The sequence below is a fragment of the Oncorhynchus masou genome, chromosome 23, assembly GCF_036934945.1.
Source record: "Oncorhynchus masou masou isolate Uvic2021 chromosome 23, UVic_Omas_1.1, whole genome shotgun sequence".
Taxonomy (NCBI): Eukaryota; Metazoa; Chordata; class Actinopteri; order Salmoniformes; family Salmonidae; genus Oncorhynchus; species Oncorhynchus masou.
In genome coordinates, this window is record NC_088234.1 from 47,627,428 (window position 1) to 47,698,587 (window position 71,160).

The window sequence follows — 71,160 nt, forward strand, 5'->3', positions numbered from 1 at the left end:
TCAGCAAATTGGATACTGTCTATCACAGTGTCATCCGTTTTGTCACCAAAGCCCCATATACTACCCACCACTGCGACCTGTATGCTCTCGTTGGCTGGTCCTCGCGACATATTCGTTGCCAAACCTACTGGCTCCAGGTAATCTTTAAATCTTTGCTAGGTAAAGATCCGCCTTATCTCAGCTCACTGGTCACCATAGCAATACCCACCCGTAGCACAAGCTCCAGCAGGTATATTTCACTGGTCATCCCCAAAGCCAACTACTCCCTTGGCCACCTTTCCTTCCAGTTGTCTGCTGCCAATGACTGGAACAAATTGTAAAATCACTGAAGTTGGAGGCTTGTTTCTCCCTTACTAACTTTAAGCGTCGGCTGTCAGAGCAGCTTACCGATCGCTGCAGCTGTACACAGCCCATCTGTAAATAGCCCATCCAACCAACTACCTACCTCATCCCCATATTTGTTTTTGTTTTTCTGCTCCTTTGCATACCAGTATTTCTACCTGCACATCCTTATCTGCACATATATCACTCCAGTGTAAATTGCTAAATTGTAATTACTTCGCCACTATTGGCCTATTTATTGCCTTACCTCCTTACTTCATTTGCACACACTGTAAACCTATTTTTCTATTGTGTTATTGACTGTACGAATGTTTATCCCATGTGTAACTCTGTGTTGTTTTTGTCGCACTGCTTTGCTTTATCTTGGCCAAGTCGCAGTTGTAAATGAGAACTTGTTCTCAACTGGCATACCTGGTTAAATAAAGGTGAAATTAAAAAATAATAATAATTGGTTGGAGTAGGTTTTGTAACGGTTTTCTTCTGGGGAAAGAGAGGCGGACCAAAACGCAGCGTGGTTACTTGTAAACATCTTTAATAAAGATGAACAATCTACAAAACCGAACCAGCCCTATCTGGTGCAACAAACACAGAGACAGGAACAATCACCCACAAAACCCAACACAAAACAGGCTACCTAAATATGGTTCCCAATCAGAGACAATGACTAACACCTGCCTCTGATTGAGAACCATATCAGGCCAAACATAGAAATAGACAAACCAGACACACAACATAGAATGCCCACCCAGCTCACGTCCTGACCAACACTAAAACAAGGAAAACACACACGAACAATGGTCAGAACGTGACAGGTTTGGAACCAGCTGCACTGATTATGTATGATTGGATACTGGAAAGTGTCTCAAGACACTTAGAACAGTCAAGTCAGGAAGGAAAAAAATATTCCAAAATTGAATTCACTACAAAATCATGGTTCAATCTTGGGTCAGTGTCACGACTTCTGCCGAAGTCGGCCCCTCTCCTTGTTCGGGCGCGTTCGGTGGTCTTCTAGCTATCGCTGATCCACTTTTCATTTTCCATTTGTTTTGTCTTTGTCTTACACACCTGGTTTTTATCCCCCAATTACTTGTTCATTATTTAACCCTCTGTTCCCCCAAGTTTGTTTGTGAGTAATAGTTTGTTGTTTTTACGGTCCGTATTGTGGGCTCAGTAATATCGACTTGATTTGTAAGTCTTGAGTAAATTTACGTGTATTACTGCGCCTGACTACTCTGCACCAGCTACACCCAGACCTAGTACAGTCAGAGTTTGTATCCACTGACCATTACACTGAATATTTGAAGATGAAGGTGAAGACAAACTTGAAGGCAAGGACATAATAATATAAATCCAGCCCATCTTGGTTGTGGATATTTAGCATTAATCTATTTTCTGTTCACAGAAGTTCACAATCGACAAGCAGTACTTATACTGAACAAAAATATAAACGCACCCTTATACTGAACAAAAATATAAACGCAACATGCAACAAATTCAAAGATTACAGTTCATATAAGCAAAATCAGTTAATTGAAATAAACTCATTAGGCCTTAATCTATGGACTTCACATGACTGGGCAGGGGCGCATCCATGGGTGAGCCTGGGACGGCATAGGCCTCCACACTTGGGAGCCAGGTCCACCCACTGGGGAACCAGGCCCAGCCAATCAGAATAAACTTTTCTCTACAAAAGGGCTTTATTGGACATACTGCCAAATTCTCTAAAACGATGTTGAAGCCGGCTTATGGTAGAGAAATTAACATAACATTTTCTGGCAACAGCTCTGGTGGACATTCCTTCAGTCAAAATGCCAATTTCATGCTCCCTCAAAACTTGAGACATCTGTGGCATTGTGTTATGTGACAAATCTGCCCATTTTAGAGTGGCCTTTATTGTCCCCCGCACAAGCTATGTGTAATGATCATGCTGTTTAATCAGCTTCTTGATATGCCACACCTGTCAGATGGATGGATTATCTTGACAATGGATAACATGCTCACTAACAGGGAGGTAAAAAAACATTTGTGCACAGATTGTTTTTAGAAATAATATTTTTTTGTGAGTATAGGACATTTCTGGCATCTTTTATTTCAGCTAATGAAACATGGGACCATCACTTTATGTTGCATTTATATTTTTGTTCAGTATAGTTCAGTGGATTCAGTGGAGCACAGCTAAGGCCATGCAGGGTCAGCTGAATATACAACATTTGCATGTTTAATGCTAAAGAATGAATGACATCAGAGTTCTCAATATCACTGAAACACTACACTTTATTGAAAGTCAGTTATAATACAAAACAATTCCTTAGAAATAACTTAAAGACTACATATTTAATTGAATTGCGATGGCATTTGCGTCCCTCAGCTTTTCAACCATGAAAAACACTTTATGACAAATAGTTACACATCATACACATTTTTTGTTTATATTGAACTGTTTATTAATGATAAAACATAATGCAAGTCCTTTCTACTGCAAAACTGTGTCTTTAATGCATTGTTTAAAGAGACTTCACTAGTCGTGTTAGTATCCTTCCTGATACATCTCCTTCAGAATCTAATCGAGCATCTGACGCAATTACGTAAGATTTTAGTTCTGGGTTTCTGAGATTAGTCATTACACAAAAGATATACAAGGACCTTGAGCATTCTCTCCAAGAAAAACTCTTATTGCAGGAGTCGTCTATATTAAAGAAAGTTGTTACCTATTCACACCCTTTTAGAGTGTTATAATATGGTGTGGATAAATAAAGGGTTATTAGTGATAGGGATTAATCATATAACTTGAGTAAATTAAGGGTTAATGACATTAGATCTGAACAGCTGTGGTCTCCATTTAAGAAAATCCTCAATTACAAAAAATGTGTCATTGGTATTACCAACATTACATTGTCTTCTGACAGGTGGGTCACTCCTACGCGATGCCCGTCCCTCAACCCGACAGTGCAGGCAGAATGGTTGCACTTTCTGACATATGATGATGGCATCATTGGTGTTACTACTCCTAGCGGTGGCAGAAGGTTATCGTCAAAATGACTTAAAGTCATTAATCGGACATATTCATTTATTGAGAATGGGAATATGTACCCAAATACATTTAAATAAAAACAACTAAACAAAAAGGAAGTAAATGTCTTCCAAAATGCCATGCCCAAAAGGCACTGCAAATCAAGAATGACCCTGATGTGTTATTTAGAGACAGGGTCACTGTACCCTATGTCATAGCTGGATACCTCATAGGCCCATATTGGCAGCTATGAGCGTGGTATGTGGGTGTCACCTCCATCCAGGTCCTATGTTACTCACCGACCAATCAGACACCCTATCTTCAATTGGCAACATGGGATGGAGGGTACTGACAGTTTGTCCCCCAATATTGTTCAATGAGTTCCACTTTAAAGTCTTATCTCACACACACCTGCAGGGCTCTAACACCTTCAAAGAGTGGAGTGGATTTAAATATTCTGTCAGAACTAGGATAGGGATATATGGGAGAGGTCAGGATGGAATGCCTGAATCCCTTCACCTGGACCAGGGTGTGATCTTTAGGGGTCAGGCGGTCTGGGAGAGGCAGGTTGGGACTGTAGTTAGTGGTGTTGAGGTGCTGTGGTGGGGTCCTTCTCTCCTCTCACACCTCCATTGGGCTCTGGGGCCCCTCTGCGCCCTGTGGGGGGTCTGGCTGCAAACGGCAGATAGGTTTGTTGCACATAGGGCAGACACTGCGGATCTCCAGCCATTTTAACAGACACCTGCATGGGGGCAGAGCGAGGAAGGTATTATATTATAGACATACAGAGAGAGAGAGAGAGAGAGAGAGAGAGAGAGAGAGAGAGAGAGAGAGAGAGAGAGAGAGAGAGAGAGACTGACAGAAAACAGAGGAAAATATTTACAATATGCAGAGTGTGAGCATAGCCTTGCTATTGGGAGAGACCGCCATCAGCAGACCTGGCTCTCAAGAGAAGAAATGTGTTATGTACTTGAGTGAAGACCCAAAAGCGGTTTTAACAGAAAACAGAGTTCTTTAATGAAAAACAGGAATGGCATAAATCCTCTTCCAACGTTGTCAATGGAACAAAAAGAACGTTAGTATAATGCAGGATGCACCTGCCAGGCAGACTCCGACAGGATAGGACAAGGTGGAAGCAAACGAGACGACAGCTTGCTTCTGGCATCAAAAACACAAACAAGAATCAGACACTGAAAGTAGCAGGAACAGAGAGAGAAATAGAGACCTAATCAGAGGGGAAGAGAGAACAGGTGGGAAAGAGTGAATGAGCTAGTTAGGGGAGATGTAGAACAGCTGAAGAATGAGAGACAGAGAAGGTAACCTAAAAAGACCAGCAGAGAGAGACAGAGTGAAGAGAAAGGACAGGAACAGACATAACAAGACATGACAGTACCCCCCCACTCACCGAGCGCCTCCTGGCGCACTCGAGGAGGAAACCTGGCGGCAACGGAGGAAATCATCGATCAGCGAACGGTCCAGCACGTCCCGAGAGGGAACCCAACTCCTCTCCTCAGGACCGTACCCCTCCCAATCCACTAGGTACTGATGACCACGGCCCCGAGGGCGCATGTCCAAAATCTTACGAACCCTGTAGATGGGTGCGCCCTCGACAAGGATGGGGGGAGGGACGAGCGGGGGCGCGAAGAACGGGCTTAACACAGGAGACATGGAAGACCGGGTGAACGCGACGAAGATAGCGGGAGAAGAAGTCGCACTGCGACAGGATTAATGACCTGAGAAATACGGAACGGACCAATGAACCGCGGGGCCAACTTGCGAGAAGCTGTCTTAAGGGGAAGGTTCTGAGTGGAGAGCCATACTCTCTGACCGCAACAATATCTAGGACTCTTGGTCCTACGCTTATTAGCGGCCCTCACAGTCTGCGCCCTATTACGGCAAAGTGCCGACCTGACCCCCTTCCAGGTGCGCTCGCAACGCTGGACAAAAGCCTGAGCGGAGGGGACGCAGGACTCGGCGAGCTGAGATGAGAACAGCGGAGGCTGGTACCCGAGGCTACTCTGAAAAGGGGATAGACCGGTAGCAGACGAGGGAAGCGAGTTGTGGGCGTACTCTGCCCAGGGAGCTGTTCTGACCAAGACGCAGGGTTACGAAAAGAAAGACTGCGTAAAATGCGACCAACAGTCTGATTGGCCCGTTCGGCTTGACCGTTAGACTGGGGATGAAAGCCGGACGAGAGACTGACGGAAGCCCCAATCAAACGGCAAAACTCCCTCCAAAATTGAGACGTGAACTGCGGGCCTCTGTCGGAAACGACGTCAGACGGAAGGCCATGAATTCGGAAAACATTCTCGATAATGATCTGAGCCGTCTCCTTAGCAGAAGGGAGCTTATCGAGAGGAATGAAATGAGCCGCCTTAGAGAATCTATCGACAACCGTAAGAATAACTGTCTTCCCCGCTGATGAAGGCAGTCCGGTGATAAAATCTAAAGCGATGTGAGACCACGGTCGAGAGGGAATGGGAAGCGGTCTGAGACGGCCGGCAGGAGGAGAGTTCCCAGATTTAGTCTGCGCGCAGACCGAACAAGCGGCGACAAATCGACGCGCGTCACGTTCCCGAGTGGGCCACCAGAAACGCTGGCGAATGGAAGCGAGCGTACCCGAACGCCGGGGTGGCCGGCTAACTTGGCAGAGTGGGCCCACTGAAGAACGGCCGGACGAGTAGGAACGGGAACGAACAGAAGGTTCCTAGGACAAGCTCGCGGCGACGGAGTGTGAGCGAGTGCTTGCTTTACCTGCCTCTCAATTCCCCAGACAGTCAACCCGACAACACGCCCGTCAGGGAGAATCCCCTCGGGGTCGGTGGAGACCTCAGAAGAACTGAAGAGACGAGATAAAGCATCAGGCTTGGTGTTTTTTGAGCCCGGACGATAAGAAATAACAAACTCGAAACGAGCGAAAAACAGAGCCCAACGAGCCTGACGCGCATTAAGTCGTTTGGCTGAACGGATGTACTCAAGGTTCCTATGGTCAGTCCAAACGACAAAAGGAACGGTCGCCCCCTCCAACCACTGTCGCCATTCGCCTAGGGCTAAGCGGATGGCGAGCAGTTCGCGATTACCAACATCATAGTTACGTTCTGACGGCGATAAGCGATGAGAGAAAAACGCGCAAGGATGGACCTTGCCGTCAGAGAGAGAGCGCTGAGAAAGAATGGCTCCCACGCCCACCTCTGACGCGTCAACCTCAACAACAAACTGACTAGAGATGTCAGGTGTAACAAGAATAGGTGCGGATGTAAAACGATTCTTAAGAAGATCAAAAGCTCCCTGGGCGGAAACGGACCACTTAAAGCACGTCTTAACAGAAGTAAGGGCTGTGAGGGGAGCTGCCACCTGACCGAAATTACGGATGAAACGACGATAGAAATTAGCGAAGCCCAGAAAGCGCTGCAGCTCGACGCGTGACTTAGGAACGGGCCAATCAATGACAGCCGGGACCTTAGCGGGATCCATCTTAATGCCCTCAGCGGAAATAACGGAACCGAGAAAAGGGACAGAGGCGGCATGAAAAGTGCACTTCTCAGCCTTCACATAAAGACAGTTCTCCAAAAGGCGCTGGAGGACGCGTCGCACGTGCTGAACATGAATCGAGAGAGACGGTGAAAAAATCAGGATATCGTCCATGTAAACGAAAACAAAAATGTTCAGCATGTCTCTCAGGACGTCGTTAACTAGTGCCTGAAAGACAGCTGGAGCGTTAACGAGGCCGAAAGGAAGAACCCGGTATTCAAAGTGCCCTAACGGAGTGTTAAACGCCGTCTTCCACTCGTCCCCCTCCCTGATGCGCACGAGATGGTAGGCGTTACGAAGGTCCAAATTGGTGAAAAACCTGGCTCCCTGCAGGATCTCGAAGGCTGAAGACATAAGAGGAAGCGGATAACGATTCTTAACTGTTATGTCATTCAGCCCTCGATAATCCACGCATGGGCGCAGGGACCCGTCCTTCTTCTGAACAAAAAAAAACCCCGCTCCGGCGGGAGAGGAGGAGGAGACTATGGTACCGGCGTCGAGCGAAACCGACAAATAATCCTCGAGAGCCTTACGTTCGGGAGCCGACAGAGAGTATAATCTACCCCGGGGGGAGTAGTTCCCGGAAGGAGATCAATACTACAGTCATACGACCGGTGTGGAGGGAGAGAAGTGGCCTTGGAACGACTGAACACCGTGCGCAGATCGTGATACTCCTCCGGCACCCCTGTCAAATCGCCAGGCTCCTCCTGTGAAGAAGAGACAGAGGAAACAGGAGGGATAGCAGACATTAAACAGGTCACATGACAAGAAACATTCCAGGATAGGATAGTATTACTAGACCAATTAATAGAAGGGTTATGGCGCACTAGCCAGGGATGACCCAAAACAACAGGTGTAAAAGGTGAACGAAAAATTAAAAAAGAAATGGTTTCGCTATGATTACCAAAGACAGTGAGGGTTAAAGGCAGCGTCTCACGCTGAATCTTGGGGAGAGAACTACCATCTAAAGCGAACAAGGCCGTGGGCTCCCCTAACTGTCTGAGAGGAATGTCATGTTCCCGAGCCCAGGTCTCGTCCATAAAACAGCCCTCCGCCCCAGAGTCTATCAAGGCACTGCAGGAAGCAGATGAACCGGGCCAGCGGAGATGGACCGGAAAGGTAGTGCGTGATCCAGAAGGAGAGGCCTGAGTAGTTGCGCTCACCAGTAGCTCTCCTCTTACTGATGAGCTCTGGCTTTTACTGGACATGAGGTGACAAAATGACCAGCGGAGCCGCAGTAGAGACAGAGGCGATTGGTGATTCTCCGTTCCTTCTCCTTGGCCGAGATGCGGATACCCCCAGCTGCATAGGCTCAGCATCCGAGCCGGCGGAGGAGGGTGGCAGTGATGCGGCAGGTGGCAGTGATGTGGAGAGGGGAGCAACGGAGAACGCGAGCTCCTTTCCACGAGCTCGGCGACGAAGATCAAACCGTCGCTCTATGCGAATAGCGAGAGCTATTAAGGAGTCCAGACTGGAAGGAACCTCCCGGGAGAGGATCTCATCCTTAACCTCGACGAGGAGACCCTCCAGAAAACGAGCGAGCAAAGCCGGCTCGTTCCAGTCACTAGAGGCAGCGAGAGTGCGAAACTCAATAGAATAATCCGTTATGGATCGATTCCCCTGACATAGGGAAGACAGGGCCCTGGAAGCCTCCTCCCCAAAAACAGAACGGTCAAAAACCCGTATCATCTCCTCCTTAAAGTCCTGATACTGGTTAATACACTCAGCCCTCGCCTCCCAGATTGCCGTGCCCCACTCACGCGCCCGTCCGGTAAGGAGAGAAATGACGTAGGCGATGCGGGCTGCGCTCCTGGAGTAAGTGTTGGGCTGGAGAGAGAACACCACATCACACTGAGTGAGGAATGAGCGGCACTCAGTGGGCTCCCCAGAGTAACACGGCGGGTTGTTGATCCTGGGCTCCGGAGACTCGGAAACCCTGGAAGTGGGCGGTGGATCGAGGTGGAGTTGGTGAACCTGTCTTGTGAGGTCGGAGACTTGGACGGCCAGGGTCTCAACGGCATGTCGAGCAGCAGACAATTCCTCCTCGTGTCTGCCTAGCATCGCTCCCTGGATCTCGACGGCGGAGTGAAAAGGGTCCGGAGCCGCTGGGTCCATTCTTGGTCTGATTCTTCTGTTATGTACTTGAGTGAAGACCCAAAAGCGGTTTTAACAGAAAACAGAGTTCTTTAATGAAAAACAGGAATGGCATAAATCCTCTTCCAACGTTGTCAATGGAACAAAAAGAACGTTAGTATAATGCAGGATGCACCTGCCAGGCAGACTCCGACAGGATAGGACAAGGTGGAAGCAAACGAGACGACAGCTTGCTTCTGGCATCAAAAACACAAACAAGAATCAGACACTGAAAGTAGCAGGAACAGAGAGAGAAATAGAGACCTAATCAGAGGGGGAAGAGAGAACAGGTGGGAAAGAGTGAATGAGCTAGTTAGGGGAGATGTAGAACAGCTGAAGAATGAGAGACAGAGAAGGTAACCTAAAAAGACCAGCAGAGAGAGACAGAGTGAAGAGAAAGGACAGGAACAGACATAACAAGACATGACAAAATGTTTGCCCAATGCCCACAAAATGTGGTGGAAACTGAGCTGCACCTTCGGACAAATATATGACGATATGAGACACACATATTTCCCTCAGATTTCTAGGATCCAAAAGATATTGATAAGCTCCATTATCTGTTAGGTATAATACCGCAGTGTGCAATCATCGCAGCAATAAGTGTGACCGAGACCTGTTGCGATAATTTTAGGGCAAACGATGGAGCACATATTTATCTGGTTATATTTATGTGGATATTTATTTTCCCCTTGCCATTTGTACTTCTACTATTTGCACATTGTAACAACACTGTAGACAGTTAATAATATAACAATTCAGGGAAGGTTAAACTGTACATGTGTGCATATTACTATATAGGCCATTGGCTACTAACATGTCAAACATATCCTGTGAGAGAAGTCATTAGACCAGGGCAGGGGTGTCAAACTCATTTTGCCCCGGGGGCCACATTCAGTCTTCAATGAGGCGGCACTGAAAATGTGTTATATTTCATTGGCGTCGAAATTTGAAAGAAATTGTTTTGGGATTTTTTTATGCTCATTTCGGCAATTTTTACACACTCAAAACACACGCGGGCCAAATTGAATGGGCTTGCATATGTTTGACACCTCTGGACTAGGGAGTGGCAGATGGCTTGTGTTAGGGGTAAACAGGCTCATATCGTCAAATGACAAAGTCACACAGACAGTAAATGCCTGTCACCTTGACACTGCACCTGGAGGGCTTTATTATGGTTTTCGTCTGGGTTTATTTTACATTACAATTTGAGTGTTTCATTGCTTTTGATGTCTTCCTTCTGAGTATACCTTCAGTTGTTCACTTCACGCCATCAAAGCCAAGACTGTGGGAAGGGACTTACTTCTTGTGGAAGGCATGTGAGCAGGGACACACTCCAAGTTCGTCTCTGCTTTTGAACTGTTCTAAGCACACTGCACAGGTCTGCTGTAGGATGGGAAAGAGATCACGTCAACACTCCTTCAAAAAAACTAACTCTCTCACTCCCCACCATAACCCTCTAAGGCCAGGGCCAATATTCTATCCCCTTGCTGAAACAAAATGTTCTTATTTGTAAAGTGCATAGCTGGACCAATGAAATCAACTTACTCCAAGAAGACTCAGTTTCTTTCCTGCTCCTTTCAAAACAACCTAGAAACAAAGATGCATATATGTGACAGAGGGAACTATTTTATACAATAAAATACAAACAGCTTTATAAATGAACATAAATACGTCAACAACAACATCTGCCGATCCAAAGCTGCCAAGATGCAAAAGATCAAAGCCATCATGAATTGAGAAATGTACAACTTTTTTGAAGAGTTTTATTTAGTGTCTGTATGTCTGACACTACAAAAAAAATCCAGGATGTATCACATCCGGCCGTGATTGGGAGTCCCATAGGGCGGCGCACAATTGGCCAAGCGTTGTCCGGGTTTGGCCCGGGTTAGACCGTCATTGTAAATAAGAATTTGTTCTTAACTGACTTGCCTAGTTAAATAAAGGTTCAATATAAAACGTTTTTACAAAAAAATGTTTTTATTCAAAGATGAAATTACCTCATTATATCCATATTGCTCCCTTGTGCCTTGTCGCCTTAACCTGAAACATAATTATAAAAAGGGATTTTCAAATATTATTTTGGACATAATTCCATATTAGGTTGATCAGATGCAAATCTGTATTCATAGTTGTGACATCCAAAGATTAGATTTCAATTGACTGATTTCCTTCTATAAACTGTAACTCAGTAAAATATTTGAAATTGTTGCATGTTGCTTTTATATTTTTCTTCAGTACATCTCATCTCTCTATCATATCATGTCTCATCTTGCCCAATGTGTCGGCATGGAGACCAGTTTCCCCTATAGTATTCACATGAATGTCAAATGCAAGTCACAATGTGTCTACACTTAGCTGTGCTACAGCTGCAAAGCACTTGATCAGGAGCAAATTTCCGTATGTCTTTTTGGTTCTTTATCTGGACAACAAGAAAGTGTAGAAAACATTGCCTCAGATTTGGCCAAAAAACACATTTAGCTCCAGGTTGAAACACAGTCTTAACATAAAAGCCTGGCAGCTGATGATGTCATGAGGTTGTTTCAACACCTAGCATTGATCACATTGCCGTTTAAAACCTATTGTACTACCTGATTGGGGCAGCAGGTAGCCTAGTGGTTAGAGCGTTGGACTAGTAACCGAAAGGTTGCAAAATTGAATCCCCGACCTGATGAGGTCAAATCTGTCGTTCTGCCCCTGAACAAGGCAGTTAACCCACTGTTCCTAGGCTGTCACTGAAAATAAGAATTTGTTATTAACTGACTCGCCTAGTTAAATAAAGGTATAAAAATATAAAATAATTGTGTCAGCCGAAGGGTTGTACTTCCCAAAGACGTTTTTTAACGCTGTTGTCTATAAAGAAAGCTACAGCTGACTATGGGTTACTGAGAGTACCATGCCCATAAGTCATTGACCTTGCTTAATGATATTGCCCCTACAGTCATAGAAAAAAAGGTGTTATCTAGAACCTATGCGGGTTCTCCGGCTGTCCACATAGGAGAACCCTTTGAAGAACCGTTGTTGGCTCCAGCTAGAACTATTTTGGTTCCAGGTAGAACTGTTTGGTTTCCCTGTAGAGCCCTTTCCACAGAGGGTCTACATGGAACCCAAATGGTTCTACCTGGAGCCAAAAAGGTTTTTTACCTGGAAACAAAAAGGGTTCTCATCTGGGGACAACCGTAGAACATTTATTGAACCCTTTTTTTCCAAGAATGTAGGTGAGCCTCACCTGAACATGTAGCAGCAGAAGATCAGGCTGAGCATGAAGATGAAGAGGCCGATGCCCAGGATGATGACGTACACGTTGAGGGGCAGGTTGTAGATGTCTTCCGATGTCATCTTGCCGTAAGGGTCTGAGATCTGCGATCTTAAACCGCACAGACATCCTGAGAGGAGGAAGACAGAGAGAGGAAGAAGACAGAGAGCCTTGAGTCTACTTGACCAAACTCTACAGGCCCTTCTGTCCTCACACACAAAAGACAAGAGTTCAGTGTGTGCGTCATTCTCAATAATGGATTCTGAAGCACATTTTAGTGACTTGTGTGTTTCATTTAAAATGTAGAGAGGAGGTTATGCATTCGAGGAATTAGTATGTTTTACATGTGGCATTTCAAAACATGAAGTGGTGTGTGTGTGTTGGTGTGTTCATCCACTAAGTGCACAGAGGATGTTTTACATCTGAAACAGACTGAATCAAATGAAATGTGGAATTTGGAATGTCTTATTAGCATAAATGTTTTGTATTATTTTATACTGTGCAGTAGGCTGCACATTGTCTGTCTGGCCAGCACTGGACTCGTGGTTAATCTCATTGCATGTGTGCTCCCAAGGCCGTCATGCATATTGCATACTGTTAGCCACACAGCAGCATCTTGTTTCAAATATCAACATAACACTACTTCCATTGTTGAACTTCATTGAGTTGCAAACTTTACACAAAGTACTAAGTTACTTCAACTGAAAAGTGAGCTGTCAGTGGGAGTGGGGTGTGTGTTGGACCAGCTCCCCCATTAAGGCCTGTGTGTGTGTGAAGTGTGTGTGTGTGTGTCCCATGTCTGAAGGCCACCCCAGAAGCCAGGCACTACATAATGACAACAAGAAAAACACTTTAGTAACATTCCTCGGAGGCTAATCTGTTACGAAACAGTTCCATAACCAATGTCTCCAGCACAGAAATATTCCACAACCACATATTCTCTCCATTCATGGTCCTTTAAACACAAACTCTATCCCTATAATTAAACATCTAAAAGCAATTACATAGGAATAACAACCTTCTTTTTGTTGGACTGGAATGTGTTACACATCCTACCTACAAAAATACTACAGTTTATTATGAAATACAACAGAATTTACTATAGAATTCTGTAGTAAACTGTAGTATACTGTAGAATACTATACTCCACACTGTAATATCCCTCAATCATCTGTAGTACTTACCATATAATATTGTAGTATACTGTAGAATACTATACACTATAGTACACTATAGTATCCATAGATCATGTGTAGTACTTACTATATAATTGTAGAGTATACTGTGGAATACTATAGTAAATACTACAGTCATGTCTGCAAAAGCACTAGTGCCAACAAAAACACAAAACATGTTCAATTATAGTAATACTACAGTATTTGATTTGCATATACCCCTCCCAATCCCGGGCCCCATTTCCCAATTTGTGCCACCCATTAGTAAGAAACCTACATGCCAAGTATAGACCAGATATTGTGTTCCCAACAGGTTGTGGTACATTTGCTCTTTTAGTATTTGTATACTACAGTCATACTACACTACAGTATACTACGGTCATGTCCACAAAAACACGATAGTAAATACTACAGTCATGTCTGTAAAAACACTACAGTGCAGTAAAGTCCACCAAAACACTACAGTGAATACTATTGTATATAAAGATAGCGACACTAAAGTATTTATACCATATTATACTATAGTCTTTTTTTCACGTGGATTGTTCGCCGGCCTGGGGATGTGAGTGTGTGTATAGTGCATTCAGAAAGTATTCATACCTCTTGCCTTAATCCACATGTTGTTGTTACAGTCTTTTCTTCTCTCCCTTCAACACACAATACCCCATAATGAAAAAATAAAAACATGTTTTTAGACATTTTTGCTTGGGAACTTTGAAGAGAGCCCTGGAGGCATGTATTGTGGGGTATGTTTCTTGAATATTTCATTGCTGACATATCAACAAATACCAAAAGATTGTTTTTGGGTGGAGTTTTCCTGTAAGAGCAAGGCGTGCTGCTCTGTTTTGAGCCACCTGTAGATTTGCAGGTCTTTCTGTGCTGCACTTGACCATATTACTGGACAGTAATCAATATGGGACAAGACCAGAGCCTGAACAACTAGTCCAGTTGATGTTAGTGTCAAAAACACATAACATAATTTTATAACATACATACCCCTCCCCCATCTTCACAACAACTACAGTTGAAGTCGGTTGTTTACATACACCTCAGCCAAATACATTTAAGTGGCTGTTCCACTGGATGTCAGAAGGTGAATTCACCAATTTGTAAGTCGCTCTGGATAAGAGCGTCTGCTAAATGACTTAAATGTAATGTAAATGTAAACTCAGTTTTTCACAATCCCTGACATTCAATCCTGATAACAATTCCATGTCTTAGGTCAGTTAGGATCACCACTTTATTTTAAGAATGTGAAATGTCAGAATAATAGTAGAGAGAATTATTTATTTCAGCTTTTATTTCTTTCGTCACATTCCCAGTGGGTCTGAGGTTTACATACACTCAATTAGTAATTGGTAGCATTGCCTTTAAATTGTTGAACTTGGGTCAAATGTTTCAGGTAGCCTTCCACAAGCTTCCCATAATAAATTGGGTGAATTTTGGCCCATTCCTCCTGACAGAGCTGGTGTAACTGAGTCAGGTTTGTAGGCCTCCTTGCTCGCACATGCTTTTTCAGTTCTGCCCACAAATTTCTATAGGATTGAGGTCAGGGCTTTGTGATGGCCATTTCAATACCTTGACTTTGTTGTCCTTAAGCCATTTTGCCACAACTTTGGAAATATGCTTGGGGTCATTGTCCATTTGGAAGACCCATTTCTGAAGTTACATTTGTAACTTCCTGACTGATGTCTTGAGATGTTGCTTCAATATATCCACATAATTGTCCTCCCTCATGATGCCATCTATTTTGTGAAGTGCACCAGTCCCTACTGCAACAAAGCACCCTCACAACATGATGCTGCCAACCCCATGCTTCATGGTTGGGCTGGTGTTCTTCAGCTTGCAAGCCTCCCCTCCAAACATAACAATGGTCATTATGGCCAAAGTTCTATTTTTGTTTAATCAGACCAAAGGACATTTCTCCAAAAAGTACGATCTTTGTCCCCATGTGCAGTTACAAACCGTAGTCTGCCTTTCTTATGGCGGTTTTGGAGCAGTGGCTTCTTCCTTGCTGGGCGGGCTTTCAGGTTATGTCGATATAGGACTCGTTTTACTGTGGATATAGATACTTTGTACCTGTTTCCTCCAGCATCTTTTCAAGGACCTTTGCTGTTGTTCTGGGATTGATTTGCACTTTTTGCACCAAAGTACGTTAATCTCTGGGAGACAGAAAGCGTCTCCTTCCTGAGCGGTATGACGGCTGCATGGTCCCATGTTGTTTATACTTGCATACTATTGTTTGTATAGATGAATGTGGTACATTCAGGCGTCTGGAAATTTCTCCTAAGGATGAACCAGACTTGTGGAGGTCTACAATCTTTTTTCGGAGGTCTTGGCGGATTTCTTTTGATTTTCCCATGATGTCAAGCAAAGAGGCACTGAGTTCGAAAGGTAGGCCTTGAAATACATCCACAGGTACACCTCCAATTGACTCAAATGATATCAATTAGCCTATCAGAAGTTTCGAAAGCCATGACATCATATTCTGGAATTTTCTAGGCTGTTTAAAGGCACAGTCAACTTAGTGTATGTAAACTTCTGACCCACTGAAATTGTGATACAGTGAATTATACGTGAAATAATCTGTCTGTAAACAATTGTTGGAAAAATACTTGTGTCATGCACAAAGTAGATGTCCTAACCGACTTGCCAAAACTATAGTTTGTTAACAAGAAATTTGTGGAGTGGGTGAAAAACTAGTTGTAATGACTCCAACCTAAGTGTATGTAAACTTCCGACTTCAACTGTATGTCAATATGTCTTGCCCATGATAATTGACCATCCAATGTTATACCTAGGAGTTTAGCTTCCTCAACTTGCTCAATAGTCACACCCTTTAATATACAACTCCATTTGAGGTTCTGCTGACATGTAGAGTGTGGCATCATTTGTAAAAATAGAGAAGAGTAATGGCCCAAGGAAACTTCTGTACATATCTGTACATATCTGATGTTAGAGAAGCTTCCATTGAAGAACACTCTCTGGGTTCGATTGGATAAATAACTCTCCAACCATGTGATGGCAGGTGATGTAGATCCGCTTTTCGTTTTGATGCACCTCAATGCTGGGACAATCTGCAGATCTTGTTGAAATTAAATGTTTTGTAGCTGCTCAGGCAGTTTAGGGTAGAAATAGAAGACCTGATAGCTGAGAGATGTAGATGTTATCGAGGATTGTATCTGAGATTTTTGTGTATTTTTGTGTATTTTAACTGTTGTTTGTATTCTATAAATGTGTCAGTTGTAGAATGCAGGTCACTCTTGTAAAGGAAACCTTCGTCTCAATGGGACTTCCTGTTAGCAAGTGAGTTTTTTCAATGACAGTTTAATAACATCAAAGGTTGCACTGAAATCTAACAACTATTATCTTATCATCTTATGCTCCAACTATCATCTTATTATCAATTTCTTTTAACCAATCATCAATCATCTAAGTTTGTGCAGTACAAGTTGAGAATAGGCAGCACACTGATTGTGTGGCTGTTAGCACCAGCAAAGGGTGCTTTACTATTTTTAGACAAAGGAATTAATTTAGCTTCCTTCCATGCCTGTGGACAGACACACTCCTTTTAGGCTTTGGTTAAAGACATAGCAAATATGCGTGGCAATATAGTCTGCTAGCAGTCTCAATAGTTTCCCATCTAGGTTGTCTATACCTGGTGGCTTATCATTATTGATGGATAACAATGGTTTTCCACCTCTCCCACAATAACTTGACCAAATTCAAATCAGCATTCCTTCTATTTCATTATTAGATCGTAATATGATAGTTCACTATTCAATGTTGTCATTTCACTTCTACGTTTTTCCACTTTACTTTGCTCGGGGCGGCAGTGTAGCCTAGTGGTTAGAGCGTTGGACTAGTAACCGGAAGGTTGCGAGTTCAAACCCCTGAGTTGTTCTGCCCCTGAACAGGCAGTTAACCCACTGTTCCCAGGCTGTCATTGAAAATAAGAATTTTTTCTTAACTGACTTGCCTGGGTAAAAAAAAAAAGGCATAGAAATGATTGGCAAAAACAAAAGGTTTTGTTATAAATGACCCATCAACTTCAATGACCGATGGAGATGAATTGGGTTTTCTGCCCATGATATCATTTAAGGTACTCCAAAGTTTTTTTACATTGTGTTTTATGTCATTTATCTTTGTTTGGTAATATAATTTCTTCTTTTTTTTTGTTAAGTTTAGTCACAACTTTTCTCAATTTACGGTATGTCAACCAATCAACTGAGCAGTCTGACTTGTTTGCCACCTCCTTTGTATAATTTATTTGAACCATAAAATGCTTCAATTCATCATCAGTCCAGGGAGTTCTAACAGTTCTCACAGTTAATTTCTTTACAGGTGGATGTCACAAGAATGGCCTACAGGCCTAGAGTGTGTGTCACCTGGGAGGACCACAATGGAAAAACCCTCTACTCAGACGTTTAGCCGTGTGTGCGTGTGTGTGTGTGTGTGTGTGTGTGTGTGTGTGTGTGTGTGTGTGTGTGTGTGTGTGTGTGTGTGTGTGTGTGTGTGTGTGTGTGTGTGTGTGTGTGTGTGTGTGTGTGTGTGCGCTCTGAGGGGAGATGGGGAATTGGGTTCTTTCAGTCCATGCAGCCATTTTAGACCGTCATCAGCAGAACTATCTAGGGAGAGAATGTTGAGCAACCCTAAGGTCTAATACCACCCATAGTCCCACAATGAGTAGAGTACTTTCTGGGTCAAAGGTCACTCCTTGCCTGTGTGAAGGTCAGGCCAGAAGGGCCATTCCACCGGCTCTGTCTCTGAGGGGGTGGAGTGCTGGGTTTGGGTGAGAGGGGTGGGGGGCATCTGTAATCTTAGGAGGATGTTAGTAAATCATTGATAGTCAAGCTCTAAGAGGTAGGCCACTCTGTGAACACATGATGTCTGGGAGAGTGTTTAGGGCTCAGCTTTAAAAAGAAAGGCACACAAAACAGGCAGGACCATAAGAGTCGTATCCACTCAGATGCAAACCAATTGTAACGTGACAATACATTGTTACACCACAAACACAGAGGTCATTGTTACGCGACGAAACATTGGAAGGACATACTCACCGCTACACCACCGGACCGGGTGCATGAAATCAGCTTCCAGATGACCAGAGACCCAGGGAATCAGTGGATTGGGGTGAAAACGTCTGAAGTCAATCACGACCACTAGGGTCACTGTGTCTGCGGTCACAACCAGTCCTAGGTCTTTGTTTGTTGGGGTGCAGACAGATTGAGGAGATTGTCCCCAGATAAGTCACTGTCTTCCAGACAATGACGTGAGTCCAAACTCTCCTGTCCCCAATGAAAAGGACTGATTACTCAATCCTTGTTGTGTTTGTAGGCTGAGTCAAGCCCTTTGGGATAAAACTCTCAGTTCCGCAAGAAACTCTCTTGTGGATGATGGTCTGTTTTCCAGTAAAACATTACAAAAACAAGTCACTCATTGTTGAAATCAACTCTCCTTTGTGATGATTTAGGTAAGCATGATGTGAATAATCAAGCAACAATGTCATCAGGAATTGATAGGTACTTTTTTCAATCCAAAATCAAGCTCAAAACAAATGTGAAAAGGTATTGTGGAATCAAATACAGCCGTGTTGCAATGGCTCCACTCTTCAAATAAACAAAAAGATCATAGCAGAGTTTATACTAGGATATAAACATCCAAACCTGGCAGGTTAAAGACACATCAATGTCATTGTTAATAGTCCAAAAGGAGAGAAACATTGTCACAAGGCTTACCCCTACCTCCCCTGCTCCTCTGAGGTCCTCTGTTTTACTCTCCTTTTCTCTCTTTCTCTCCGCCTCCTCCTTCGTCTCGACATAGATTTCCTCTCTTGCTGTTAAAACCTGCCTCTGCCAATTATGGGAAACAAAGGAAAGACGTGAATGGCTCCCTGCAGTGCCCAGTGTTCCTGTGAAAGCAGCTCCTCATGCCCGCACTGGCGTTGTGCTCTCTGCTCTGTCAGCCCCAGCCATCTGCTCCCCCCCCCCTTCAAAACAGACAAAGAGGAGGTGAAAAAAAGAGAGAAAAAAATGAGCCTAACACTGCTAAGTTTAACCCAGGCAGCACCTCTTCTCTGGTCCCAGTCTCTCTTTTTCTCTCTTGGCTCTCAGTCCTGCTTCCTCATAATGGAGCAAGTGAGCACGCCTCCTCAGCTCAGTTTGTAAACATATCCCTGCTCATGTGATTCGCTGTCTGCATCACAGCTCTGCTTTCACCCGCCCCCTCCTTTCTCTCTGCCTTGCTCACTTTCCCTCTCCTTTTACTTCCCTCCTTCCCCTGCCCTCTTTCCAGCTATAAGCTATTACTAGGCGACAACAGAGCAGGAGCCATATAGGCAGATAGGCAGAAAGGCAAGCAGGCAGACAGCAGGCAGACAGATGGGTTGAGTTCCTGGTCGACTACATTGCAGACGCCATGCCAGAGCTTACAACGCATGGATACATATTCAACATATCAGCTAACCACATCATTTGATATAGCAATCTGATGCTTGACTGCACAGTCAATGACGTGGCAGTGGTGGCACGCAACTATTGGTTGATGCAATGCAGTTGGGCAGGAATTCGACCATGGTAACATAGACAGACATGAGGACAAACAGGCAAACAGATAGGTACACATGAACGGCTTCTAGACCAGGGATGGGCCGGGGGTGAGGAGGGCATATGGGTACTCAGCCCCGCGAGCAACTGAGGCCTCTCATGACGAGTTCAGATAACTGTCCTATACAGATAAGCAGACAATCAGATGGGTTTGACAGTCGGACAATCAGGCAGCCAGTGAATCAGATAGTCAGAGAGACAAGCAGATAAACACACACACACACACACACACACACACACACACACACACACACACACACACACACACACACACACACACACACACAGAGAGAGACAGAGACAGAGACAGAGACAGAGACAAAGACAGAGACAAAGACAGAGACAGAGACAGACACAGACAGATTTAGCGACTATCTTAGAGATACCCAGGACGACAGGCATAATAGGTCGTTTTTATGGAAAATTACGAAGAAAAAAGCAACAGAACTGAATCCTGACAGAGAAAACGGTGCTGTCTACGAGCTGATGTTTGGAAGTGCAGGATGTTACAGTTACAGGCCATCTAGTCTGAGAGCTTGTCTCTTATTGAGAGGGAGGGTAAAACACCTCCATAAAATGTTCTGTTAAACATGGACCCTGAACTAGACACAATAAGCATATAAACACAAACTCCCAAAAAATACTTTGGACTATCGTCCTTTATCAACCATTACAACCATTTGAAAACTGGAAGAGAGCAGAAGTAAATGGGGAACAATGACAGTGTAACGTTGGGAACATTAGTTCAATCCATATTTGAGTCCATTCCAATTTACTTCCAATAGTTATCATGTGCCATCACTAGCCGAAGGGTGTAATAAATACAAATGTGGGATAATACAAGTAAAAGACTAATCTACCGAGGTCAGTGTTCTTCAACCCTGGTCCTGGGGACACATCAGGTGGACATGCTTTTGCTCCAGCCCTGTGCTTACACACCTGATTCTTTTAACTAATCAAGGAGTTGACTATTAAGTTAATTAGTTGAATGTGTCAGTGCTGGGCTGGAACAAAAGCCTGCACTCCCAGTGGGTTCCCAGGATTATGGCTGAAGAACACTGGGGTGTCCAGTGCCAGTCAGCTCAGAGTGTCCATCTCTTTCTCCATGGCGTCTATGTTGTTTTCCACACTGTACTGGGCCCACTTGTTGAGGCGGCTATAGAGGGGCAATCCCTTTTTCTCTCTGTACAAGCAGATCCCAGTGATCCGGTTCCACTCTGTACTAGAGATGGGGCTGGCATTCTGGTGCTCATCCAGCTGCTGTTTCTCCTCTTTCTCCAGGGCCACGAAGCCAAAGTAGCTCTTAACACTCTCAACAGCCAGGATACGGGAGTGCACGTCGGCCGTGCGCTGGAAGAGGTCGTGCTCGTTGGAGCGGAACTGGGACCAGTACGCCTCCTGTTGGTAGCCCAGGGGAGAGCAGCAGCGCTTCATGCACAGCAGGAGGAACAGAACCACTGACATCCCCGCCACCATCAGCCACCCTAGCAGCTGAAAGGAACAACACCATGACAAATCCCCACAGGAAGAGAAGCTGAACAGCCAAGACACAAATTCAGGAAACACAAGGGCAGTGATAAGCCATTTAATGTAATGACACTGTGATAAATCATTTGCATTTGTACTTCCTCTTTCCACCAGCTATAATGCCACAAACATAGTGTTATCAAACACACAGGAAAAGAAAATGGAATAGTGGATTTAGATCAAATTAAATACCTGAGACTCGTACTTCAGCCGGCGTTCAATCTCTGCCCAAAAGCCCTGCATCTCCTGTGGGACCGTGGATTTACAAGGAAACCTGGCCATGACCTCTAACCCCTGTCCAGAGGGAAAACCTTCCAAGGTTGAAGGGTCCACAAACTCACTGAGGGCACAGACATAGGCCTCCCCACGTAACAGTGAGATGACAGCCCACGTCACTGGAGCCACGGCCGCTCTGCCAATGATAGTGCCCAGGACGGCGAAGGCAGCCGCACCCGATAGTTTCCGGCACCTCCTGAGGCGGCACTCAGACACCAGATCCCAGGTACTCTTATTCAGCATGATGCCAACGAGGTAGAATGCCAGGGCGGGCACCCCGATGGCTGCCAGGCCATAGAGATAGTTCCGCCCGGAGGAGCACGGGCAGTCGAAGGCAAATATGTTGTACATTGTCTGACTGGCCACCGTGCCCAGGGCTATCAGGCCATTGAAGATCATTACGTCCTTGCTCTTGAAGAAGAGCGAGACAAACTTGAAGTTCTCTGTGATGAGAGCAGCCATTTTGAAATGATTGGTGTGTTGTCTGACACTGGAGAGCAATGGAGGGTTTTCCTATTTTGGAGCTTGCACACTGGGGAGTCACGCTATAGAAAGTGAGGGAGATACATGAGATCTTTGTAATCTGAGCTGCCTGGTAAGGTAATATGGTGTTAAGAGCATTCTATGCACTGGTAATTGAGGCTGCAACAACTGGGAATGCCTACTTCATTGACTAATGGATTTCATTTTATCGAAGAACATAAAATTATGTTTATACATGTATTTCCTGGTAAACTGACGCAAATCAACTGCATAACTTTAGCATTGGTTCATACTAGCATATTCTGTGTGGAGCTAAAGCCTTAAGAGAAGCCATGTGATTCCACAGGAAAAGAACAGAGAAGAAAATCTGGAATCAATGAAGTCATGCAAACTTACATTCTATAGCCGGGAGATAGGATATTTGAGGTGCATTCTTTTGTGTAGAACGGTTGAAAAACAAAATCTGTGAGTAAAAGCAAAAATGGGTATATGATTTCCTAAAGTACCAAAGAGTCCATGCTGGTAGGTTCGGGGGGAGAAACATTCCTCTTCGTGTGTGTTGTCTGGGGTCTGGGCATGTTCAGTGACTCATCGTTGGGAACTGCCCTCCGGTTTCCTCTTTCTTTTTTAACTGAAAACACATGTTGAATGATCACAGAGCAACATGGTGGCTGCAAGCTGACTACTATCTCAGAGCAACTGACTACATCTAAGAAACCACACATAAAATTTAAACAACATTCAATTGCACTTTATTTTACAGTACAGAAATGACCAGTTGTTTACCAAAACACATGTATGGTAATTACACAGTAGTAACCAATGAATTACTTTGGGATTCATTAAATCTATCACCATTAGTACCAGGTACCTTTTGAAGAATAACTAGTATAATGTAAAGTGTTGAATAACTCAGTCCATCTCTAATTTGCATCTGTCTGATATCCATGGAGTTGAGCAGTATGTAAAATGAACTATGCAGAACAAGTCAGTCTAAATCCCAGCACATTCCAATACCCCCAGGCACATAATTTCTAGGTACACTCTATATTATGCAGCCCATGGAAAACAGTAATAAGCGAGTAAGTACTATTTACACAATCACACACACATCTAAACGTCTGAGTAGAGGGTTTTTCCATTGTGGTCCTCCCAGGTGACACACACTCTAGGCCTGTAGGCCATTCTAGTGACATCCAGCTCAGGCTTACACTGGAACCAGGTTTGAAGCAGCTGATCCATCTGTTCCTGCTGGGTAATCCCATAGAGTCTCTCCTCTGCCTCTTCCACCATATCTTCTTTCCTCCTGTACCTGACTTCGGGTGAGAGAGGCAGTCTTCGCACTGCGTCTTCCCGCATGCCCTCGAAATACTGCACCACGCACTTGCGGGCAAAACCGCAGCACGCACGTCTAGTCGAAGGACTTCTGCTTGATGTCCAGGTAGTTGCTCCAGTAGCGTGCCCGAAGGTTGGTGGCATGGTCATTGAAGCAGGGCTTGATGAGACGGCCCAGTGCACCCAAAAGAATGCAGAAGAGGAGGATAGACCATCCAATCGCCTTTCAGGGAAGTATAGTACAAAGCGTTAGCATTCGGAAAAGAGAATGGAGGACATTAGTCATCAGGACGATTGTTTTGGACGTCCCTGCATTAGGAGTAGGATTTGAGTGTACAAGTGACTAACAAAACCCTACCTACCTGAACAGTGCAACCACATTTTTGCCGATTTGAATGTTAAACCCATCAACTCAAATAGGCAAAGTAAAGACATGAGTTTCAGGGTAATGGGAGTACACTCACTTGGGAGTAGCAGCGCACGTAGCGTGAAACAGCTTTACGGAATGTGATATTCCTGAAGACCAAGTCCTCCTAGCAAGACACCTTGGCCATGAGCTAGACCAGGTCCAGGCCAGTGTTGTCGGGCATGCCTGTGGAAAAATAGAGTACAACTAAGTTAAAGTTAGTGTTTGAGTCCAAGTTAGAATGTTACAAGACTAGACAAGACTAGTTTTACTCTGGGTGATGGCTTGGGTCAAAGTCAGAGTTTGAGATACAGTCTGCTATTAGTTAAGGTTATACTGTCATTCAAAGGTGTTGTGGTTATAGCTACCAGAGAACGGCTTGGGGTCTACACTCATGTCAAAAGCACAGATGAAGATCTTCCCATCCAGCAGAGTGACCAGAATCCACACCATTGGCGCCTGCAGAGCCCTATGCATCATGGCAGAGAACATGTACCTGGAGAGGGTTATAACATCCCAATAATTACAGGAAGTAGTTGTAGTTGTTGGACTAAAAGCTGTGATGATCATGGTAATCATGGTGATAGTAAACACAGGAACATGAGGTGGTTTGACAGCAGCACTTGAAAACTCACTTGACAATGGCATGATCTTTGCTTCTCTTCCCAATGGGTCTCAACCATCATGATTCCCGTGTGTCGATTGAACAAGATTCCCAGGAAGAAGAATATTAAAGGTGGGACAAACATCACCCCCAGTGCGTAGAGTGTGTTATATTGTGGAATACTGGGGCAGTTGAAGTCAAAGCTGGTTTAGAGGTTCACACGGATTAGGGCCAGTACGATGCAGGGTTGGACTGAAAATACTGCAAAACTAACTTCAGACATTAGACCGAAGGCTTATGGAACACGTATGACAATGATCCAGTAAAGTTACTGTACAAAAGTAACTGTAAACACCTTATTTTAAAAACAAGTAGGAAAGATTGGCACTACCACAAAATAGTCCTTACTAAACAATCAACTGAATTCCAGTGTTGAATCAAAATGTTACTGCCGTACTAGTATTTTTTGGTGCTTTTTGAGAGGTGGTCTTACAAGTCCGAGCAGAGAATTTGAAAATGCACCAGCCAGGTTAGTGTCCTCTTTGACCACACCCCAGTAATGTGTGTGCAAGGCTGAGCACCTTGACACCAGAGGCTTTAGGAGAGAATGGAGGGTGTGCTCACTAGCTCCTACTGAGCAGGTGTAAGCGAATTCGACATTGTTAAACAATTACTGACCTTTGAATGACAGGATGTGCTTTTAATGACTGCTGTACTCATCAGATCCAGTATTTTCCAGTGGTGTAAAGTACTTAAGTAAAAATACTTTAAAGTAGTACTTAAGTCGTATCTGTACTTTACTATTTATATTTGACAATGTTCACTACAATCCTAATGAAAATAATGTACTTTTTATTCATGCACTTATCCCTGGTCTGATCTTGCAGCCTCATTAAAAACAAATGCTTCGTTTGTAAAGACGAAGTGTTGGAGTGTACCCCTGGCTATGCGTACATTAAAATAAGAAAATGGTGCCATCTGGTTAGGCTAATATAAGGAATTTGAAATGTATACCTTGACATTTGATACTTAAGTATATTTAAAACCAAATAATTGTATTATTAAAGTAGTATTTTACTGGATGACTCACTTTTACTTGAGTCATTTTCAAAGGTATGTTTATGACAAAGGAGTACTTTTTCCATCACTGGTCTTTTCTATAGCTGTTTTACTCTGATTAAGTATGTGAACTGTTTGGTGGGTCACTTATTGATCCCCAACCATGACATATGTATCAAACATTGTTTTTATACATGTGAAAACATGCATAACCTTTTCAAAAGGCACATTCATCTTTTTTGGCACATGCCTACTGATAGACCGTCTGTACGTAAGCAGCACTACGTTCCACTATTATACGGAATAGAACTCACATGACCATAACACATTCAGGAGATACGGTTTATTTTTTAAAGGGGTTGCATACAAAACAATTAAAAGGGAATGTCTCAGCTTGTAAAGAAATACCTTTCCTTACATAAAAGTGCTTGGAGTTCTGGTCCAACATACAGTATCAATTAACCCATTTAGTGAACTGAACAAGATATGAGTACAGCATTTACTTTAGCATGTATTGTGAAAAGTAATTGGTTCCAATGCAAAAATTGTTGTTGTTTTTTTTACCAAAAAAAAACAAACATCTTCCAAGTATATGAATCACTGCACCTAAAGTGGTTAAAAAAGTCCAGAGTATCCAACTCTACAACAATAATAACAATGGCAGGTAAGAAAGATGTCAAAGCTGTTAGAATACTTTAGTTTCAGTCTCCCGGGTTACAGACTCCACTATAACCAACAGCATTTGAAAAACTCTACAACAAAAATAAACTCCAACAAAAAGGCAGTTAATAACAGACGCATAAACTTTACAATGAAATACACTTTCTTCAAGTATAAAAAGAGTTGTTTTAGGAGGACGGCTTGAGTAAGTCTTCTGGTGTCAGTCTCAGTATTATAACCAACAGCAGCGTTGTGGACCCTTAGGATCTAGCTCAAGATCTTTTTGGTTATGCCTTTAGGAGTAGCTCGTCTTCTTTCAAACTCTGGTCAAGTTGATCTCAGATGATTCCTTGGCTTCGATAACCTTGAAGACTCCAACCTTCTGTTTTGAGCTCCTCTTGGCCTTGTCTGGAAGGAGCCAAATGATTACATTTCATACAATTGAGCCCAAACAAAAGCTAGGTTTATAATGACAACAGATGTTGAGGGTTCGTCAGGGGGCCATTCTACAGGGGATGGCACTGGAGCTCTACAGTGGTAAAGCATGCAGACAAAGGACACAGGATCTGAGTATTCTAGAAAGCACCACGACATCCCATTCCATGACAGGTGTTTTTAATCGAACTCACCTAGTAGGTCACTGCGGTCCAGCAGAAACTCCAGGTCCTCGTCACTAATGACCTTCCCCGTGGTGCTTTTCACCTCCCTGAGAAAGATGGTCATTAGATAACAATATACTTTGACCAACTTACTATGCATTTGACATTTCCTCTAGTGAGTTTCATAATGAACATTGTCGATCAATCTCGTACTTCTCGTAATCTCTTGCGCTGAGAAGATCCATCAGCTCAGACACATCAACACAGCTCTTGGTCTGTTTGAGCTCAGCTTTTCCTCCTTTGAATTTGTCTGAAGATAAGAACATTTTAAAAAAGGTACCAAAATATGAACACATGTACCGAAATAAAATAACAAAAAAGCTACAATACTCAGTTCTGAAATATTTAGCATCTCTAATGCAGGGAGGGAGGGGCAACTGATGGGGTTGGGGGCCGCCAGTAAAGATCTGAACTCCACATGAGCGGCAGCAGTGGCTCGTGGGTCTGCATACTCACATGTGCAGTCAGAGCCGGCCCTAGCATTTGGGGTGCCCATAGCAAAAATTGTTGCCCGCCCACCCCTTGTTAGCAAAACATTTTAGCAGCCCCTCTTGACAGCAGATATAAACATTAAGTTTGAGTTAATTTCCTGCAATTCTACAAATTGTCATAGGGTGGGAAAATTACATCTGAGTGAGTGTGACTAACCAAATCAATGTGGGCCCCCTGGTCAGTATTCAACCATGACTACTAGAAGTTCAGAGAGATGGCTAGACTAATTCACCAACCTAAAAATGTTCGCTGACAAGGGTGACTGACCGTTAGTGACTGACAAGAGAAACTGCTGATTCAAAACAAAATTTCAAAATTGCACCATGTGTATTCTACCATTTTAACTTTGTCCATGGCCCTACAAAAAGGGGGCCAGGCCACCAGTTGCCCATCCCTGCTTTAATACATATTTAATTCATGTGGGTTTTAGATTTCCCTCAATGTAATAGTTGTGTCCTGATGTGGTACTCTACGCACTCTTGTGAATGACCATCTTCTCCAGTTTCCTCTTGGCTGAGGCTCTCTCCAGGATCTTCTGGTCGATGGTGTTGGCAGTGACCAGGCGATACACCACCACAGGTTTGGTCTGCCCGATGCGGTGGCACCTATCCTGGGCCTGCAGGTCTGCCTGGGGGTTCTGACAGAAGAAGAGTCCATTCATTATCGTATGGAAACAAGACCAGTAGGTACCAAACAAATAGTAGTAGGCGACGTTTGTTGCGCTCATCCAGAGAGCATGAGTTCTACACCTACCCAGTCACTGTCAAAGATGATGACCGTGTCAGCAGCAGTCAGGTTGATGCCCAGGCCACCTGCTCTGGTGCTCAGTAGGAAGAGGAACACCTCTGGGTCAGACGAGAACTTTGTCATCTGCAAAGAAAATATGGAGGGATAGTTGCACAGCACAACAAAGGAGAGATGATTATAAGAGCTGTATGACTGCTTCATTGCAGAGTGCTTTAAGGGTAATTCCTTTGTGGGGAGTAGACTCACGTTCTCCTCTCTGTCGGCATAAGCCATTGTCCCGTCCAGTCTGCTGTACTGGTAACCACGCAGGTAGCAGTAGTCCATTAGGATATCCAAGATGGACGTCATCTGGCTGAAAATCAGCACCTGTTTGTCCGCAATGTCGAGTCAGAAGTGGTCACAAACATCTCTCAATAAATACATATTCAAGCAAAAAGATTGGGGTATTAAAATCCCAACACTTGACACAGAATTTGTCAGTTTACCTTGTGTCCCCTCTTCTTCAGCTCTGGCAGCATTCTGTCTAGAATGAGGAACTTCCCAGAGGTCTGCACCAGTTGCTCATCAATCTGCAGGGGAAAGAGATTGAGGGTGAAACACAAGACAATGCATTTACAAATGAGCTTCACCAGGTGACAGTCCAACTCCCAACGCGCTGACAAAAGCCTCTACTTAGCTGCGATGAGAAGTCATGAATGCACCCACAACATTCATTGGCCGTGTAAATTTGAAACATCATTTTGTGCCAGTAGCCATTGAAATCCAGCAGGGCCTTTACCTTGAACCCCTGAGTGGCTGGGTCCAGTGGGTACTCTATGAGGTAGGGGTGGTTACAGCACCTCTTCAGCAGCATGAGGATGTTCTGCAGTTTCAGGTTGATCTGGGAGTCCAGGGGCATCTGCACGTCCACCACCGGGGCGGGGCTGGAGAGGAGAGATACGTTACACCACAGCGGGGGCAAATGGCAAACTAGTCTTTATGGTTAATTTATATTAAGAGGTGACATTAAAATGCAGTTGACATTCACAAAAAAAATGTAGAAATTAGACTTGATAAACTACAATTGATATGACCATAACAATATAATCATCCCATTTATGGGCACATCATTGTTTGTGTCACACAGAACACTACCATAGTAGAGGAGATTCTGACCTCAGCTCTGCCTCCTTCTGAACCCTCTCCAGGTATTTCTCCAGGTCATAGGGCGTGTCACCATCAGTCTCTTTGTAGTCCACAGGCCTCCTGGTCCTGCGCTTAGGCCTGCCGTCGGTCGTCAGCACCACTGGGGCCTCCCCCTGAAAGGGGACACGTCTCTTAGAAACATCTTTCAAAACAAAGCACGGCCTCAGAAGTCTGCAATATTTATTTTCCATTCTATACCCTTGTTTTTCTATATTATAACCATGTGACAGTGTAGCAGTGAACTGAAGGTCTTACCTTCTCCTGGCCCAGCATTTTGGCAATGGTCTTGTTGACCACAGCAGTGTAAAAAGACTCCTGTTTGGCAGTGAGTGGGGCGTACACAACAATCTCTTTCTTGGGCGGCACCTCCAACGTCACGTCAGACTTCAGTCGTCGTAGCAGGAACGGCGTCAGAATCTGCCGATGAAAGAGAGTTTATGGACAATCTCCCTACAGGTTTAACCATTTTATCTTCCCCAGTGAATTGCAGAGCTAGTCAGTCAGAGAGCTTACCTGGTGGAGCATGTGCAGGATGTTCTGCTCTCGTTCGTTAGCCACAACTTGTTTTGCATTCGATCCAATGGTGTCGATGTCAAACCACGACTCAAAGCTGTAGAGATAAGTAAAGTGCAATTAAGTTTACAAGGCGAAATAAAAACATTCTGTATTGTCCCATTCCAACAGTAGAGGAAAACAGACAGACATGTCCCTTACCTCTTGAGGTCGTCAAAGACCTCAGGCAGGAGGAAGTTGAGCAGTGACCAGAGCTCAGCCAGGTTGTTCTGCAGCGGCGTGCCTGTCAGGAGCAGTTTGTTGTCCGTGGGCAGCATCTTGAGTTCCCTCACCAGTCGGCAGTTCAGGTTTTTGATCCTGTGGCCCTCGTCCACGATCAGGTACTTCCACTGGAAGCGCTAGGGAGGAACAGAAAAAGGCAGTTATCAGTGAGATGCTGAATGGGTTAAATAGGTTGCGCAACTTAAGGCAAATTTAATACATGCAACTTTTACAGCTTACATGATGAGTAGGGGAGTTGGGCCTACCTGCAGAAACTTCCTGTCTATCATGGCAATCTCAAAGGAGGTGACCACCACAGGGCACATGTTGTGAGGCCCCTGGGGCTTACGAATCTGCTTTAACAACGACATCCTCTCCTTAGCAGGCCCATGGTACAGCTGTATGGACACCTTACCATTCAAGATGAACAAGGAATTGAACAGTGAAAAAAAAAATAGATATATATTTTTAAACAGTAATTGATCGGTGATGCACATGACATTCAATTGCACAACTTCTGTAATACTTTGAATAGTTTTTTTTTAGGGAGGAGTGTTTTTTTATTTATTTTTTACCTCTGGAGTGAAGCGCTTGAACTCATTGATCCAGTTGGGCAGAGTGGACAGGGGGGCCACTACCAAGAAGGGTCCTAGCACCTTTCTCTCCAGCATCATGGCCACGTGGGCGATGCACTGGATGGTCTTCCCCAGACCCATCTCATCTGCCAGGATCCCATTAATACCATTCTCCCACAACATCTGGAGAAAACAAAATACACACCAAGGTTATAATGAAATATCTCTATGATCAAACAAAATGGGCATAATCAACAGCCCACTTACCCTGAGCCACTCCACGCCCTCTATCTGGTACGACCTCATGACTCCCCCAGTAAAGAGCAGGGGCTGCTGAGCGGGTACGGCCTGCCCGTTCACTTTCCTGTCTGGGTCCAGCAGTTGTTTGGCATTGTCTCTCACAGCCTCCGACAGACGGCCCTTGATGTCAGCATTTGAGTCACTCATCTTTTCAATGTCCGCCGCTTCTAGCTTCTTCTTCCCAAGGACCTCCTGTTATTCACGGACAGATATATTGGCATTAGAGCATCTGGGACTCATCAACACTCTCCCAAGTTCTTGAGTCCAAGAGTAACAATCAGTTTTTAAAAAATGCTCCTTGCGGTGTATAAACAAAAGGCCTTTACCTCATCCTCCAGTTTAGGTTTCTTGGCCTTGGACATAATTTCCTGAAACAAAAAGAAAAAAAAGGATGACATATGCAACAAAAAAGGTTGAATAGCATGAAATAGGCATTCGTCTACATTTCAAAAAGAGACGGTCACCTCTTACCTCTTTAGACATGACATCAGCGATTTTGTAATCTTCCTCCCTCTCCCTTTTCTTTCTTTCAACTGAAAAAACAGAAAGAAAAATTCAGGAGTTGGATTTCGTCAATATAAAATTGTGTTTTGACATCAACTGGAGGATCTCAATGGTCATGATGCAAAGTAACAGGACACAAGTGCTGCCTACCTCTTCCAGTCTTTTTTCCAGTGCCCTGTGACAAGAAAATGTTAAATGTTTAGTGATTAAGGAGCTGCTAGCAACAATAAATCACAGAAACATAACAAAAACACACAGGAATGGAAAACTCACTCACCTTGTGTGTCTTTTCCAGTCTCTCTTTCTTCAGCATTTCCTGGGTATATAGGGAAAATGTACTGTTAAACACTGCTTTTTCAAATACTATTCAGACTACTTGGGTAGATATACAGTACCAGTCAAAAGTCTGGACACCTACTCAATGCAGGGTTTCTTTATTTTTTACATTGTAGAATAATAGCGACGACATCAAAACTATGAAATAACACATGACAAGAACAGCTCAAATAAGAAAAGAGAAAGGACAGTCCATCATTACTGTAAGACATGAAGGTCAGTCAATCTGGAACATTTCAAGAAGTTTGAAAGTTTCTTCAGGTGCAGTCGCAAAAACCATCAAGCGCTATGATGACTCTCACGAGGACTGCTACAGGAAAGGAAGACCCAGAGTTACCTCTACTGCAGAGGACAAGTTCATTAGAGTTAACTGCACCTCAGATTGCAGCCCAAATAAATGCTTCAGAGTTCAAGTAACAGACACATCTCAACATCAACTGTTCAGAGGAGAACGTGTGAATCAGGCCTTCATGGTCAAATTGCTACAAACCACTATAGGACACCAATAAGAAGAGATTTGCTTGGGCCAAGAAACACAGGCAGAGGACATTAGACTGGTGAAAATCTGTTCTTTGGTCTAATGAGCCCAAATTTTAGATTTTTGGTGAGACGCAGAGTAGGTGAACGGATGATCTCCACGTGTGATTCCCACCGTGAAGCATGTAGGAGGAGGCGTGATGGTGCTTTGCTGGTGACACTGTCAGTAATTTATTTAGAATTCAAGGCACACTTAACCAGCATGGCTACCACAGCGATACACCATCCCATCTGGTTTGCGCTTAAGTGGGATATCATTTGTTTTTCAACAGGACACTGACCCAACACACCTCCAGGGTGTGTAAGTGCTATTTGACCAAGGAGAGTGATTGATTGCTGCATCAGATGACCTGGCCTCCACAATCACACAACCTCAACCAAATTGAGATGGTTTGGGATGAGTTGGAATGAAGGAAAAGCAGCCTTCAAGACTGTTGGAAAAGCATTCCAGGTGAAGCTGGTTGAGAGAATGTGCAAAACTGTCATCAAGGCTAATTTGAAGAACCTCAAATTTTGGTTTAACACTTTTTTGGTTACTACATGATTCAATGTGTTATTTCATAGATTTGATGTCTTCACTATTATTCTACAACGTAGAATATAGTAAAAATAAAGAACCTTTGAATGAGTAGGTGTGTCCAAACTTTTGACTGGTTTCCATGCATTTTTCAGACAATCGCATGAGTTGGAAAGCAATTATCCCCCAAAGGAGGCCTGGAAACAGCAAAGCTAAGGAGATTAGGTAGTGACTGCCTAGATTCCTGTTCTCATTTGCATTTGTTCACCTGTAACTCATTAGCTGTAACATGATCAAATCACATCTATGGATAGGTAGTAGTTGTACAATAAGCTGTGCAAGAGGTACTTCTAATATTCCACTCCACTGGTATTAGGACTTACCTCCTGCTGCTGTTGCTCCATCTTGGTAAGAAGGAATTTGGAATAGATGTTACTTTTCTCCAGCAAGTGTTGCAGCCTCTTGAAGCGAATGTCATGAGATTCCTTCTCCCGAGCTTCTCGAGCCTTGGGGGAGAAAAAAAAAAGAAAAAAAAAAAGAGGGTAATGTTGGCCATTGAAAACATTACATTATCCCAACATCACTACAGTTATTCAGACACTGTTTTTCAACAACAAAAACTAACCTTTTTCATTATCTCCTCTTCTTTTTTCTCTCCTTTCTCCATCAATTGTTTCTCCTCTTCCTCCATCTCTTTTGTGATGACAACTGCAGACACTACATCTTCAGCTTCCACACTTGCAGCTGCTGAGATGTTATATGGTTAACGTACACTACATGACCAAAAGTATGTGGACACCTGCTCGCATAACATCTCATTCCAAAATCATGGGCATTAATATGGAGTTGGTCCCCCTTTGCTGCTATAACAGCCTCCACTCTTCTGGGAAGACTTTCCAATAGATGTTGTAAAATTGCGGGGACTTGCTTCCATTCAATTCAGCCACAAGAGCATTAGAGGTCGGCAATGACGTTGGCCCATTAAGCTTGGCATGCAGTCAGCGTTCCAATTCATCCAAAAGGTGTTCGATGGGGTTGTGGTCAGGGCTCTGTGCAGGCCAGTCAAGTTCTTCCACATGATAGACAAACCATTTCTGTATGGACCTCGCTTTGTGCACGGGGCATTGTCATACTGAAACAGGAAAGGGCCTTCCCCAAACTGTTGGCACAAAACACAGAATCGTCTAGAATGTCCCACCGCACCGGTAACCCCTGTATATAGCCTTATTTTTTTCATTTATATTTTTATCTCTGTTTATTTAGTAAATATTTTCTTAACTCTTTCTTGAACTGCATTGTTGGTTAAGGGCTTGTATGTAAGCATTTCACGGTAAGGTCTACACCTACTGTACTTGGCACGTGACAAATAAAATTTGATTTGGAATGTCATTGTATGCTACAGCATTCAGATTCCCCTTCACTGCAACTAAGGAGCCTCGGCCGAACCATGAAAAGCAGCCCCAGACCATTATTCCTCCACCACCAAACTTCAGTTGGCACTATCCATTGGGGCAGGTAGCGTTTTCCTGGCATCTGCCAAACCCAGATTCGAATGGCAGACTGCCAGATGAAGAGTGATTCATCACTCCACTGCTCCAGAGTCCAATGGCGGCGTGCTTTACACCACTCCAGCCGAAGCTTGGCATTGCGCATGGTGATCTTAGGCTTGTGCATGCCTCCTTTGCCAAGCTCCCGACAAACAGTTATTAAGCTGATGTTGCTTCCAGAGGCGGTTTGGAACTCGGTAGTGAGTGTTGCAACCGAGGACAGGTGATTTTTTTTTTTTTTTTTTTTACACGCTTCAGCACTCTGTGGTTCCGTACCTGTGAGCTTGTGTGGCCTACCACTTCACATCTGAGACGTTGTTGCTCCTACCCTTTTCCACTTCACAATAACAGCACTTACAGTTGACCAGGGCAAAACATTTGATGAACTGAATTGGTGGCATCCTATGATGGTGCCACATTGAAAGTCACAGCTATTCACTAAGGCCATTCTACTACCAATGTTGGGTCTATAGAGATTGCACGGCTGTGTGCTCGATTTTATACCCCTGTCAGCAAAGGCTAATTTGAAGGGGTGTCCAGATACTTCTCTCTATATATCGTATATGGTTATAATTTATATGAAGGGAAGAATTGTCAACCTCTAAGGGTAGTAGCTACTACAAGTTAGTAAGCCACCGATGGCCAATGATGAGTGTCTTCACTTACCATTTTCAGGCAAAGTCTCCTCCATAGCTGTACCCAGCGGTTCTTCAGATTCGTTAGGCTTTGGACAATGAGGAGACATGCTTCGGGTTTCTTCCTTTACGCTATTGAGTAAATATTAAATGAATGGGAGTGAGACAAATAACCGTGCATGTGTAAACTGTGTGGCAAGTAAACAGTTCAGCTAGCTAGCTAGCCTTGAAGCTACGAAACACTACACTAACGTTTACCGACGTCATAGCGATGTAACGTTAGCTAGCTAGGGTTAACGTTAGCCTAGCCCTAGGTTAAAACTAACGGTAGCTGCATGCACAAAGACCGTTTTGAAACAATACAGGTCTTACCAACTCATATTGGGAAAACCTTCCAAACTAGATATGTAGCAAAATAAAAATTTCCCTGGGATATTTATTTTAGGAAGAACTAGCTAGATATAGCAAGTTATACAAAGAAGTTGCACAAGCAAGCAGTAGTCCGTCTGTGTGATGACTGATTGTAGAATTAAAGAGGTGGGGCTTTATCATTTCGCGCCAAAGAGAGATGAAACTAGTGTTAAAGACAGGGGGATCTGATATATTGAAAATCCAAGTGTTTCTATTTTTGGTTTGCAGAACATCGAAAGAGGGAAGACTTGATTATATGATCATGAGTAAGATCATAATACATTTTCACTCGCAATAAAATTGTTCAAAATTGAGATATGAAATCGCTTCATGAAACATTTACCCCTTAGGATCATATATCTAAAATCCAATGCATTAATATTTCCCGCGAACTCTGACACGACTGACCAACGATACCGGTTCCGCAGAGTACGGTCAAAGTTTTTTTTTAAATAACTAACCCATTGTTCTATCTGCAGTGGCGCCCCCAGAAATGTTTCATAGTGGTGTCCAGATGGGGCCACTGAAAATCTTGGGGTGGCACACCAAAACCAAAATCCGTAAATGAATTTCACAGCAATTCTATTATGCTGTTGTAGTATATAGGCTAGTTGAAAACTATGTCAATATGAGAGGTACGGAATGAATGCTGATATACTTTGGTTTCTTATTTTACAGTTAATGTTTAAAAGTTTAAAAACATCACACAGAGACCAATACAGCTTTATTATTTTCAATACAGCTTTATTCAGGTGTTTTGTAAACAAAAATATTATATATGTCCAAAAATGAAGAAAAAAAACAAACAAAAAAAGCATTAGCATGGACAATGTACATTTTACTATAGCCTACTCACAACCTACTCATATCCCTGCTTTATTAGGCTACATTATTTTCAATACAGCGTTATTTGCCTGTTGCTGTGTCTTTTGGCAAACACATCCACAAAATCTTAAAGATTTATGTCACTAGCCCATCTTGACTCTACTCATAGCATTAGTATGTGATTTTGATTTGTCATGGCCTACAAATCCCCCATCTTTGTAAGTTGCTTTTGTCCATTTTTGAACCCCTCTTCAGATGTAAACACTGAATCATCTGAGGAGGGGAGACTGAAGTGCCAGCAGGCATAGCAGTAGGCATCGTCTTTACTCTGAGAGTATTCCAGTCATTTATGCTTACTGTACCGTCCGCGGGAAAAACTTCAGATGTGGCTGTTTGGGCCCCTCTGCTCTTGACTGGGATATATCTAGGATGAAAGAAGAGGCAAAATCAGTTATTTTAATTTTAAAATAATAATAACAATACTAATAATAATAATAACATGAGTAGCTAGCCCCTCTCCATTGTAATTACCGATTACATTTGTAATATCGGCCTATAGACAATTCTATTCAGACTATTCAAACTCAACTACTAATAAACATGAATCAGAAGGCTTTATGTGATTATGTCATGACTCATAACTCAATGTAGACACGTTATAACCATACATTTATCCAGATAACATTACTCTCTAGCCATCCATTTCATTATCAGGGGCACTGTCACAACTTCACCTGTTGGTCCAGGAACGGGTTGAATAGCTCAAGCTGAGTCCTGCCTCGCATGGTTGTCAACCTCTGTGACTGTTGTTGCTGCCTGTTCCGCACTTTCGTGCCATGCTGCGGTCTGTTGTTCTAAACTGTGCTCTGTCACTGATGCTGCCTGTGCGTCACTGTCATGTTTTCCTCTGTTCTGTCATGCTCTCTCGCTGCCTCTACCTGTTCATTGGCTTGCTCAATGATGTTATCATCATCTTCAACTGCATCCTGACTAACGTTAACCCTCTGCTGCTGCTCCCCTGTCGGCTGCGTCTCCCCTGTACCATTTTTCTTAAAAGAAAGAAGAGATATCCGTGGACTTTCTCTTCATTGTCTGGAAATTGACATAGCTACAGTGACTAACCGTAAGCTAACGCTATACCAGCCCATAATGTCAGCTAGCTAGATGATCTGCCAGTCCTAAATTCATCAAGCGGTTTGAAAATCGTTCTAGAAAGCTATGATAACTCTAACTGTAGTTAGCGAACACTCACTATGCTGCAGAGTAACCTTAAACTGGAATAAACTAACTAGCTAAGCCCCCCCCCCCCAATTCCTAATTTAATTAGCTAACTAACATATACTAGCTAGCTAGGTAATTCGACATCGTCAAAAAACAAACAGTTTAAGGAATAAATAGTTTTTATTGATTTACTATAAGTAGTGTGGTATGACTTACTTACCCGTTAGCAGTCTCAACTCAACTCTGCAGGAAGCTGCCAGCTAGGCGAGCTTCCGATGATGCCACCAGAGACACGAAGCTGAGCTCAGCTGCTGCTGTCCGAGAGGCAGACTGCCATCTGGACTATTATGAAAAAATATACATGATTGATTTAAATTTAAATAGTACCTCTTGTTAAATATCAGATAGAAGCATATTATGCATATGCGACTGGCGAGGAGGCCAGCGATTGTATCAGGATGGCCGTGGCCACCCCTTGGCGGAGCCAATGAACGCTGTATCCTCCTTGCATCTGCAAAAACCCCAGCCTTACTTATGATTCAGTACTACACAAATTGGTAAAAATTATTTATTTACGAGCTAACTAAATAATAGCATAGGATAAACACAGAGACACTGTTATTGACTAGAAACTTAATATGATAGAAACACAATATGACGGCTTGTCACAAAATATATGGAGAGGGGGGGGGGCAGAGAGGGACGGAGACACAATACTTTGGTACATTTAGAAACTACTCTCACAGAAACTACAGTGGGGCAAAAAAGTATTTAGTCAGCCACTAATTGTGCAAGTTCTCCCACTTAAAAAGATGAGAGAGGTCTGTAATTTTCATCATAGGTACACTTCAACTATGAGAGACAAAATGAGGGGAAAAAATCCAGAAAATCACATTGTAGGATTTTTTAACAAATTTATTTACAAATTATGGTGGAAAATACGTATTTGGTCACTGTAACGACGTTCTTCGTTTGTCGAAAGAGAGTTGGACCGAAATGCAGCGTGTTGGTTACTCATGTTTATTAATGAAACGAATAACGGAACTATACATGAAATAACTAATAAATACAAAACAACAAAACGGATCGTGAAACCTATTACATCCTATCTGGTGAACACTACACAGAGACAGGAACAATCACCCACGAAATACAAAGCGAAACCCAGGCTACCTAAATACGGTTCCCAATCAGAGACAACGAGAATCACCTGACTCTGATTGAGAACCGTCTCAGGCAGCCAAACCTATTTAACACACACCCCTAATCAGCTACAATCCCAATAACTAAAAAAACCCCACTAAGAATACAACAAACAATAAACCCATGTCACACCCTGGCCTGACCAACTAATAAACTAAAACACAAAATACTAAGACCAAGGCGTGACAGAACCCCCCTAAGGTGCGGACTCCCGAACGCACCTCAACACCATAGGGAGGGTCCGGGTGGGCGTCTGTCCATGGTGGCGGTTCCGGCTCGGGACGTGGACCCCACTTCATAAATGTCATTGTTCCTCCCCTTCGCGTCCTGGGATGATCCACCCTCGCCGCCGACCATGGCCGAATAGTCCTCACCCAGAAACCTACTGAACAGAGGAGCAGCTCGTGACTGAGGGACAGCTCGGAACTGAGGCAGCTCGGGACTGAGGAGCAGCTCGGGACTGAGAGGCAGCCCAGCACTGAGAGGCAGCCCAGTACTGAGAAGAAGCCCAGTACTGAGATGAAGCCCAGCCAGGCAGTTGAATCCGGCAGATCCTGGCTGACTGGCGGATCCTGGCTGTCTGGCGGATCTGGAAGAGTCTGGTTGACTGGCAGATCTGGAAGAGTCTGGTTGACTAGCAGATCTGGAAGAGTCTGGTTGACTAGCAGATCTGGAAGAGTCTGGCTGACTGGCAGATCTGGAAGAGTCTGGCTGACTGGCAGATCTGGAAGAGTCTGGCTGACTGGCAGATCTGGAAGAGTCTGGTTGACTGGCAGATCTGGAAGAGTCTGGCTGAATGGCAGATCTGGAAGAGTCTGGCTGACTGGCAGATCTGGAAGAGTCTGGCTGACTGGCAGATCTGGAAGTGTCTGGCTGACTGGCAGATCTGGAAGAGTCTGGCTGACTGGCAGATCTGGAAGAGTCTGGCTGACTGGCAGATCTGGAAGAGTCTGGTTGACTGGCAGATCTGGAAGAATCTGGCTGACTGGCAGATCTGGAAGAGTCTGGCTGACTGGCAGATCTGGAAGAGTCTGGCTGACTGACGGCTCTGGCTGCTTCATGCTGACTGGTGGCTCTGGCTGCTCCATGCTGACTGGCGGCTCTGACTGCTCCATGCTGACTGGCGGCTCTGGCTGCTCCATGCTGACTGGCGGCTCTGGCTGCTCCATGCTGACTGGCGGCTCTGGCTGCTCCATGCAGATTGACAGCTCTGGCGGCTTCTTGCAGACTGACAGCTCTGACTGTTCCATGCAGATTAACAGCTTTGGCAGCTCCTTGCAGACTGGCAGCTCCTTGCAGACTGGCAGCTCCTTGCAGACTGGCAGCTCCTTGCAGACTGGCAGCTCCATGCAGACTGGCAACTCCATGCAGACTGGCAACTCCATGCAGACTGGCAACTCCATGCAGACTGGCAACTCTGGCTGCTCCAAGCAGACTGACAGCTCTTGCTGCCCCATGCAGACTGGCATCTCTAGCTGCTCCATGCAGGCTGGCAACACTGGCTGCTCCATGCAGACTGGCAGCTCTAGCTGCTCCATGCAGACTGACAGCTCTGGCTGCTCTAAGCAGCCTGACAGCTCTGGCTGCCCCATGCAGACTGGCAGCTCTAGCTGCTCCATGCAGATTGGCAACACTGGCTGCTCCATGCAGACTGGCAACTCTAGCTGCTCCATGCAGACTGACAGCTCTGGCTGCTCCAAGCAGACTGACAGCTCTGGCTGCCCCATGCAGACTGACAGCTCTAGCTGCTCTATGCAGACTGGCAGCTCTGGCTGCTCCATGCAGACTGGCAGCTCTAGCTGCTCCATGCAGACTGACAGCTCTGGCTGCTCCATGCAGACTGGCAGCTCTAGCTGCTCCATGCAGACTGACAGCTCTGGCTGCTCCATGCAGACTGGCAGCTCTAGCTGCTCCATACAGGCAGGAGGCTCCGGCAGCGCTGTAGAGGAGGAAGGCTCTAGAACCGCTGAACAGACGGGAGACTCCGACAGCTCTGGCTGCTCTAAGCAGCCTGACAGCTCTGGCTGCCCCATGCAGACTGGCAGCTCTAGCTGCTCCATGCAGATTGGCAACACTGGCTGCTCCATGCAGACTGGCAACTCTAGCTGCTCCATGCAGGCTGGCAACACTGGCTGCTCCATGCAGACTGGCAGCTCTAGCTGCTCCATGCAGACTGACAGCTCTGGCTGCTCTAAGCAGCCTGACAGCTCTGGCTGCCCCATGCAGACTGGCAGCTCTAGCTGCTCCATGCAGATTGGCAACACTGGCTGCTCCATGCAGACTTGCAACTCTAGCTGCTCCATGCAGACTGACATCTCTGGCTGCTCCAAGCAGACTGACAGCTCTGGCTGCCCCATGCAGACTGACTGCTCTAGCTGCTCTATGCAGACTGGCAGCTCTGGCTGCTCCATGCAGACTGGCAGCTCTAGCTGCTCCATGCAGACTGACAGCTCTGGCTGCTCCATGCAGACTGGCAGCTCTAGCTGCTCCATACAGGCAGGAGACTCCGGCAGCGCTGTAGAGGAGGAAGGCTCTAGAACCGCTGAACAGGCGGGAGACTCCGACAGCGCAGGAGAGGGAGAAAGCGCTGGCTGCGCTGAACAGGCGAGGCGCACTGAAGGCCTGATGCGTGGTGCTGGCACTGGTGGTATTGGGCCGAGGACACGCACAGGAAGCCTAGTGCGGGGAGCTGCTACCGGAGGGCTGGGGTGTGGAGGTGGTACTGGATAGAGGACAGGCACAGGAAGCCTGGTGCGGGGAGCTACCATCGGAGGACTGGTGTGTGAAGGTGGCACAGGATGGACTGGACCGTGAAGGTGTACTGGAGAGCCTGAGAGCAGGACTGGCACAGAACGTGCAAGGCTAGGTAGGTACACAGGAGGCCTAATGCGTGAGGCTGGCACATTTTTCACCAGCCAACTAACACGCACCTCAGGACTAGTATGGAGCGCTGACCCAGGTGCCATTAAATCCCCGACACGCTCCGTCGGACGAATATTGTACCTAAAGCACCAAACTAGCAACTCCCTCATTACTTTCTCCTCCAATTTCCCCATTAACTCCTTCACAGTCTCTGCTTCGCTCACCTCCAACACCGATTCTGGTCTCCTCCTTGGCTCTTCACGATAAACAGGGAGAGTTGGCTCAGGTCTGTCTCCTGACTCAGCCACTCCCCCTCTGAGCCCCCCCCCCAAGAAATTTTTGGGGCTTCGCTCTGCGCCGCCGTGTCTTTTTTTCGACTCCATTCTCCTATAGCCCTCTTCGCACTGCTCCAGCGAATCCCAGGCGGGCTCCGGCACTCTCTCTGGGTCGGCCGCCCACCTGTCTATTTCTTCCCACGTCGTAATATCCATACTGTACTCCTCTCTGGGCTGCTCCTGTTTCCATCCACGTCGCCGTGCTGCCTCCTCATACCAGCGCCTCTCCGCTTTAGCCGCTTCTAGTTCCTCCTTGGGGCGGCGATATTCACCAGGCTGAGCCCAGGGTCCTTCTTCTTCCAGTTCCTGTTTCCTCTTCGCCTGCTGCACCTTTGGGCGGCTACACTCCCCTGGTTTAGCCCAGGGTCCTCTCCCGTCAAGGATTTCCTCCCATGTCCAGAAATCCTTAATACGCGGCTCCTCTTTGGGCTGCTCCTGCCTGTTGACACGCTGCTCGGTCCGTGTGTGGTGGGTGATTCTGTAACGACGTTCTTCGTTTGTCGAAAGAGAGTCGGACCGAAATGCAGCGTGTTGGTTACTCATGTTTATTAATGAAACGAATAACGGAACTATACATGAAATAACTAATAAATACAAAACAACAAAACGGAACGTGAAACCTATTACAGCCTATCTGGTGAGCACTACACAGAGACAGGAACAATCACCCACGAAATACAAAGCGAAACCCAGGCTACCTAAATACGGTTCCCAATCAGAGACAACGAGAATCAACTGACTCTGATTGAGAACCGCCTCAGGCAGCCAAACCTATTTAACACACACCCCTAATCAGCTACAATCCCAATAACTAAAAAAACCCACTAAGAATACAACAAACAATAAACCCATGTCACACCCTGGCCTGACCAACTAATAAACTAAAACACAAAATACTAAGACCAAGGCGTGACAGTCACCTACAAACAAGCAAGATTTTTGGCTCTCACAGATCTGTAACTTCTTCTTTAAGAGGCTCCTCTGTCCTCCACTCGTTACCTGTATTAATGGCACCTGTTTGAGCTTGTTATCAGTATAAAAGACACCTGTCCACAACCTCAAACAGTCACACTCCAAACTCCACTATGGCCAAGACCAAAGAGCTGTCAAAGGACACCAGAAACAAAATTGTAGTCCTGCACCACACTGGGAAGACTGAATCTGCAATAGGTAAGCAGCTTGGTTTGAAGAAATCAACTGTGGGAGCAATTATTAGGAAATGGAAGACATACAAGACCACTGATAATCTCCCTCGATCTGGGGCTCCACGCAAGATCTCACCCCGTGCGGTCAAAATTCTGACAAAATGATGATCACAAAATGAATGGTGAGCAAAAATCCCAGAACCACACAGGGGGACCTAGTGAATGACCTGCAGAGAGCTGGGACCAAAGTAACAAAGCCTACCATCAGTAACACACTACGCCGCCAGGGACTCAAATCCTGCAGTGCCAGACGTGTCCCCATGCTTAAGCCAGTACATGTCCAGGCCCGTCTGAAGTTTGCTAGAGAGCATTTGGATGATCCAGAAGAAGATTGGGAGAATGTCATATGGTCAGATGAAACCAAATTATAACTTTTTGGTAAAAACTCAACTCGTCGTGTTTGGAGGACAAAGAATGCTGAGTTGCATCCAAAGAACACCATACCTACTGTGAAGCATGGGGGTGGAAACATCATGCTTCCGGGCTGTTTTTCTGCAAAGGGAACAGGGCGACTGATCCGTGTAAAGGAAAGAATGAATGGGGCAATGTATCGTGAGATTTTGAGTGAAAACCTCCTTCCATCATCAAGGGCATTGAAGATGAAACGTGGCTGGGTCTTTCAGCATGACAATGATCCCAAACACACCGCCCGGGCAACAAAGAAGTTGTCAGGACCCGGTTACGAACCTGGGTCTCCGGAGTGAGAAACAGTCACTTAACCAACTGAGCCACGAATAGTCAGCAGAACCCAGAAGATGAGGCAGACACAGCAGTACTTAAGACGGTGTATTTAATAAAGTAAAAAGGAGAAGTCCTTCAATACAAAATGGCAAATCCAAAAGGTGGTAGGTATAGCACAAAAAAGCCTCAAGAGATACTCAAAAAACAAAAACAGAATTCCACAAGAGCGTCCACCGGAATCGACAAGAATACACAGAACACTAGGGCTGGGTGCTAACATACAAACACAGAGCACAGAACTGAGGGAAACTAAGGGTTTAAATACAATCAGGGGAAAAACGAGGCACAGGTGCAAATAATAATGGGAATCAAGGGAAAAAACATAAGGTCAAAAAGCACAATGGTGACCAAAACCCGGAACAACCCTGGCCAAATCCTGACAGAAGTGGCTTCGAAAGAAGCATTTCAATGTCCTGGAGTGGCCTAGCCAGTCTCCAGATCTCAACCCCATAGAAAATCTTTGGAGGGAGTTGAAAGTCTGTGTTGCCCAGCAACAGCCCCAAAACATCACTGCTCTAGAGGAGCACTGCATGGAGGAATGGGCCAAAATACCAGCAACAGTGTGAAAACCTTGTGAAGACTTACAGAAAACATTTGACCTCTGTCATTGCCAACAAAGGGTAAATAATAAAGTATTGAGATAAACTTTTGTTATTGACCAAATACTTATTTTCCACCATAATTTTCAAATAAATTCATTAAAAATCCTACAATGTGATTTTCTGGATTTTTTTTCCTAATTTTGCCTGTCATAGTTGAAGTGTACGTATGATGAAAATTACAGGCCTCTCTCATCTTTTTAAGTGGGAGAACTTGCACAATTGGTGGCTGACTAAATACTTTTTTGCCCCACTGTATATGTTTTGTACACAATCCGCTGCCCACATGGAGTAAGAAATGGTGAATGTATTTACGTGAGAATGCCTTGGTTCTCCGTTTACTTGTCGGAACCAAGGCTTCTTGGAAAGGGGGTTGGCTGGGCCTTTCCGCGGCCCAGTTGTATGGCTCTGATTGTCCACAAGAGGTCACAATTTCCTTAGTTGCCCATGGCTACAATTACTTGTCATGTAGTCTTGAACAGAACTACAGAATAGATGATTCTTCCCGTCGCTCTTAAATGAGCTTTTCTATATACTTGTTAACATCAGAAGCTTCCACCCTAAATTTGTTTTACTCACTGCTTTAGCACACTCCGCCAACCCTGATGTCCTTGCCGTGTCTGAATCCTGGCTTAGGAAGGCCACCAAAAATTCTGAGATTTCCATACCCAACTACATCATTTTCTGTCAAGATAGAACTGCCAAAGCGGGAGGAGTTGCAATCTACTGCAGAGATAGCTTGCAAAGTTCTGTCATACTTTCCAGGTCTATGCCCAAACAGTTCGAGCTTCTAATTTTAAAATTGAATCTCTCCAGAAATAAGTCTCTCACTGTTGCCGCTTGTTATAGACCCCCCTCAGCTCCCAGCTGTGCCATAGACACCATATGTGAATTGATTGCCCCTTTCATAAAAATGTAGAACTAAGAAAAGATATAGTCCTTGATTCACTCCAGACCTGACTGCCCTTGACCAGCACAAAAACATCCTATGGCGGACTGAAATAGCAACGAATAGTCAGGTACCAATACACGCAGTCAGTCAGGAAAGCAAAGGCAAGCTTTTTGAAACAGAAATTTGAATCCTGTAGCTCTAACTCCAAAAAGTTTTGGGACTCTGTAAAGTCCATGGAGCACCTCCTCCCAGCTGCCCACTGCACTGAGGCTCGGTAACATGGTCACCACCGATAAATCCATGTTAATCGAAAATGTCAATAAGCATTTCTCTACGGCTGGCCATGCTTTCCTCCTGGCTACCCCAACCCGAGCCAACAGCTCCGCATCCCCCGCAGCTACTTGCCCGAGCCCCCCCAGCTTCTCCTTCACCCAAATCCAGATAGCAGATGTTCTGAAAGAGCTGCAAAACCTGGACCAGTACAAATCAGCTGGGCTAGACAATCGGGACCCTCTCTTTCTAAAATTATCTGCCGCCATTGTTGCAACCTCTACGACCAGTTCAACCTCTCTTTCGTATCGTCCGAGATCCCTAAAGATTGGAATGCTGCAGCGGTCATCCCCCTCTTCAAAGGGGGTGACACTCTAGACCCAAACGGTTATAGAACTATATCTATCCTGCCCTGCCTTTCTAATGTCTTCGAAAGCCAAGTTGATAAACAGATCACTGAGCATTTAGAATCCCACCGTACGGTGGGAATCCCAATCCGGTTTCCGAGCTGGTCATGGGTGCACCTCAGCCACGCTCAAGGTACTAAACGATATCATAACCGCCATCGATAAAAGACAGTACTGTGCAGCCGTCTGGACACTGTGCAGCCGTCTGGATACTGTGTTAACAAACCTCCAAACAAGCTTCAATGCCATACAACACTCCTTTCGGAGCCTCCAACTGCTCTTAAACGGCAGTAAAATCAAATGCATGTTTTTCAACCGTTCGCTGCCCGCACCCGCCTGCCCGACTAGCATCAATACTCTGGACGGTTCTGACTTAGAATATGTGGACAACTAGGAATACCTAGGTGTCTGGCTAGACTGTAAACTCTCCTTCCAGACTCATATCAAACATCTCCAAACCAAAATCAAATCTAGAATCGGCTTTCTATTTCGCAACAAAGCCTCCTTCACTCATGCTGCCAAACTTGCCATGGTAAAACTGACTATCCTACCGATCCTCGACTTCGGCGATGTCATCTACAAAATAGCTTCCAATACTCTACTCAGCAAACTGGATGCAGTCTATCACAGTGCCATCCATTTTGTCACCAAAGCCCCTTATACCACCCACTACTGCGACCTGTATGCTCTAGTCGGCTGGCCCTCGCTACATATTCGTCGCCAGACTGACTGGCTCCAGGTCATCTATAAATCCATGCTAGTAAAAGCTCTGCCTTACCTCAATTCACTGGTCACGATAACAACACCCACCCATAGCACATGCTCCAACAGCTATATATCACTGGTCATCACCAAAGCCAGCACCTCCTTTGGCCGCCTTTCCTTCCTGTTCTCTGCTGCCAGTGACTGGAACGAATTGCAAAAATCGCTGAAGCTGGATACTTACATTTCCCTCACTAACTTTAAACATCAGCTATCTGAGCAGCTAACCGATCGCTGCACCTGTACATAGTCCATCTGTAAATAGCCCATCCAATCTTCCTATCTCATCCCCATATTGTTTTTATTTACATTTCTGCTCTTTTGCACACCAGTATCACTACTTGCATAGCATCATCTGCTCATCTATCACTCCAGTGTTAATCTGCTAAATTATAATTACTTAGCTACTATGGCCTTTTTAGTGCCTTGCCTCCTCACGCCATTTGCACACACTGTATATAGACTTTCTTTTTTTCTATTTTGTTATTGACTGTACGCTTGTTTATTCCATGTGTAACTCTGTGTTGTTGTTTGTGTCGCACTGCTTTGCATTATCTTGCCCAGGTCGCAGTTGTAAATGAGAACTTGTTCTCAACTAGCTTACCTGGTTAAATAAAGGTGACATATATATATATATATATATATATATATATATATATACACAGTTTATTTAAAAAACTTGGCACAGGACAGCTAATCAGCTGTGCCAGTGATTGTTTGGGAGGGGAGTTTTGTTCTCCCCCTCGTGTTGGTATTATGGGTTCAAACCACTTTACAAGGGCAGCTGCAGCCTGGCGATGTTCTGGTCTGGAGGTTGATTTATTTTCCAAGCCTTTATGCACTCTGGTCAAAAGGGGCTCGTTCCGTCAGGCTGACATGCTCTCTGACCTCACTCAGGGTGTGGCTACTTATTTGTACAAAGTTATGTAAAACTATTATCTCTTATGGCTCCTAAAATCATGTCCCTATCTTAAAAATACTTTCACCATTTTTCATATTATATGCACAACATATTGGATGAAAACTTTATGCATATAGTGTGTATACTTTTCAAGTTACAGTATTTCCTCTATAACGTTTTTAATGACATCACAAAATAACAACACATATGACATTAGTGTTCTATAGATAGTCTCTGACCATTCCCCACATTCTTATGTTAGAAATATTGTTCCAGTATTCGCTTTTTGAACGTGCGAAGAGTTTCCAGCAAGACCATCCAGTCTGGTCTCAGGTGTCCAACAGCATGGGGGACAATCTGCTCCGGGCAAAGTAGCGTGCAGTGATGCTGCATAACATGTGCCTTTGGGCAGCGGAGGAGAGGCACCTTATACAGGCAGATCTACACAATGGCCTTTTGTATTAGGAAGGACTCTCTCTCTCTACCGCACCTGCTGTCTCTAACTCTGAATGATCGGCTATGAAAAGCCAAATGACATTTACTCCTGAGGGACTGACCTGTTGCACCCTCTACAACCACTGTGATTATAATTATTTGAACTTGCTGATCATCTATGAACATTTGAACATCTTGGCCATCTCTTTATGTTATAATCTCCATCTGGCACAGCCAGAAGAGGACTGGCCACCCCTCAGAGCCTGGTTCCTCTCTAGGTTTATTCCTAGGTTCCAGCCTTTCTAGGGAGTTTTTCCTAGCCACCGTGCTTCTACATCTGCATTGCTTGCTGTTTGGGGTTTTAGGCCGGGTTTCTGTAACGCACTTTGTGACATCGGCTGATGTAAAAAGGGCTTTATAAATATATTTGATTGATTGACTGATTGTATTGCCAGCAAGAGCTGGAGCTTTTTGAAACCCTTGCTTTTCTTGGGCAGTGTGAGGCTAAGCCAACACGCTTTCACATGGGTGCCTCTGTGCTGCTCCCAAATAAAATGCAGAACATATTAAAGTTCCAGCAAGCATTTTCAATGCTAAAACACAAGACCACTGTTCCTCCAACTTCTGGGATGCATACAAGGCCCTCCCCCGCCCTCCTTTCAGCAAATCTGACCACAACTCAATTTTCCTCCTCCCTTCCTATAGGCAAAAACTCAACCAGGAAGAACCCATGCTAAACACTATTCAACGCTGATCTGACCAATCAAAATCCACGCTTCATGATTATGCGGACTGGGATATGTTGCAAGGAAGGTTCCGAGAATAAAACTGACGAATACACTGAAACGGTAACTGAGTTTATCAGGAAGTGTATTGGAGATGTTGTACCCACGGTGACTATTAAAACCTACCATAACCAGAAACCGTGGATAGATGGCAGCATTCGGGCAAAACTGAAAGCACGAACCATCGCATTAAACCATGGCAATGTGACTAGGAACATGGCCGAATACAAACAGTGTAGTTATTCCCTCCATTAGGCAATTAAACAGGCAAACATCAGTATAGAGACAAAGTGGAGTCGCAAATCAACGGCTCAGACATGAGACATATGTGGCAGGGTCTATAGACAATCACAGACTACAAAGGGAAAACCAGCCACGTCGTGGACACCGACGTCTTGCTTCCGGACCAGCTAAATACCTTCTTCGCCAAATTTGAGGATAATATCATATCACCTCCATCTTACCTGTCACCCTAGACCCAAGTCAATTTGCTTACCACCCCAATAGGTCCACAGACAATGCAATCGCCATCACACTGTATACTGCTCTATCCCATCTGGACAAGAGGAATACCTATGCTGTTAATTGACTACAACTCAGCATTCAACACCATAGTACCCTCCAAACTCATCATTAAGCTCGAGGCCCTGGGTCTGAACCCTGCCCTGTGCAATTGGGTCCTGGACTTCTTGACGGGCCGCCCCCAGGTGAAGATAGGAAACAACACCTCCACTTCGCTGATCCTCAACACTGGAGCCCCAGAAGGGTGCCTACTCAGCCCCCTCTTGTACTCCCTGTCCACCCATGTCTGTATGGCCACGCACGCCTCCAATTCAATCATCAAGTTTGCAGACGACACAAAAATAGTAGGCTTGATTACCAACAACGTCGAACAGCCTACAGGGAGGAGGTGAGGGCTCTGTGAGTGTGGTGCCAGGAAAATAACCTCTCACTCAATGTCAACAAAACAAAGGAGATGAGAAGGTGGAAAGTTTTAAGTTCCTAGGCCTACACGGCACTTACAAACTGAAATGGTCCACCCACACAGACAGTGTGGTGAAGAAGGCGCAACAGCACCTTTTCAACCTCAGGAGGCTGAAGAAATTCGGCTTGTCATCAGATGCACAATTAAGAGCATCCTGTCAGGCTGTATCACCGCCTGGTATGGCAAGTGCACCGCCCACAACCGCAGGGCTCTCCAGAGGGTGGTGCGGTCTGCAAAACGCATCACCGGGGGCAAACTACCTGCCTCTAGGACACCTACAGCACCCGATGTCACAGGAAGCCCAAAAAAATCATCAAGGACAGGAAACACCCGAGCCACGGCCTGTTCACCCCGCTAGCATCCAGAAGGTGAGGTCAGTACAGGTGCATCAAGGCTGGGAACGAGAGACTGAAAAACAGCTTCTATCTCAAGGCCATCAAACTGTTAAATAAATCAAATCAAATCAAAGTGTATTTGTCACATGCACCAAATACAACAGGTGTAGACCTTACAGTAAAATGCATACTTACAGGCACTAACCAATAGCACAAAAAAGGTATTAGGCGAACAATAGGTAGGTAAAGAAATAAAACAACAGTATAAAGACAGGCTATATACAGTAGCGAGGCTATAAAAGTAGCGAGGCTACATACAGACACCAGTTAGTCAGGCTGATTGAGGTAGTATGTACATGTAGATATGGTTAAAATGACTATGCATATATGATAAACAGAGAGTAGCAGACACAATGCAGATATCCAAGGGCTGATTTCAAGGTTTTACTGCTAACCTACAAAGCATTACATGGGCTTGCTCCTACCTATCTCTCTGATTTGGTCCTGCCGTACATACCTACACGTACGCTACGGTCACAAGACGCAGGCCTCCTAATTGTCTCTAGGATTTCTAAGCAAACAGCTGGAGGCAGGGCTTTCTTCTATAGAGCTCCATTTTTATGGAACGGTCTGCCTACCCATGTCAGAGACACAAACTCGGTCTCAACCTTTAAGTCTTTACTGAAGACTCATCTCTTCAGTGGGTCATATGATTGAGTGTAGACTGGCCCAGGAGTGGGAAGGTGAACGGAAAGGCTCTGGAGCAACGACCAGCCCTTGCTGTCTCTGCCTGGCTGGTTCCCCTCTTTCCACTGGGATTCTCTGCCTCTAATCCTATTACAGGGGCTGAGTCACTGGCTTACTGGGGCTCTATCATACCGTCCCTGGGAGGGGTGCGTCACCTGAGTGGGTTGAGTCACTGATGTGATCATCCTGTCTGGGTTGGCGCCCCCCCCCTTGGGTTGTGCCGTGGCAGAGATCTTTGTGGGCTATACTCAGCCTTGTCTCAGGATGGTAAGTTGGTGGTTGAAGATATCCCTCTAGTGGTGTGGGGGCTGTGCTTTGGCAAAGTGGGTGGGGCTATATCCTTCCTGTTTGGCCCAGTCCAGGGATGTCCTCGGATGGGGCCACAGTGTCTCCTGACCCCTCCTGTCTCAGCCTCCAGTATTTATGCTGCAGTAGTTTATGTGTCGGGGGGCTAGGGTCAGTTTGTTATATCTGGAGTACTTCTCCTGTCCTATTTGGTGTCCTGTGTGAATTTAAGTGTGCTCTCTCTAATTCTCTCTTTCTCTCTTTCTTTCTCTCTCTCGGAGGACCTGAGTCCTAGGACCATGCCTCAGGACTACCTGACATGATGACTCCTTGCTGTCCCCAGTCCACCTGGCCGTGCTGCTGCTCCAGTTTCAACTGTTCTGCCTTATTATTATTGGACCATGCTGGTAATTTATGAACATTTGAACATCTTGGCCATGTTCTGTTATAATCTCCACCCGGCACAGCCAGAAGAGGACTGGCCACCCCACATAGCCTGGTTCCTCTCTAAGTTTCTTCCTAGGTTTTGGCCTTTCTAGGGAGTTTTTCCTATCCACCGTGCTTCTACACCTGCATTGCTTGCTGTTTGGGGTTTTAGGCTGGGTTTCTGTACAGCACTTTGAGATATCAGCTGATGTACGAAGGGCTATATAAAATAAATTCGATTTGATTTGATTTGATATCCCGGTTAGCCAATGTGCGGGAGCACTGGTTGGTCGGCCCCAATTGAGGTAGTATGTACATGAATGTATAGTTAAAGTGACTATGCATATATGATAAACAGAGAGTAGCAGCAGCATAAAAAGATGGGTTGGGGGGCAGAACACAATGCAAATAGTCCGGGTAGCCATTTGATTACCTGTTCAGGAGTTTTATGGCTTGGGGGTAAAAACTGTTGAGAAGCCTTTTGTCCTAGACTTGGCACTCCGGTACCGCTTGTCATGCGGTAGTAGAGAGAACAGTCTATGACTGGGGTGGCTGGGGTCTTTGACAATTTTTAGGGCCTTTCTCTGACACCGCCTGGTGTAGTGGTCCTAGATGGCAGGCAGCTTAGCCCCAGTGATGTACTGGGCCATATGCACTACTAGTTGTTGATGTGGACAACAAGGAACTTGAAGCTCTCAACCTGCTCCACTACAGCCCCGTCAATGAGAATGGGGGCGTGCTCGGTGCTCCTTTTCCTGTAGTCCACAATCATCTCCTTAGTCTTGGTTACGTTGAGGGATAGGTTGTTATTCTGGTACCACCCGGCCAGGTCTCTGACCTCCTCCTTATAGGCTGCCTCGTCGTTATCGGTGATCAGGCCTACCACTGTTGTGTCGTCTGAAAACTTAATGATGGTGTTGGAGTCGTGCCTGGCCATGCAATCGTGGGTGAACAGGGAGTACATGAGGGGACTGAGCACGCACCCCTGGAGAGCTCCAGTGTTGAGGATCAGCGTGGCAGATGTGTTGCTACCTACCCTTACCACCTGGGGGCGGCCCGTCAGGATGTCCAGGATCCAGTTGCAGAGGGAGGTGTTAAGTCCCAGGATCCTTACATGCTGACCAGACCGAACACGTCGTGTGCGCAAGCATCGCAAAATACATTTTGAAATCCATGTTATTCAATTATTGCACCCACACTGCTCGTGCACACCAACGAGCGTCTGCGATGCCAAGGGCTAAAATCGAACTCATTTCTATTTCTGATGCAGATCGCACTGAAAATTCTGCCTCTCCCATCTCTTCATTGGTTTATAGAAGCAGGTACACAAGTGCCATCTCCTCATTGGTTATACCCACGTGGGTGATTGAAAGACAAACTGTTTTGCCGGTAGTCGTGGTAATACTATGAAAGTTTAGATGCCGATCACCATATAAGTTCAATGATGAAAAAGCCTGGAAGGAGGAGACATGACTAGAAACGATTTGGTTGGCCGTTTTATGTGTGGATTAATTTGTCGGAGTAGAGGACCTTGTGCGTTTCAGGTAGAATAACAACTCAATGTTTATATCCCAGGACAAATTAGCTAGCAACAGCAATGTTTAACATGTTTAATGCTTTTTGACCTGTCCCCAAATTAATGTCATTGTTTCAGAGTTTGTTTTGATATTGTAACCTGCGTGTCGTGATCGCGTTTCGTGTCGGGGGAGAAAATAAATGTGTGCATGATAGAACACGATGGCGCACGTGCGCAGCCGGATTGGGTTCCGTGTTAGCTTAGTGATGAGCTTTGAGGGTACTATGGGGTTGAAGGCTGAGCTGTAGTCAATGCATAGCATTCTCACATAAGTGTTCCTTTTGTCCAGGTGGGAAAGGGCTGTGTGGAGTGCAATAGATATTGCATCATCTGTGGATATGTTTGGGCGGTATGCAAATTGGAGTGGGTCTAGTGTTTCTGGGATAATGGTGTTGATGTGAGCCATTACCAATCTTTCAAAGCACTTCATGGCTACGGACGTGAGTGCTACGGGTCTGTAGTCATTAAGGCAGGTTGTCTTTGTGTTCTTGGCACAGGGACTATGGTGTTCTGCTTGAAACATGTTGGTATTACAGACTCAATTAGGGACATGTTGAAAATGTCAGTGAAGACACCTGCCAGTTGGTCAGCACATGCCGGGGCACACGTCCTGGTAATCCGTCTGGCCCTGCAGCCTTGTGTATGTTGACCTGTTTAAAGGTCTTACTCACGTCGGCTATGGAGAGTGTGATCACACAGTCGTCCGGAACAGCTGATGCTCTCATGAATGCCTCAGTGTTGCTTGTCTCGAAGCGAGCATAGAAGTGATTTAGCTCGTCTGGTAGGCTCGTGTCACTGGGCAGCTCGCGGCTGTGCTTCCCTTTGTAGTCTGTAATAGTTTGCAAGCCCTGCCACATAAGACGAGCGTCAGAGCCAGTGTAGTATGATTCAATCTTAGCCCTGTATTGACGCTTTGCCTGTTTGATGGTTCATCGCAGGGCATAGCAGAAGTTATTGTAAGCTTCTGGGTTAGAGTCCCGCACCTTGAAAGCAGCAGCTCTACCCTTTAGCTCAGTGCGAATGTTGTAATCCATGGCTTCTGGTTGGGGTATGTACGTACAGTCACTGTGGGGACGATGTCGTCGATGCACTTATTGATAAAGCCAGTGACTGATATGGTGTACTCCTCAGTGCCATCGGAAGAATCCCAGAGCATCTTCCAGTCTGTGATAGCAAAACAGTCCTGTAGTTTAGCATCTGCTTCATCTGACCACTTTTTTATAGGCCGAGTCATTGGTGCTTCCTGCTTTAATTTTATAGCCATCACTAGCACAGACAGGCTGCTGCCTAAATACACAGACTTGAAATCATTGGCCACTTTAATAAATGGAACACGAGTCACTTTAATAATGTTACTTTAATAATGTTTACATATCTTGCATTACTCATCTCATATGTACAGTGGGGAGAACAAGTATTTGATACACTGCCGATTTTGCAGGTTTTCCTACTTACACAGCATGTAGAGGTCAGTCATTTTTATCATAGGTACACTTCAACTGTGAGAGACGGAATCAAAAAGAAAATCCAGAAAATCACATTGTATGATTTTAAAGTAATTAATTTGCATTTTATTGCATGACATAAGTATTTGATACATCAGAAAAGCAGAACCTAATATTTGGTACAGAAACCTTTGTTTTCAACTACAGAGATCATAAGTTTCCTGTAGTTCTTGACCAGGTTTGCACACACTGCAGCAGGGATTTTGGCCCACTCCTCCATACAGACCTTCTCCAGATCCTTCAGGTTTCGGGGCTGTCGCTGGGCAATACGGACTTTCAGCTTCCTCCAAATATTTTCTATTGGGTTCAGGTCTGGAGACTGGCTAGGACAGTCCAGGACCTTGAGATGCTTCTTACGGAGCCACTCCTTAGTTGCCCTGGCTGTGCGTTTCGGGTCGTTGTCATGCTGGAAGACCCAGCCACGACCCATCTTCAATGCTCATCGGCAAACTTCAGACGGGCCTGGACATGCGCTGGCTTGAGCAGGGGGATCTTGCGTGCGCTGCAGGATATTAATCCATGACGGCGTAGTGTGTTACTAATGGTTTTCTGTGGGACTGTGGTCCCAGCTCTCTTCAGGTCATTGACCAGGTCCTGCCGTGTAGTTCTAGGCTGATCCCTCACCTTTCTCATGATCGTTGATGCCTCACGAGGTGAGATCTTGCATGGAGCCCCAGACCGAGGGTGATTGACCGTCATCTTGAACTTCTTTCATTTTCTAATAATTGCACCAACAGTTGTGGCCTTCTCACCAAGCTGCTTGCCTATTGTCCTGTAGCCCATCCCAGCCTTGTGCAGGTCTACAATTTATCCCTGATGTCCTTACACAGCTCTCTGGTCTTGGCCATTGTGGAGAGGTTGGAGTCTGTTTGATTGAGTGTGTGGACAGGTGTCTTTTATACAGGTAACGAGTTCAAACAGGTGCAGTTAATACAGGTAATGAGTGGAGAACAGGAGGGTTTCTTAAAGAAAAACTAACAGGTCTGTGAGAGCCGGAATTCTTACTGGTTGGTAGGTGATCAAATACTTATGTCATGCAATAAAATGCTAATTAATTACTTAAAAATCATACAATGTGATTTTTTGGAGAGATTCCGTCTCTCACAGTTGAAGTGTACCTATGATAAAAATGACAGACCTCGACATGCTTTGTAAGTAGGAAAACCTGGAAAATCGACAGTGTATCAAATACTTGTTCTCCCCACTGTATATACTGTATTCTATAATATTCTACTGTATCTTAGTCTATGCCGCTCTGACATTGCTCATCCATATATTTATATATTCTTAATTCCATTCCTTACTTAGATTTGTGTGTATTGGGTATATGTTGTGAAATTGTTAGATATTACATGTTAGATATTGCTTCACTGTCAGTACTAGAAGCACAAGCATTTTGCTACACCCTCAATAACATCTGCTAAACACATGTATGTGACCAATAAAACTGTATTTGATTTGACAGAGCCACCCAACCCTCTTCCTGGAGATCTACCATCCTGTGGGTATTCAGTCTAACCCTAACCTAACATACCTGATTCAGCTAGTTGAGGGTCATGTTCCAGGCCCTGACCAAATTGCAGATCATGCATTGCATCAACCAATAGTTGCATAGTATGTCATTTGCATGCCACATCATTGACTGCGCTGTCAGGCATTAGACTGCTATATCATATGAGTGGCATTCCTGCCTGAATACATGGCAGACGCCTGCCAGATTTTGCAAAACTTGGATAGGTGTTTAACATATCAGCTTACCACATCATATGATATAGCAATGTAATGCCCGAGAGCCAGTGACGTGGCGCACAACCATTGGTTGATGCAATGCACAGTCTTCAACATAATCAGGCAGGAACACCACCAATATGTGGTTAGCTGATATGTTCAACACTAGCCTTGTGTGGCCATCCTTCCAAATCTTGTCTCATTGTGTCACGCCCTGACCTTAGATATCTCGGTTTTCTATATATTTTGGTTAGGTCAGGGTGTGTACTCTAATGTTGTATGTCTAGGGTTTTGTATGTCTACGGTTGTTGTAGGTCTAGGGTTTTTTGTATTTCTATGTTGGCCTGATATATTTCCCAATCAGAGACAGCTGTTTGTCGTTGTCTCTGATTGGGGATCATATTTAGACAGCCCTGTTCCCCACTTTCAGGTGTGGGATCTTGTCTAGTGCCTGTCAGCACTATTTTGTATAGCTTCACGTTTCGTTATTTTGTTGGTTTATTCAGTGTTCATTCAGTTAATAAAAAGAATGTACGCATACCACGCTGCGCCTTGGTCCGATCCTTATAATGAACGTGACACATTGAATTGTGTTGGAAATCTGGAGAAATCCAGAATAGGATTCTGGGTTTGAATGGGAGTGTAGGTTTTTCTTCAAACCCTTATCTAGCACACCTAACTAACTGGTTGATCAGATGAATCACGTTAGCCTCCTGAGTGGCAAACTGCATCGCAGTGCTAGCTGTGCCACCAGAGATTCTGGGTTTGAGTCCAGGCTCTGTTGCGGCCGACCAGGAGACCCATGGGACGGTGCACAATTGGCCCAGCGCTGTCCGGGTTAGGGGAGAGTTTGGCTGGCAGGGATGACCTTGTCCCATCGCGCACTAGTGACTCCTGTGGTGGGCAGGACACAATGCACGCTGACACGGTGCCAAGTGTATGGAGTTTCCTCTGATGCATTGGTGGGGCTGGCTTCCGGGTTAAGTGGGCCACGACCGGGAAACCCATGGAGCGGCACACAAATGGCCCAGCATTGTCCAGGTTAGGAGGATTTGAGTGGATTTGGCCGGCAGGGATGTTCTTGCACCTGGCTTCCGGGTAAAGCGGGCATTGTGTCAAGAAGCAGTGCGGCTCGGCTGAGTATTTACGGGTGTGCAGCAATGAGACAAGACTGTAACTACCAATTGGATACCACGAAATTGGGGAGAGAAACGGGGTAAGCATTTTTTTAAATAAAGATGAATCACGTTAGTTACTACTGGGTTTGGAGCGGAAAAACCTACAGGATGGTAGCACTCCAGGAGCAGAGGTGGTCAGCCCTCCAATAATGATTTGGGATTTGTAAAAATAAAAATAAATAAAAGTAGAGGCCAATAAATCATCAAATAATCTGAACCAATTATGCTAATTGGTTATGTTAACTATCCAAACATTGTAAGAAACCCATAAATTAAGAAGCAAAAAAGTTCACCTGGAACTAGGGCTAGCAATGTAAATCAAACTAGCCATCAGCCAGCTGGGCCACCGGTTGCTGGAGGTCGCAGTCAAGCTAGCAAGCAGCCAGCTGGGCCAGGAGTTGCTGGAGCTCGTTCAGAGTTGACTTTTAAAACTATGTTTGAAATGTTTTTATTAATTACAGAGCTTTAAATGCAATGCTCACTTATTATTTATTAATGCACGTTACCATTTTGCTTCCTGTGGCGGGCACGAGAGGTCTGGTTGTCGCTGGTTATGCTGTAAATGTGATCTCGTTGTGTCATTGTCAATACAGTACATCAACACTGTTAGAATTGCGTAAATTCGAATCTGGTATCAGGTTAAATATAACAATGAGTCACCGATTGTATACTATGTATTTTTTATTAGCTAAGTAATAAATGGCAAATGCAACTTTCGTATATACGGGTGTAACGGATGTGAAATGGCTAGCTAGCTGAGACCTTGAAGTAGTAGTTCCCCTTGCTCTGCAAGGGCCGTGGCTTTTGTGGAGCGATGGGTAACGATGCTTCGGTGGGTGACTGTTGTTGATGTGTGCAGAGGGTCCCTGGTTCGCGCCCGAGTACGGGCGAGGGGACGGTCTTAAGTTATACTGTTACACGGGCTCACTGTAACACCACGCAGGGCAGAACAGAGAACTGACCAGATGTATGTAAACAGTGTTCTTATACTGTGATAGACATTGTCCCAACCCGCCTGTTGGCCAATCACAGTAGAGGCTGGGCGTGGTTTAAACCTTCCCAGCCTATCGCAGGCGCTCAGGCGGGTCCCCGCTTCTTGGCGTCCTCCCTCCGTCCATGTATAGATTCCTACTGTTCTGGTTTCACCCCCTAGTTATAACAGTTGCTCAGTTCCTGCTATTGTGCGGTTCAGTATTTTTCCATTTCAGTTAAATCTTGTGATGACCACCCCTCCCTATCACAACTTTGTAAGATACAGCAAGTCACACCATGTGCTCAATATTGTTACATACAAACACAAGGACAAAGCATCTGCTGGGCTGTTATCTACAGGTTTGCAACATGCAGGTCACACCATGTTACTCAGTTCTTGTCACACACAAACAGGCAAGTAGCAAGCAGTTGTTTAATCTCATAATGATGCACCAGTGCACAAATGCAGACACCTCACACAATCAACATCAGATAATATTTAATCATATATATATATGGTAAGGACTATAATGTAAAATACAGAATCCCACAACACCACGATATGAAACACTGATTTGAACCTTCTGACCAACTATTGGAACAGGCATCGCCATTCTACTCATGAGCACGAAAAAAAAAACGAGCAGCTTTTTCCGGTTAGGCTATGTTTCAAAGATAATGAAACTGAAAGGGTATTGTCTAACATAGGTTAACCTACACGACATATTGTTCTGCAGTCCCTATACGTTTTCTTCAAGGTAAGACCCCCTAACATTTCTCCAATAGGCCAACATTTAATCCAATATAGCATAATACATTTCTCGGCAGTGTTGTAGTACTCCTTGAGTCCGGTCTCAAGGTGTTGGATTACATTTTTACTTGGCTTTACTGAGGATTTGTAATTTCTCCCAGAGACCAGCAGAGTAAAAAACTCATAATTATCAGCTTCTATTCAGTCAGTGCATAAAAGCGCATCGTCAGGCCAAATATATAGGCTATACTCCGTTCTTGAAACATTTAGGGATTATCCTCTATTAAGACATGGGATTCCAACTTTAGTCATAACATTATTGTCCTTTATTTTCATTGAGAAATATCCTTAAACTTTCTCCCAGTTTCATTGACTTGCTGGCAGGGAAGAGTGGGGAAATTCAACACTAGCCTTGTGTGGCCATCCTTCCAAATCTTGTCTCATTGTGTCACGCCCTGACCTTAGATATCTCGGTTTTCTATATATTTTGGTTAGGTCAGGGTGTGACGAGGGTGGGTACTCTAATGTTGTATGTCTAGGGTTTTGTATGTCTAGGGTTGTTGTAGGTCTAGGGGTGTTTGTATTTCTATGTTGACCTGATATGCTTCCCAATCAGAGACCAGCTGTTTATCGTTGTCTCTGATTGGGGATCATATTTAGGCAGCCCTGTTTCCCGCTTTCTGGTGTGGGATCTTGTCTATTGGTAGTTGCCTGTCACTATTTTGTATAGCTTCACGTTTCGTTATTTTGTTGGTTTATTCAGTGTTCATTCAGTTAATAAAAAGAATGTACGCATACCACGCTGCGCCTTGGTCCGATCCTTATAATGAACGTGACACATTGAATTGTGTTGGAAATCTGGAGAAATCCAGAATAGGATTCTGGGTTTGAATGGGAGTGTAGGTTTTTCTTCAAACCCTTATCTAGCACACCTAACTAACTGGTTGATCAGATGAATCACGTTAGCCTCCTGAGTGGCACACTGCATCGCAGTGCTAGCTGTGCCACCAGAGATTCTGGGTGTGAGTCCAGGCTCTGTTGCGGCCGACCAGGAGACCCATGGGACGGTGCACAATTGGCCCAGCGCTGTCCGGGTTAGGGGAGAGTTTGGCTGGCAGGGATGACCTTGTCCCATCGCGCACTAGTGACTCCTGTGGTGGGCAGGGCACAATGCACGCTGACACGGTGCCAAGTGTATGGAGTTTCCTCTGATGCATTGGTGGGGCTGGCTTCTGGGTTAAGTGGGCCACGACCGGGAAACCCATGGAGCGGCACACAAATGGCCCAGCATTGTCCAGGTTAGGAGGATTTGAGTGGATTTGGCCGGCAGGGATGTTCTTGCACCTGGCTTCCGGGTAAAGCGGGCATTGTGTCAAGAAGCAGTGCGGCTCGGCTGAGTATTTATGGGAGTTGCCGCGATGAGACAAGACTGTAACTACCAATTGGATACCACGAAATTGGGGAGAGAAACGGGGTAAGCATTTTTTTAAATAAAGATGAATCACGTTAGTTACTACTGGGTTTGGAGCGGAAAAACCTACAGGATGGTAGCACTCCAGGAGCAGAGGTGGTCAGCCCTCCAATAATGATTTGGGATTTGTAAAAATAAAAATAAATAAAAGTAGAGGCCAATAAATCATCAAATAATCTGAACCAATTTTGCTAATTGGTTATGTTAACTATCCAAACATTGTAAGAAACCCATAAATTAAGAAGCAAAAAGTTCACCTGGAACTAGGGCTAGCAATGTAAATCAAGCTAGCCATCAGCCAGCTGGGCCACGGTTTGCTGGAGGTCGCAGTCAAGCTAGCAAGCAGCCAGCTGGGCCAGGAGTTGCTGGAGCTCGTTCAGAGTTGACTTTTAAAACTATGTTTGAAATGTTTTTATTAATTACAGAGCTTTAAATGCAATGCTCACTTATTATTTATTAATGCACGTTACCATTTTGCTTCCTGTGGCGGGCACGAGAGGTCTGGTTGTCGCTGGTTATGCTGTAAATGTGATCTCGTTGTGTCATTGTCAATACAGTACATCAACACTGTTAGAATTGCGTAAATTCGAATCTGGTATCAGGTTAAATATAACAATGAGTCACCGATTGTATACTATGTATTTTTTATTAGCTAAGTAATAAATGGCAAATGCAACTTTCGTATATACGGTTGTAACGGATGTGAAATGGCTAGCTAGCTGAGACCTTGAAGTAGTAGTTCCCCTTGCTCTGCAAGGGCCGCGGCTTTTGTGGAGCGATGGGTAACGATGCTTCGGTGGGTGACTGTTGTTGATTTGTGCAGAGGGTCCCTGGTTCGCGCCCGAGTACGGGCGAGGGGACGGTCTTAAGTTATACTGTTACACGGGCTCACTGTAACACCACGCAGGGCAGAACAGAGAACTGACCAGATGTATGTAAACAGTGTTCTTATACTATGATAGACATTGTCCCAACCCGCCTGTTGGCCAATCACAGTAGAGGCTGGGCGTGGTTTAAACCTTCCCAGCCTATCGCAGGCGCTCAGGCGGGTCCCCGCTTCTTGGCGTCCTCCCTCCGTCCATGTATAGATTCCTACTGTTCTGGTTTCACCCCCTAGTTATAACAGTTGCTCAGTTCCCGCTATTGTGCGGTTCAGTATTTTTCCATTTCAGTTAAATCTTGTGATGACCACCCCTCCCTATCACAACTTTGTAAGATACAGCAAGTCACACCATGTGCTCAATATTGTTACATACAAACACAAGGACAAAGCATCTGCTGGGCTGTTATCTACAGGTTTGCAACATGCAGGTCACACCATGTTACTCAGTTCTTGTCACACACAAACAGGCAAGTAGCAAGCAGTTGTTTAATCTCATAATGATGCACCAGTGCACAAATGCAGACACCTCACACAATCAACATCATATAATATTTAATCATATATATATGGTAAGGACTATAATGTAAAATACAGAATCCCACAACACCACGATATGAAACACTGATTTGAACCTTCTGACCAACTATTGGAACAGGCATCGCCATTCTACTCATGAGCACGAAAAAAAAACTAGCAGCTTTTTCCGGTTAGGCTATGTTTCAAAGATAATGAAACTGAAAGGGTATTGTCTAACATAGGTTAACCTACACGACATATTGTTCTGCAGTCCCTATACGTTTTCTTCAAGGTAAGACCCCCTAACATTTCTCCAATAGGCCAACATTTAATCCAATATAGCATAATACATTTCTCGGCAGTGTTGTAGTACTCCTTGAGTCCGGTCTCAAGGTGTTGGATTACATTTTTACTTGGCTTTACTGAGGATTTGTAATTTCTCCCAGAGACCAGCAGAGTAAAAAACTCATAATTATCAGCTTCTATTCAGTCAGTGCATAAAAGCGCATCGTCAGGCCAAATATATAGGCTATACTCCGTTCTTGAAACATTTAGGGATTATCCTCTATTGAGACATGGGATTCCAACTTTAGTCATAACATTATTGTCCTTTATTTTCATTGAGAAATATCCTTAAACTTTCTCCCAGTTTCATTGACTTGCTGGCAGGGAAGAGTGGGGGAAATTCAACACTAGCCTTGTGTGGCCATCCTTCCAAATCTTGTCTCATTGTGTCACGCCCTGACCTTAGATATCTCGGTTTTCTATATATTTTGGTTAGGTCAGGGTGTGACGAGGGTGGGTACTCTAATGTTGTATGTCTAGGGTTTTGTATGTCTAGGGTTGTTGTAGGTCTAGGGGTTTTTGTATTTCTATGTTGACCTGATATGCTTCCCAATCAGAGACCAGCTGTTTATCGTTGTCTCTGATTGGGGATCATATTTAGGCAGCCCTGTTTCCCACTTTCTGGTGTGGGATCTTGTCTATTGGTAGTTGCCTGTCACTATTTTGTATAGCTTCACGTTTCGTTATTTTGTTGGTTTATTCAGTGTTCATTCAGTTAATAAAAAGAATGTACGCATACCACGCTGCGCCTTGGTCCGATCCTTATAATGAACGTGACACATTGAATTGTGTTGGAAATCTGGAGAAATCCAGAATAGGATTCTGGGTTTGAATGGGAGTGTAGGTTTTTCTTCAAACCCTTATCTAGCACACCTAACTAACTGGTTGATCAGATGAATCACGTTAGCCTCCTGAGTGGCACACTGCATCGCAGTGCTAGCTGTGCCACCAGAGATTCTGGGTTTGAGTCCAGGCTCTGTTGCGGCCGACCAGGAGACCCATGGGACGGTGCACAATTGGCCCAGCGCTGTCCGGGTTAGGGGAGAGTTTGGCTGGCAGGGATGACCTTGTCCCATCGCGCACTAGTGACTCCTGTGGTGGGCAGGGCACAATGCACGCTGACACGGTGCCAAGTGTATGGAGTTTCCTCTGATGCATTGGTGGGGCTGGCTTCTGGGTTAAGTGGGCCACGACCGGGAAACCCATGGAGCGGCACACAAATGGCCCAGCATTGTCCAGGTTAGGAGGATTTGAGTGGATTTGGCCGGCAGGGATGTTCTTGCACCTGGCTTCCGGGTAAAGCGGGCATTGTGTCAAGAAGCAGTGCGGCTCGGCTGAGTATTTATGGGAGTTGCCGCGATGAGACAAGACTGTAACTACCAATTGGATACCACGAAATTGGGGAGAGAAACGGGGTAAGCATTTTTTAAAATAAAGATGAATCACGTTAGTTACTACTGGGTTTGGAGCGGAAAAACCTACAGGATGGTAGCACTCCAGGAGCAGAGGTGGTCAGCCCTCCAATAATGATTTGGGATTTGTAAAAATAAAAATAAATAAAAGTAGAGGCCAATAAATCATCAAATAATCTGAACCAATTTTGCTAATTGGTTATGTTAACTATCCAAACATTGTAAGAAACCCATAAATTAAGAAGCAAAAAAGTTCACCTGGAACTAGGGCTAGCAATGTAAATCAAGCTAGCCATCAGCCAGCTGGGCCACGGTTTGCTGGAGGTCGCAGTCAAGCTAGCAAGCAGCCAGCTGGGCCAGGAGTTGCTGGAGCTCGTTCAGAGTTGACTTTTAAAACTATGTTTGAAATGTTTTTATTAATTACAGAGCTTTAAATGCAATGCTCACTTATTATTTATTAATGCACGTTACCATTTTGCTTCCTGTGGCGGGCACGAGAGGTCTGGTTGTCGCTGGTTATGCTGTAAATGTGATCTCGTTGTGTCATTGTCAATACAGTACATCAACACTGTTAGAATTGCGTAAATTCGAATCTGGTATCAGGTTAAATATAACAATGAGTCACCGATTGTATACTATGTATTTTTTATTAGCTAAGTAATAAATGGCAAATGCAACTTTCGTATATACGGGTGTAACGGATGTGAAATGGCTAGCTAGCTGAGACCTTGAAGTAGTAGTTCCCCTTGCTCTGCAAGGGCCGCGGCTTTTGTGGAGCGATGGGTAACGATGCTTCGGTGGGTGACTGTTGTTGATGTGTGCAGAGGGTCCCTGGTTCGCGCCCGAGTACGGGCGAGGGGACGGTCTTAAGTTATACTGTTACACGGGCTCACTGTAACACCACGCAGGGCAGAACAGAGAACTGACCAGATGTATGTAAACAGTGTTCTTATACTGTGATAGACATTGTCCCAACCCGCCTGTTGGCCAATCACAGTAGAGGCTGGGCGTGGTTTAAACCTTCCCAGCCTATCGCAGGCGCTCAGGCGGGTCCCCGCTTCTTGGCGTCCTCCCTCCGTTCATGTATAGATTCCTACTGTTCTGGTTTCACCCCCTAGTTATAACAGTTGCTCAGTTCCTGCTATTGTGCGGTTCAGTATTTTTCCATTTCAGTTAAATCTTGTGATGACCACCCCTCCCTATCACAACTTTGTAAGATACAGCAAGTCACACCATGTGCTCAATATTGTTACATACAAACACAAGGACAAAGCATCTGCTGGGCTGTTATCTACAGGTTTGCAACATGCAGGTCACACCATGTTACTCAGTTCTTGTCACACACAAACAGGCAAGTAGCAAGCAGTTGTTTAATCTCATAATGATGCACCAGTGCACAAATGCAGACACCTCACACAATCAACATCAGATAATATTTAATCATATATATATATGGTAAGGACTATAATGTAAAATACAGAATCCCACAACACCACGATATGAAACACTGATTTGAACCTTCTGACCAACTATTGGAACAGGCATCGCCATTCTACTCATGAGCACGAAAAAAAAACGAGCAGCTTTTTCCGGTTAGGCTATGTTTCAAAGATAATGAAACTGAAAGGGTATTGTCTAACATAGGTTAACCTACACGACATATTGTTCTGCAGTCCCTATACGCTTTCTTCAAGGTAAGACCCCCTAACATTTCTCCAATAGGCCAACATTTAATCCAATATAGCATAATACATTTCTCGGCAGTGTTGTAGTACTCCTTGAGTCCGGTCTCAAGGTGTTGGATTACATTTTTTACTTGGCTTTACTGAGGATTTGTAATTTCTCCCAGAGACCAGCAGAGTAAAAAACTCATAATTATCAGCTTCCATTCAGTCAGTGCATAAAAGCGCATCGTCAGGCCAAATATATAGGCTATACTCCGTTCTTGAAACATTTAGGGATTATCCTCTATTGAGACATGGGATTCCAACTTTAGTCATAACATTATTGTCCTTTATTTTCATTGAGAAATATCCTTAAACTTTCTCCCAGTTTCATTGACTTGCTGGCAGGGAAGAGTGGGGAAATTCAACACTAGCCTTGTGTGGCCATCCTTCCAAATCTTGTCTCATTGTGTCACGCCCTGACCTTAGATATCTCGGTTTTCTATATATTTTGGTTAGGTCAGGGTGTGACGAGGGTGGGTACTCTAATGTTGTATGTCTAGGGTTTTGTATGTCTAGGGTTGTTGTAGGTCTAGGGGTTTTTGTATTTCTATGTTGACCTGATATGCTTCCCAATCAGAGACCAGCTGTTTATCGTTGTCTCTGATTGGGGATCATATTTAGGCAGCCCTGTTTCCCACTTTCTGGTGTGGGATCTTGTCTATTGGTAGTTGCCTGTCACTATTTTGTATAGCTTCACGTTTCGTTATTTTGTTGGTTTATTCAGTGTTCATTCAGTTAATAAAAAGAATGTACGCATACCACGCTGCGCCTTGGTCCGATCCTTATAATGAACGTGACACATTGAATTGTGTTGGAAATCTGGAGAAATCCAGAATAGGATTCTGGGTTTGAATGGGAGTGTAGGTTTTTCTTCAAACCCTTATCTAGCACACCTAACTAACTGGTTGATCAGATGAATCACGTTAGCCTCCTGAGTGGCACACTGCATCGCAGTGCTAGCTGTGCCACCAGAGATTCTGGGTTTGAGTCCAGGCTCTGTTGCGGCCGACCAGGAGACCCATGGGACGGTGCACAATTGGCCCAGCGCTGTCCGGGTTAGGGGAGAGTTTGGCTGGCAGGGATGACCTTGTCCCATCGCGCACTAGTGACTCCTGTGGTGGGCAGGGCACAATGCACGCTGACACGGTGCCAAGTGTATGGAGTTTCCTCTGATGCATTGGTGGGGCTGGCTTCTGGGTTAAGTGGGCCACGACCGGGAAACCCATGGAGCGGCACACAAATGGCCCAGCATTGTCCAGGTTAGGAGGATTTGAGTGGATTTGGCCGGCAGGGATGTTCTTGCACCTGGCTTCCGGGTAAAGCGGGCATTGTGTCAAGAAGCAGTGCGGCTCGGCTGAGTATTTATGGGAGTTGCCGCGATGAGACAAGACTGTAACTACCAATTGGATACCACGAAATTGGGGAGAGAAACGGGGTAAGCATTTTTAAAATAAAGATGAATCACGTTAGTTACTACTGGGTTTGGAGCGGAAAAACCTACAGGATGGTAGCACTGCAGGAGCAGAGGTGGTCAGCCCTCCAATAATGATTTGGGATTTGTAAAAATAAAAATAAATAAAAGTAGAGGCCAATAAATCATCAAATAATCTGAACCAATTTTGCTAATTGGTTATGTTAACTATCCAAACATTGTAAGAAACCCATAAATTAAGAAGCAAAAAAGTTCACCTGGAACTAGGGCTAGCAATGTAAATCAAGCTAGCCATCAGCCAGCTGGGCCACGGTTTGCTGGAGGTCGCAGTCAAGCTAGCAAGCAGCCAGCTGGGCCAGGAGTTGCTGGAGCTCGTTCAGAGTTGACTTTTAAAACTATGTTTGAAATGTTTTTATTAATTACAGAGCTTTAAATGCAATGCTCACTTATTATTTATTAATGCACGTTACCATTTTGCTTCCTGTGGCGGGCACGAGAGGTCTGGTTGTCGCTGGTTATGCTGTAAATGTGATCTCGTTGTGTCATTGTCAATACAGTACATCAACACTGTTAGAATTGCGTAAATTCGAATCTGGTATCAGGTTAAATATAACAATGAGTCACCGATTGTATACTATGTATTTTTTATTAGCTAAGTAATAAATGGCAAATGCAACTTTCGTATATACGGGTGTAACGGATGTGAAATGGCTAGCTAGCTGAGACCTTGAAGTAGTAGTTCCCCTTGCTCTGCAAGGGCCGTGGCTTTTGTGGAGCGATGGGTAACGATGCTTCGGTGGGTGACTGTTGTTGATGTGTGCAGAGGGTCCCTGGTTCGCGCCCGAGTACGGGCGAGGGACGGTCTTAAGTTATACTGTTACACGGGCTCACTGTAACACCACGCAGGGCAGAACAGAGAACTGACCAGATGTATGTAAACAGTGTTCTTATACTGTGATAGACATTGTCCCAACCCGCCTGTTGGCCAATCACAGTAGAGGCTGGGCGTGGTTTAAACCTTCCCAGCCTATCGCAGGCGCTCAGGCGGGTCCCCGCTTCTTGGCATCCTCCCTCCGTCCATGTATAGATTCCTACTGTTCTGGTTTCACCCCCTAGTTATAACAGTTGCTCAGTTCCTGCTATTGTGTGGTTCAGTATTTTTCCATTTCAGTTAAATCTTGTGATGACCACCCCTCCCTATCACAACTTTGTAAGATACAGCAAGTTACACCATGTGCTCAATATTGTTACATACAAACACAAGGACAAAGCATCTGCTGGGCAACATGCAGGTCACACCATGTTACTCAGTTCTTGTCACACACAAACAGGCAAGTAGCAAGCAGTTGTTTAATCTCATAATGATGCACCAGTGCACAAATGCAGACACCTCACACAATCAACATCATATAATATTTAATCATATATATATGGTAAGGACTATAATGTAAAATACAGAATCCCACAACACCACGATATGAAACACTGATTTGAACCTTCTGACCAACTAGTGGAACAGGCATCACCATTCTACTCATGAGCACGAAAAAAAAAACGAGCAGGCTATTTCCGGTTAGGCTACGTTTCAAAGATAATGAAACTGAAAGGGTATTGTCTAACATAGGTTAACCTACACGACATATTGTTCTGCAGTCCCTATACGTTTTCTTCAAGGTAAGACCCCCTAACATTTCTCCAATAGGCCAACATCTAATCCAATATGGCATAATACATTTCTCGGCAGTGTTGTAGTACTCCTTGAGTCCGGTCTCAAGGTTTCGGATTACATTTTTACTTGGCTTTACTGAGGATTTATAATTTCTCCCAGAGACCAGCAGAGTAAAAAACTCCTAATTATCAGCTAATCAAATCAAATCAAATTACATTTTATTTGTCACATACACATGGTTAGCAGATGTTAATGCGCGTGTAGCGAAATGCTTGTGCTTCTAGTTCCGACAATGCAGTCATAACCAACAAGTAATCTAACTAACAATTCCTAAACTACTGTCTTATACACAGTGTAAGGTGATAAAGAATATGTACATAAGGATATATGAATGAGTGATGGTACAGAGCAGCATAGGCAAGATACAGTAGATGGTATCGAGTACAGTATATACATATGAGACCAGATGTATGTAAACAGTGTTCTTATACTGTGATAGACAGTCAGTGCATAAAAGCGCATCGTCAGGCCAAATATATAGGCTATACTCCGTACTTGAAACATTTAGGGATTATCCTCTATTGAGACATGGGATTCCAACTTTAGTCATAACATTATTGTCCTTTATTTTCATTGAAAAATATCCTTAAACCTTCTCCCAGTTTCATTGACTTGCTGGCAGGGAAGAGTGGGGGAAATTGTTGGAAAGTTGCATGCTCACTATTAGTAAAAGGGAGACAGGGAAATTGTAACAGTCTTTATATCTGTTGTAGACATGTTTGCGCAGTGGCGAACCTATTGTACCTAGGCCTTCAGTATGTGACAGGCTCGTGATGCTGAAAGGACAGCGACTGTAATAACAGTGCACTCATTCATGGAGGAGAGTTTTGTGAAACACAAAGGGCCGGTGGTGTAGTGGAAGCTACATGCCCTATGCCCACTTTTTTTTCAGTGGGCATTCCCTATTCTCACTTCTTAATAATCCCTTCTGTTGTGTATCAAGTGCAGTGGAGGTATACGACATGTTAATTGTGTAGTACAACAGAGGAATCATGCACAAAGTAGCCTACACAATTGCAAAGCATGTGAAATGTATTCACATGCAAGCAGGATACAGCCCGAGTTTCAGTGGAATATCATCTGCAGGCAGCAAGAGCCCGCAGCTCTCAACTGGTTGTTTTTTTATCCCTATCTACATGCAGGGTTGGGAAGGTTACTTTCTAAATGTAATCCGTTAAAGTTAATAGTTACCTGTCCAAAATTGTAATTAGTAACGTAAATGTTGGATTACCCAAACTCAGTAATGTAATCTGATTACATTCAGTTACTTTCCCCTTAAGAGGCATACGCCAGATCTTCAACAATAGGACTTGGAAATATGGAAGTATGGATTAGCTAAATTGTTGACCCCAAAACAAGGATTTATTAGCCATGTTGGATAATCTCTGTTGTTTATGATTATTTTTTTTACCCCTTTTTCATGGTATCCAATAATTTTTTTAGCGTCTCCTTTGGCGTTTTTCCTATTTTGTTGCATTACAATCTTTAATTTAAATAGATTTTTATTTGGATTTCATGTAACAGACAGACTCCAAATTGGTGAAGTGAAATGAAAAAAAATTACTTGTTTCAAAAGAATAAATAAACTGAAAGTGGTGCGTGCTTGTCAGGACCCGGTTTTGAACCTGGGTCTCCGAAGTGAGAAACAGTCACTTAACCAACTGAGCCACGAATAGTCAGCAGAACCCAGAAGATGAGGCAGACACAGCAGTACTTAAGACGGTGTATTTAATAAAGAAAAATCCTTAAATACGAAAAAATGGCAAATCCAAAAGGTGGTAGGAAAAGCACAAAAAGGCCTCAAAAGAAACTCACAAAAAATAAACAAAAACAAAAAACAGAATACCACAAGAGCGTCACCCGGAATTGACAAGAGTACACAGAACACTAGGGCAGGGTGCTAACATACAAACACAGAGCACAGAACTGAGGGAAACTAAGGGTTTAAATACAATTAGAGGAAACGAGGCACAGGTGCAAATAATTAATGGGGATCAAGGGAAAAACATAAGGACAAAAAGCACAATGGGGGCATCTACTGACCAAAACCTGGAACAACCCTGGCCAAATCCTGACAGTGCTTATGTATTCAC

The 71,160-nt window shown here is 44.5% G+C and overlaps 4 protein-coding genes and 1 pseudogene across 7 annotated transcripts in view; 1 reads left to right on the forward strand and 4 right to left on the reverse strand.

Moving 5' to 3' along the window:
• Nucleotides 1-2,598: 2,598 nt before the first annotated feature.
• LOC135510954 (RING finger protein 122-like) lies at nucleotides 2,599-19,566 on the reverse strand. Of its 2 annotated transcripts, XM_064932312.1 has the most exons (7): nucleotides 18,508-19,566; nucleotides 14,048-14,094; nucleotides 12,246-12,402; nucleotides 11,017-11,059; nucleotides 10,565-10,606; nucleotides 10,320-10,402; nucleotides 2,599-4,094 (listed from the first exon to the last, which is right to left on the reverse strand). In XM_064932312.1, exons 2-7 carry the CDS (start codon nucleotides 14,064-14,066, stop codon nucleotides 3,974-3,976), a joined length of 465 nt encoding a protein of 154 aa, XP_064788384.1. In that variant the 5' UTR covers nucleotides 14,067-14,094; nucleotides 18,508-19,566; the 3' UTR covers nucleotides 2,599-3,973. The 2 variants fall into 2 exon arrangements, with proteins under 2 accessions (XP_064788384.1, XP_064788383.1); XM_064932311.1 differs by lacking the exon at nucleotides 14,048-14,094 and having other exon boundaries at nucleotides 18,508-19,562.
• Nucleotides 19,567-19,695: 129 nt separating this feature from the next.
• calhm2.1 (calcium homeostasis modulator family member 2, tandem duplicate 1) lies at nucleotides 19,696-22,917 on the reverse strand. The gene is made up of 3 exons (XM_064932309.1): nucleotides 22,735-22,917; nucleotides 21,772-22,400; nucleotides 19,696-21,543 (listed from the first exon to the last, which is right to left on the reverse strand). The coding sequence occupies exons 2-3, from the start codon at nucleotides 22,315-22,317 to the stop codon at nucleotides 21,130-21,132; spliced, it is 960 nt and encodes a 319-aa protein (XP_064788381.1). The 5' UTR covers nucleotides 22,318-22,400; nucleotides 22,735-22,917; the 3' UTR covers nucleotides 19,696-21,129.
• A 534-nt stretch (nucleotides 22,918-23,451) lies between these two features.
• LOC135510955 (calcium homeostasis modulator protein 3-like) lies at nucleotides 23,452-24,965 on the reverse strand (annotated as a pseudogene).
• Nucleotides 24,966-26,070: 1,105 nt separating this feature from the next.
• Nucleotides 26,071-35,735, reverse strand: LOC135510952 (lymphocyte-specific helicase-like). Of its 2 annotated transcripts, none has more exons than XM_064932308.1 (23): nucleotides 35,583-35,735; nucleotides 35,242-35,342; nucleotides 33,654-33,772; nucleotides 33,412-33,534; nucleotides 31,916-31,954; nucleotides 31,789-31,813; nucleotides 31,606-31,667; nucleotides 31,461-31,502; nucleotides 31,102-31,326; nucleotides 30,835-31,017; nucleotides 30,526-30,669; nucleotides 30,200-30,396; nucleotides 29,999-30,095; nucleotides 29,741-29,902; nucleotides 29,456-29,598; nucleotides 29,079-29,223; nucleotides 28,786-28,869; nucleotides 28,547-28,666; nucleotides 28,307-28,423; nucleotides 28,031-28,190; nucleotides 27,215-27,311; nucleotides 27,032-27,108; nucleotides 26,071-26,810 (listed from the first exon to the last, which is right to left on the reverse strand). In XM_064932308.1, exons 1-23 carry the CDS (start codon nucleotides 35,588-35,590, stop codon nucleotides 26,719-26,721), a joined length of 2,562 nt encoding a protein of 853 aa, XP_064788380.1. In that variant the 5' UTR covers nucleotides 35,591-35,735; the 3' UTR covers nucleotides 26,071-26,718. The 2 variants fall into 2 exon arrangements, with proteins under 2 accessions (XP_064788380.1, XP_064788379.1); XM_064932307.1 differs by having other exon boundaries at nucleotides 33,654-33,775.
• A 30,079-nt stretch (nucleotides 35,736-65,814) lies between these two features.
• The window catches only part of LOC135510956 (uncharacterized), a 20,605-nt gene continuing 15,259 nt past the window's right edge, over nucleotides 65,815-71,160 (forward strand). The window contains exon 1 of one of the 2 annotated variants that reach the window (XM_064932314.1): nucleotides 65,815-65,873. The gene's annotated coding sequence lies outside the window, so the exon portion shown is untranslated. Of the gene's footprint in view, nucleotides 65,874-68,910; nucleotides 69,013-71,160 lie in introns of those variants that run through there. The other variant, XM_064932313.1, reaches the window with a different exon arrangement.

What these genes read in the sequence shown, in the direction of transcription:
- calhm2.1 (XM_064932309.1), bottom strand. Translation starts at nt 22,317, where the DNA reads ATGGCTGCTCTCATCACAGAGAACTTCAAGTTTGTCTCGCTCTTCTTC. An exon ending in GGCTGAAGTACGAGTCTCAG is followed by an intron (nt 21,544 to 21,771) that starts GTATTTAATTTG and finishes TGTTCCTTTCAG; the next exon opens with CTGCTAGGGTGGCTGATGGT.
- LOC135510952 (XM_064932307.1), bottom strand. An exon ending in TGGAGCAACAGCAGCAGGAG is followed by an intron (nt 31,955 to 33,411) that starts GTAAGTCCTAAT and finishes CTATATACCCAG; the next exon opens with GAAATGCTGAAGAAAGAGAG. An exon ending in GGACCGCAGTGACCTACTAG is followed by an intron (nt 26,811 to 27,031) that starts GTGAGTTCGATT and finishes GGCTCCTTCCAG; the next exon opens with ACAAGGCCAAGAGGAGCTCA.
- LOC135510954 (XM_064932311.1), bottom strand. Translation starts at nt 18,532, where the DNA reads ATGCACCCGGTCCGGTGGTGTAGCG. An exon ending in CCCGGTCCGGTGGTGTAGCG is followed by an intron (nt 12,403 to 18,507) that starts GTGAGTATGTCC and finishes TCCTCCTCTCAG; the next exon opens with GATGTCTGTGCGGTTTAAGA. An exon ending in AGCAATATGGATATAATGAG is followed by an intron (nt 10,607 to 11,016) that starts GTAATTTCATCT and finishes CTTTGTTTCTAG; the next exon opens with GTTGTTTTGAAAGGAGCAGG.